This window comes from Thunnus maccoyii, chromosome 1 (assembly GCF_910596095.1).
Source record: "Thunnus maccoyii chromosome 1, fThuMac1.1, whole genome shotgun sequence".
Taxonomy (NCBI): Eukaryota; Metazoa; Chordata; class Actinopteri; order Scombriformes; family Scombridae; genus Thunnus; species Thunnus maccoyii.
In genome coordinates this window covers 35,707,460-35,779,548 of record NC_056533.1, presented here as the reverse complement: position 1 = coordinate 35,779,548, position 72,089 = coordinate 35,707,460, and the positions used below count along the sequence as shown (strand labels likewise).

The 72,089-nt window shown below is 39.6% G+C and overlaps 2 protein-coding genes and 2 long non-coding RNA genes across 5 annotated transcripts in view; 3 read left to right on the top strand and 1 right to left on the bottom strand.

Annotated features, from left to right (window-relative positions):
- Window positions 1-10,891, top strand: part of LOC121898832 — a 21,051-nt gene extending 10,160 nt beyond the window's left edge. Inside the window, exon 4 of the long non-coding RNA XR_006096560.1 lies at window positions 10,056-10,891. This is a non-coding gene — a long non-coding RNA (uncharacterized LOC121898832). The remainder of the gene's footprint in view (window positions 1-10,055) is intronic.
- Window positions 10,892-12,810: 1,919 nt separating this feature from the next.
- Window positions 12,811-15,652, top strand: cartl (cocaine- and amphetamine-regulated transcript-like). The gene is made up of 4 exons (XM_042416708.1): window positions 12,811-12,922; window positions 13,044-13,376; window positions 14,570-14,647; window positions 15,305-15,652. Exons 2-4 carry the CDS (start codon window positions 13,239-13,241, stop codon window positions 15,410-15,412), a joined length of 324 nt encoding a protein of 107 aa, XP_042272642.1. The 5' UTR covers window positions 12,811-12,922; window positions 13,044-13,238; the 3' UTR covers window positions 15,413-15,652.
- Window positions 15,653-20,104: 4,452 nt separating this feature from the next.
- LOC121895597 lies at window positions 20,105-22,064 on the bottom strand. 2 transcript variants are annotated; one of them, XR_006095813.1, is made up of 2 exons: window positions 21,986-22,064; window positions 20,105-20,455 (listed from the first exon to the last, which is right to left on the bottom strand). It is a non-coding gene; the product is annotated as an uncharacterized LOC121895597 (long non-coding RNA). The 2 variants fall into 2 exon arrangements; XR_006095812.1 differs by lacking the exon at window positions 21,986-22,064 and adding an exon at window positions 21,314-21,546 and having other exon boundaries at window positions 20,377-20,455.
- Window positions 20,971-70,406, top strand: iqgap1 (IQ motif containing GTPase activating protein 1). Its single transcript, XM_042408908.1, has 37 exons — window positions 20,971-21,287; window positions 23,519-23,621; window positions 42,172-42,328; window positions 44,132-44,209; window positions 45,444-45,520; window positions 47,538-47,605; window positions 48,137-48,250; window positions 49,062-49,240; window positions 49,817-49,904; window positions 50,014-50,171; window positions 50,257-50,341; window positions 51,083-51,246; window positions 52,205-52,365; window positions 52,495-52,619; window positions 53,492-53,655; window positions 59,561-59,651; window positions 59,783-59,950; window positions 60,205-60,347; window positions 60,431-60,601; window positions 60,741-60,824; window positions 60,916-60,987; window positions 61,279-61,348; window positions 61,438-61,802; window positions 61,917-62,080; window positions 62,162-62,386; window positions 63,469-63,609; window positions 63,718-63,802; window positions 64,833-65,065; window positions 65,180-65,312; window positions 65,443-65,545; window positions 66,524-66,659; window positions 66,741-66,828; window positions 67,385-67,594; window positions 67,687-67,853; window positions 69,147-69,269; window positions 69,641-69,749; window positions 69,903-70,406. Exons 1-37 carry the CDS (start codon window positions 21,242-21,244, stop codon window positions 70,014-70,016), a joined length of 4,962 nt encoding a protein of 1,653 aa, XP_042264842.1. The 5' UTR covers window positions 20,971-21,241; the 3' UTR covers window positions 70,017-70,406.
- The last annotated feature ends 1,683 nt before the right edge of the window (window positions 70,407-72,089 follow it).

Genomic DNA, 72,089 nt, shown 5'->3' with positions numbered 1-72,089 from the left:
TTTTTTTTAACGGTAGTGACTACACTTTACGTCACAACTTGTAATTTGAATTTCAGATTCTGGGTTCATTTCACAGTTTTTTAATAATCTGTTTGATTTTTATGAGACCAGCCAAACATCCAGTTCAGCATCAGAGCTCCTGTGGAGTTGGACTCTCTGTGGAGAATTTTAAATAGTCCATAATACCGTGATACAGGTGTGGAGGCAATAGGGTCTTAAATTCAAACCAAGGTTTTTGTGTATAAGTGAAAAGCAGCAACCTTAGTGAACAAAACCTCCTCTGTGACATGATGCTTTAAAGGTAAACCTAAATTATTCCTCTGATACAGACAAAGAAAGGCTGGAACTCACCTGGTCTTGTCTTTGGTTTGAATCATTTTCAGGACCTTTCTTAACCTCAATCTTTCCTGCCTTGATCCACATTTAATTAATGTCATATAAAAACAGCAGACACACAAAATTAGGGACTAGTTGGTGAAGAAAGTGGAGCATTTAGCATCTAAAAAGGCTAAACATTTCCCAGGAGACTGAAACAATTAGCTAAAAGAAGAGGGAGTATTGCACTTTAATCAAATGACCTGAAACTCAACTTCATATGAATGCTAAAGTTGCTCTGTGTCAAAATTTACTAACATGTTCACTATATCAGCTTAAAAAGGTGATAATATGTCAGTGTTGTTGTTTCTGCTGCCAAGTGTGGCCAGAAAATCAGTAATTGCAAGTTTAAAGATGATCATATATATAAAAGAGTACAGTGGAGGTACAGTTTGTATAAGAGGTTCTCAGAGTATATTAATTATCTTAAGTTTAAAGAAATGCTCCATGTCATGCAGTATCCACAGCACCAAGTATTCAAATCAACAGCTTAGGTAAAGACACAAGTATTAGCAGCAAAATGTACTAATTATTAAAAGTAAAAGTACTCGTTATACAGAATGGCCCCTGTCAGTGTTTATTATTGGACTATGACCATTTATGTATTAATATGTAAGCGGTATTTTAATGTTGGAGTTGTGTGAGGTTTCGTATGTAAAATCTTAATCTGATAAGTAACTGTAGCTGTCAAATAAATGTAGTGGAGTAAAAGTATAAAGTTATATGAAACAGAAATACTCAAGTAAAGTACAAATACCTCAAAATTGTACTTAAGTACAATGAGTAAATGTACTTTGTTACATCTAATACTGATGGCGTTTGATCAGGTTTATCCAGCATCTGACAGTTAAATAAATGATGTTTTTGTAATTATATTTAGTAAACTTTTGACTGGTACTGTAGTTGTGGAGGAACAAAGAAAAGCCACAGATTTATCTAATAATTAGTGTACTTTTGGTCTGGGGCTGTTGTTGATGCTTTTGGCTGAGACCTGTGAAAGGAAATCTTAGTGCTACAGTATAATAGAGTGTTTCCAGCTCTGTTTTCAGCTGTCTTGGGAAGTCCCTGTCCTGTTTGTACTGAAAACAACTTGACTTTGTCGTAAATTTCTCAAAGAACTTAAGTACCAAGTCAAAGCGAGAGGAAGTGATATGTAGCACAACACGCTAGCAAAGCACTATAATCAGAGCTGCGTGCTCAGTGGCGTCTGCCTTACAAAGAACTACTCTCCGGAGACTGAAAATGTGATCGCCGTTATTAGTCTTTGGAGCCGTCTCCAAACAAACTAACGTGACCGTAATCTTCATGGCTTTGGATACACAGTAGATCAGTTCATTGTTTGTTTGGCTCTGCATGAGAGATTTGTTGACAGTAAGAAAAATATAGAAAATCCTTCAACAAAGATTCTTTTTTTTTTTTTCAACAATCCAGCAAAAAACAAAAAAAGCTTCTGTCCAACAAGCATCCAAAAGTAATTAGACTTCCTAAATAATTAATCCTGAAGAGCAGCTGTTATTAGAGTTGTTGTAATGACTCACATTAGTCACTGAGGTTTTCTCTCTTTGCTGGTGGCCCAATGTAATGTCTTTCTGTTTGAAAATCAAACTAGAGTAATGTCTCCGTTAGGGAAATTACTTAAGATCCAAAAGGTCAGCAGTGACCAGCTTTAATCTTCTGTCGTTCACTGATGAAACATCATTCATGTCGGAGTGATTTTCCCGGAGCAGCGTGAGTGTCATGAGAGAGCTGGAAGGTACAGCATAGCGTCCATACAACACTTATAGAAATACACAGCTGCATAAATAAACGGTTAACATTTAAATTCAGCGACTTTCCACTTTCTTAATAGCGGAAAGAACATTTTATTATTCAGACTGCAGGAAGTGAAACATCGCTCTTCACCTGAGAAATGCTTTTAGTAAATGTCAAAGTGGTGGATGTTGTGTTTTAAAAAGGCTAAAAGTGCTGCAAGTTATTTACTTTTAGAAACATTTTTGGCACTTTGCTTTTTATAAAATGGGTTTAGTCATGATTGTCAGTCAGAGGCTTCATTCAGGCATTTATTTGAACATCTAAATTGTACATTGTGAAAAAACAACTCTTTCCTCATCAGTTTTACACTTTGTACAACTTATATAATCTTTTTCACATCATTAAATTGTTGAGGTGCAGCATTCAATCTAAATCTTGGAAACAGAAGTTACAGTACAAGGTCCATTTAGTAGCTGTTCATGAGCTTTCTATCACATATGCCTCATTGTCATGGAATTATAAAGGCTCAAAAGATTAATTTTCTTCTAAGCACATTAAAGCGGCTATAATCAATATTTTTATAATAACATGTAATGTCACAGAGGCGTGGCTTGCAGCGATTAACCTATATAGATTATCAGTGACTCTGCAGCTTCACGGAGCTTTATAACGAGTTTCAGCTCATTGTTTATCTGTCCAGCTGCAACTTTACTGTTTTGGTTCACTCTCAGCGCTCTCATAGCATCATTTTCAGCAGCAGCAATCAGCTGTTTTCAGAGACAAAGCTCTAAAAAGCCACTGTACACTACCTGCTCACCACCAAACAGCAAACAGACACAGTTAGCTGTAGACTAGCTGGTGAACATAGTGGAACATTTAGCAGCTGAAGAGCCAGATATTTCCCTCAGGAGTTGGTAGAGAGCAAAAACAGAGCTACAGGAGAGTGAATATTGGACTTACATTCACCAGGTGGACAGAAACACGACTCCAGATGAATGATAATGTTGCTCCACAACTGCTGGATGTGGAGATAAGCAACTGTTTGCTAACAAGTTCAACATATCAACTTATAAATGTGATATGTCAGTGTTGTGTTCACTACTTGTTTCTGCTGCCCCCTGATGGCCAAAATAAATAAATAAATAAATCAGTTAATGCAGGTTTTTTAGGACTTTCTCATCCATGCTGAAAAAATACAATAAAGGATCATGTGATATGATTAAAAGCACTGGAACAGCCACTGAATGGACTCTGTGGTGAGACTGTGCTCTTAATTTTAAATATTACCAAGCACAATATGATAAAGTAGTGAAGGCTGCAATGATAACTACCACAAATGTGAAGATTTTCTTTCACATTGTTGTTTCATCTGTTACCAGATTTGTCAGATACAAACACTGTGGCTAAGATAATATATCTAAGACGTCACTCTAAACTAAACGAGTTGTGGCAGTCGGCCTACAAGAGGTAGATTTCTTCAATCACAGATTAGGATTTAAACTAGTTACATGTGATTCAAATCCCTGAGTAAAATACAGGAGCAAACACTGACTGCTGAGACCCTTCACTGACACACAGAGAGACAGAGAGGAACTAATTGGTGAAATCACCTGCTGAAGTGTTTGAGTGGAGTGAAGAACCTCCTGATACGTGACAGTTTCAGACGTTTGTTTCAGCAGAACCCTGCTGGGTTTCTGTCCAGCTTTCCTTTCACCTGCTGGACCAGGTGACAGCCAACCACTGATTACATGATTAGATGGAGAACCAACAGGATGCCACACTGAAGGATGTAACACGTCTCAGTGGATATTTATGAAGAAACAGCGCCATCTTCTGATAGCAACCACAGAGGTTTGGTGGTTTTTTGTTCTACATTAGTGAGTGTGTTTACATGTGCAGAAGTATCCTGGTTATGATTAGGTTTTTGGAGTTTGTGTTGCACATGTGGTTTCAGAAAACTGGTTTAAGCCTTATCCCACTTTCAAGAAACCTGGAGGACTCCACAAGAAACCAGGGTACTGTGGCGTGTAAACACTTTATTCAGGTTTCTGAACATTCTCTGTTGGTAGAGAAATGAGACACAACTGGATGCAGATGATCAGAAGCCTGGATACTGTTAAAATCATATACAGGGATATGATTAACCAGGTTTTTCATGTTCTCCTGAATAAGATCAAAACCAAGATAAGACTCAAAACCGGGATAAAGTGCGTGACAACACACTCATGACATTTTATTGACATTTCCATCGGTTTAAACTTCACCTGGCTGAATGAAGGAGGCTCTTTAAGAGGAGCATCTGAGCTCATCTGGTGCTTGTTCCATCAAATAAATAAACTTCATTACCGTAATGTAATTAGTGTGACTGTAGATAAGCCGGTTGACCAATAGTCTGCAGCTCTGGTGCAGGAAGATGCTTTGCCTTGAAAGCAATAAAGCAAGAAATGTGTCTGATGTTGATCACAGTCAAATCTAGCAATCTAGAAAACTCACTACCACAATGTCATGATAGCTCATTATGGACATTTTCAGTATTTAGAAATAAAGAAACATGCTGGAAAACAGTAAAATTACTGCATGTGGCACTCATCCTCACATTTCCTCAGCTCCTCAGATTCAAATAAAGACTTTATGTCGTATGGAATTGGGACACAACGTTTGTCATATTGGAATTTGGTTGCAATTACTCTTTAAAGATTAACTTTTGACTTCCCGATCCCTCTGAAGTGAGTTTAGACCGACAGCCTTTGCTCTTCTGTTTCATTATTCTGTAATCTAGTCCAGAGGAATCTCATTAACATCCAGCCCATACAGTGCCCCCCCCCCCCCGACCCCCGAGGGTCATTGAAATCCCAATAAAACTATTTGCGATCTGAGTGGTGCACTTGGGAACTTTGAGTAATTGCATCTTCATTCATGTTTACGGCTCTTAATGCGACGAGTGTCCATCCATAAACACACGCAACCAAAATGTATCCAGTAAGATCTAAAGATGAAAATTAAGGTTAGATGCCTTGAGTTACATTTGAATTACATCTCAATCTAATGGATTTTCATTTATGCCACTGTGTTAGCTCGATACTCAAACCATTCATATTGAAAATACAGAACCCAATTACATATTTTGCCCAGAGATATTTGCATGATGGATCCTTTTCATAAACTTTACAGCTCCCAGTGTCTGAATGGAATCGCTGTTAGATTTTCAGAATATCTGCAGTGTTCATAAGATTTATAGACACATAGAGTCAGAATTTTACATTTTTAAGGTTCAGTGGTTAATGGACCCTTTACAGTGTTATTATCTGAGCGGAAACACCTCTGAATCAGTATTTAGAGCTCTTTGCAGAACATCATCAGCTGTAAACTTCAGGTTTCACAAACTGACAACCAAAAAGGTGGCTGAATAAAATAATTACATCCATATCACTTCATCAGTAGTGGGCAACAATAACAAGCATAACAGGCCTATATCTGAGTTTGACTGAAAGGCCAAAATCCTGTCCATCTGAAGTTAAACTGCTTTTTTTGTTTGACTGAGCGAACCTGAAGAAGCTAGGGCGAAACGCATTGTTTGCTCTTAATAAATAAAGTCACAGTAAAGTCAATACAGTGTGTGGTGGTAAATTTTGATTTTCACCTTATATGTTCCTGCGACTGACCAGCACCTGACTGAAAATACTGGCTGTGCATGGGGAGTTCTGTCCTTTGCTTTTTTTGTTTGTTTGTTTGTTTGTTTTGTTGGGTTTTTTTGGTCTACTACAGCAACATTTGTGCTCTGCAAATCACTTGTCCTGTGTTTTCCTTTGGAAAAAAAAAAATCAGTAACTGGAAGGGAGAAATTAATATTTTCAATTCTTTGATTTCATGATGGTGCCCCCCTTGTTTTACATTATGATGATGAAATACTGTTCTGCTATCCTCTTATAGCTGGAGTCCTTATTTTGATACAGCAAATCAAATCTTTTCATAAAGCAATAACATGTTGTTCTATCATAGGCAGGTCACACTGAGCCTGATTGCATCCTGCTACACAACACAAGAACCACAGACTCTGAACAACAACCAACATTAACTTTCCTGCTAAAGTCTCCTTCTTATGTAACTTACAAACATGAACACACGTCTTGTCCTGCAGCTTAGCTCGTTGAACGAGCCACCAAACAAACAGTCATCAGGGAAAAGTGCACCGCTAATGTGAGTTAGCAAGCTAGGTAGCTAACTGGCTGCTCAGCTGCAGCACATTAAACAGCATGTAAACATACCAGAAAATGTCACTTCAGACCCTTTAGATGCTGGTTTGGTCGTTGCTCTTCAAAATCCCCGTTAGCAACATGCTGACTTGTAGCTACAGCAGTTTGTTTACTTTGCCGACTCTTAGTCTGCCAGCTGCTCTCGACCAAACACAAACATATGTTGTTTTAGTCATTTATGCTTCACTATCTAGTGTTACAATAGAAGCCATAAAAGAGGATAATATCACTAGTGTTGCCTACGCATTACATGTAAACATTTATTATCTTCCTGTATGAGTCATGCATCAACTCCACCATTTATCAGCCAACAACAAGGTATTTTTTGTATTGAAAGACTCTTTTCACTGAGGATTATAATAATAATAATAATAAATAAACTTTATTTATACAGCACTTTTCAAAATGAAGTTACAAAGTGCCTTACATGATTGAACCAGGATTAAAACATTTTGGCAAAAATAAGACCAAACAATTAAAAAAAAATAATAAAGTAAAATAAAAGTGACTAAAATACCCAGCAATAATGTCAAAACAATTACAATAATAAAGCAGATAAAGAATCTCGGAGAAAAAAGCAGAATGTATTATTTCCTTAATAAAAAAGCCTTTTATAAAGGCTTTAAAAAGAGGGAAATTTGATTTAAAAGACCTGCAGCATTGTGATAAAATGTGTTGAGTAAAATAATTAGTTTGCTGTACGGTGGCACTGGTGCAATGGTGCATCACTAATCGCATTACAACATTAACAAAAGGAGAACCCTATCACATAGGATGTTAATTGGTACATCAGTGTAATTAAATTATTCCATGCAATGCACATGATCCTACAAAGAATGTCACCGCTGTAAAAGACGTTAATCATGTTTTGAAGTTCAGCTTCAGTCGCCGTCACGTTACAGTACACTGGGCTGATATTGAGTTATTTAGCTGGTTAGTTATTTTGTTTGTTTCATTTTAATTAATTTTCCTTAAAGGCTGCAACTAACTATTATTTTCATTATCGATTGATCTATCAATTATTTTCACAATGAATCCATGAAAAATGACAATCACAATATCACACAGCATAAGGTAACATCATCCAGTGGCTTGATGCCTCTGACAAAGTCTGAAACCCTCAAAATATTCAATTTACAATAACATAAGACCAGAGAAAAGCAACACATTATTGCATTTAAGAACCTGGAACCATCGGCTATTTTGGCATTTTTGCTTGAAAAATGACTTTAATGATTAAACAATCATGTCATGTAAAACATTTGTCCCATCCTACATGGAATTACAAAACAATTTGTATGTCAAACATTAATAATATAGTAAGACATCTAAGATAAACCAAAGAAAACATAAATCATAACAGTATATATACATAATTTCAGGTGACATGTCTTTATGTACAAAATGTAAATCTAATTGTGCACTGAATAGCAGAAGAAAGCATCTTCCAGGCTTTCTCTAATTGACTGGCTAACTCGCAAATTGCAAAAGCAATTTGCTGTGGTTTGACCTTGGTTTAAGAACTCTGATCAATAATCAAGTGTAGAGATGCTCTGTTCTTTTTCACCAATATTTACTCAACACTGGCTTATTGTTTATCCTCCATAATCAGGTAAGAGTGTTGAGTCATTATGCTGTTAAAGCAGAAACCGCAGTTCATTTTGGGATTTACCAAATCTCTAATCGACCATAAGTGTGAATGAATATAGTCAGACTGGAGGGCAATAGCGAGAAACATCAGTCATACAGCTCCATTTCATCACAGGGTTAAAGGTTAACAGCTGACCCTCCAAACATTACCTCTGGGCAGTCACTAAATGACTCTTTCTGTCTGTCTGTCCGTCTGTCTCTGTTGGGCTTCACATTAGAGAGGTTGTAAACGAAGCACTGTAAGGTCTGGACCAGTAATTGCTCCATTCATCTCTGTATCTCCTGGGCAACATAAAAACATGCTGTCTGTCTGGAGTAGTGACAAAGGATTCCTCCATTAATCAATATCAACCTGAAAACCTCTCTGATTCACTAAAATTCAAATATTCAGCTGTATGTGAATGGGCCGACACTATTGAAATGTCACTATTATCCAACTACTCTGTTTTGAAAGTTTAATTTTTTAGTTTCCTTTCTGTTATTTGCATTGAGCTGCCTAACTAAGCTTCTAACACAACTGACAAACACCAGGTGCCTTTTGGAGCTATTTTCCATATTTTACTTTTTCCATATATGCAAATACAACGTTACGTTTCAGAAACATTTTAGCTGTGCTCTGGATGGCAATATTGTTCTTTTCGTCGGTCCACCACTTAAGTCCAGACTGAAATATCTCAACAACTATTGGATGGATTGCTGTAAATTCTTGTGCAGACATTCATGGTTCACAGAGGATGAATCCTGATACTCCCTGTCAGCCAATCATAGTATGAGGTTGCTAAAAGTAGCTAATGTTTCATTATCATCTACAGGTAGCTTCTGTTAAGAGCTAACGTGGGGATGTTAATTGTTTTAACTGAACCACCTGGTCTGCACAAGTGTGTTAAAAATGGTTTAATACAAGGGGGAACCCCAAAATTTCCAGAAGCCATTGATAGCACGGGAGAAGGGTGTAGTTATTGGATTTGCCACCATGGAAGAAATGCAGGAGACTCTGGACACTGTGACAAAAGATGACAACAGGAAATGTTTCTAGGAACGGGAGAAACACAAGTGTAACACATCTCAAGGAGAGTAATATGAAGGGGATTAGAAACGTACTACTGAAAGATATATAATGGAACATAACTGCACAAGATAAATGAGTAAGTAGTGTTGGTTATTCAGTATACACATTCACATTCTGTTTCACTTTTAATCACATCTGGCACCCATAATTTGAAGATAGAGTCTCAAGTTTGGTGGATTATCACCGCAGCTTGATTAGATCACGTTACCTGGGTGCAGGCGGGAAACAGTCTCTCCGCTCTATGTGACAGCTGTTTGCATGAACACAGGAGCTCATTGTGGCTTTCAGCACGCTGGCACCAATACAGAGAGCTCAGGTGAGCTGCAGTGTCTGCATGTCAATAGAGAAAAGAGTCTGTTTGGTTTATCAGATTCAGACTTTGGAAGACTTTGGTCCACATGTAAATATATATATAAACATTGTATGTTAGTATCAAAGTTAGGAGCAATTTAATTCTATTGATAGGTTTTTTTTTTTATAGATACAGTATATTTTATATTAATATGTACTCAGACATTACATTTAGATGTTATATACACTGTATATATTGGGCCTATTCACATATTAAGTTTTAAAATCTGTTTCGTATACTACCAACTAAATTGTAGGTATTCTATATAATGAATATCTGAAAATAGAGTAAAACTACATATTTATTTTGACATATAAATATGTTTCCTCTAATATAGACATATTTGAATGTACTTTATGCATACACATTAATATAATCTGGGTATTAACAGGAATGATAAGAGTGTCATATTCATAGAATGTGCTTAACAGTGCATGAAATGTAATCACTTATTGAATATGATACCACGCTGCCTTTTTTTCTGCACCTAAAGACATAAACTGACGCAACAAGCAAATAACAAAAAAAAAAAAAAAAGCTTGAGCCAAGCACAATTCAACAATGAAGACACTTTTCATTCACTATTGACTTGTTTTTATTACAGGCTAAATTGCTTCCGGCATTGAGCGAGGGAAATATTACACTGCTGTTTGCCTCCTATCTTCTCCCCAAAGCCAAAAGAGGCTAAAGGACCTTCAAATGAGCTCTTCAGTCTTTTATGGCTCCGCGGATTAAGACTCCCGGGACAAATGAAGAGTACATATCTGTTGGCTGCAGGCCACATGTGTCGACCAGCCGGATCTGTTCTGCTTTTCAGCGGTTTTTTTTTTCTGTTGAGAATAAGGACGGCTTTTGTCACAGCTGGGTGCTTTGCTTTCATTTGTCATACTTTGTGATGAAATACAATGAAAAACACTGTGAATAAACTGTATTTATTACAAGCTATGGTTAAATATGTGCAGCAGTGGGAAGTAAAAATTCAAGAAAGGCTAATTTATAAAATAGTTTTTAGGGTCTTGCAACATTTCAGCTTTGAATCCACCTCCAGAAATGTTTAGTTTAGTTTCTTTGTTTTGCTTTTTTAAATTCATACTGTGGTTACATGAAGCTTTTAAGCATGTTGCACTTGGCTCCACCTCAAGCAGTGATGACCCAGCATGTGTTTTCCATCAGAAATCCAAAGCAGATATATACCTGCTGATATAATACCTGCTCTGACATTGGTTTAGTGCAACAGCACTTTTCTGGCTTTATGAATGATTTCAAAGTGTTGAATGTAAAAAGACTTCAAATAAAAGTCACTGCAGGTGTTGAGATGAGATTTATGCTGTTTTTACCTTTTCAAGGGAGAAAAATAACCTTCTTTAATTTCTTAGCTTTCACTGTAATAAATATGTAATCAAATCCAAAAACTGCGCGTGTTTAAAATTAAGATTGAACCTGGACATCAAACAGTTTTGAAATATCAAAGTTCCCTCCTGTTAATACTTTCTATATTAATAATGAATGAAATGACTCAGAATTATCACCAACTCTGCAGCTTTTTAGCTTCTTGTAGCTTGTTGTTTTGGTTTTTATGACAGATGTGCTGCTGTTTTCACTGAAAAGGCTTTAATAAACACACTATAAGGTAACCGCCCACTTCCAACTGGAAGAAACATTAGAAACTAGCTGGGAAAGAAAACTGGAACATGTAGCAGCTAAAGAGCTAAATATTTTCATCAGGGGAAGGGGAATATTGGACTTTGGACATTCATCAGGTGCTGGATGTTTAAATAGGCAACTGTTTGCTAACATGTTAACTATAACAACTTTAAGAGATATATATGTCAGTGCTGTGTGTCTGTCAGCTTGTTGTGGAGTTCTTCTGCCCCCTAGTGGCCAAAAATGAATGAATGCAGCATTAATTCAGTAATTTCCCTTTATATTATAGCGATTTAGTCAAAAACAAAACAAAGCTCTCAATCTGTAGTAATTATGTATTATGTCACTTGTTTTATAAGAAAAATACAAACATTTCTATAGACCAGTCATTCTTCTGTACAAGTTTTCTCTTTCTGCTTCAAAGAATTCTGGATAAAGTTGCAGAGCTTTACCCTGAAAATGAGACTGAATTGTCATATCGATTTCATTTGATTTAACTTTACTATTTGAATCTCTAATCTCTCAGGGGTGTGGAACCAGGGACCCAGTTTCATGAAAGCTATTTGCGAGCGCTGCTTACACACATGTTGCCAGTGCCTCGTTTCACAGATAAATGTCACTTGCAAACTGCAGAAAATTAAATTATTTCCTCTTGTGTTGAAATGAACACAAGAGGAAATTATTAATGCTGCAAGTCACACCTTGCATGTTGCACATTTAGTGAAACAGACACCAATCTAGCACCACAGGCTGCTGAGAGGAAAGGTTCTGGTAGGAATAGAAACTTTAATTATTTCTCCTTTATGACTTTAAAATAGAGAAGAACTTACTTTAGCAGAAGTTTTGTCTGTTCTGCCTAGCTGCATAGAATATCTCTTTGACACGGTTGTATAGATCCAGACTTATCTATATATGAGTCTATGGGTTGGGATACAGGCATATGTTTACATATTGTGTATATCAGTTTGTTGTTGTATGGATATCTGTATGTTTCTGTGTAGCATATGTACCAGCTGTGCAAACAAATCCTCCTCCAGACAATAAAGACTGTATCTGTCTATCTGCTGTACATGTATAGTAATGGTTTTCTGAAAGATTTTGATTAGAGGGAGATTAATGATTAGATGGATGAATTATCAGGGTTTGTGTTTCCAGGCCGATAGCTGCTTATTGATGCAGTTTGCAGCTCTCACACATGTGGTCAGGTAGTCTGAAGGTCAAATATGTCTCCTGTTGGGATTTTGAGAGGATATATTCATACATATTTAACTATGAAACTGAATCCTTTAATTTTCCAATTTAAAACACAATTATTTTACACATTAAAAATGATGTAATTAAGATATTTTTAATGGAATAATCAGAATATCAAGGGATTAATTCATGGGTTGGTGTTTTAATGGGGGGTTCTGTACTGTTTAAGGAGTTTTAAAGGGTAAAAACCTCTTAAAGTACTAAATAGCATTAAGACATTGTTTAATTAACCTGCCATGAAATCATATGGTCAGGTAATCAGCTTATATTACATTAATACTGATGTAATTAAGGTATTTCAGCGAGATAATCAGATAATTAATGGATTAATTCAGGATTAATTCATGGATTGTAACAAACTATGGTCTTTTAATTGTTTTTTTGAGTTTTAAGGGACAAAAACATCTTCAAATCGACTGAATAACATTGAAACATTCCTTTAATTACCTGCCAGGAAATCATGTGACCAGGTAATCAGCTCACCTGCGTGCACTACAAATATTTCCTGTGATTTTACGTCTGCATAAGTGCTGAGTTCCTGGCGGTTTGAATACACCACAAAACAAATACGTGGTGTGTTTAATCTTGATTTATTCCTGTTTTCTAACTACAAATACAATTTTAAAGAAAAGTTGATGTTTATCCTCCAACCATCCATCCATCCCTGCCTGCCCCCTGTACATTAATCCTGCAGTGGCCTTTCGGGCGGAGCTACGACTCTGTATAAGAGGGAGGAGAAGGTCCGGTGGGTGGAGGGAGAGTCTTCTGTGGACCTGCTGTGAACCTCTGCTCCTTCAGTCCTGCTCTCTTGCCTCTCTCCTCCCTGGACCTCCGCCCTCCACCCTCCTCCTCCTCCTCTTCCTCCTCCTCCTCCACCGGAACCAGCACCATGGACAGCTCCGGGCTGCTCCGCGGGCTGCTGTTTGTCGGCCTGCTGTCCGTCCTGTGTGACGGCCAGACGTCCCAGGAAGTCTCCGCCGAGGACTTTGGAGTGGAGAAACCTGAACCAGCAGCAGACAGAGACCTGGTCAGTATCTGCAGACTTCTACTGTTAGACTGACAGAAATGTCTTTGGGGAAGATCCTTAATGATACAGGATCACTTTTCACAAATTTGGGAAACATTGGGAACCTTTCATTTGCAGAATAAATGATGCATTAGAAAAAGTCTGTAGATCTGAATTATGTTCAGATTATTTACTACTGTTGGTCCACAACTGTAGGTGCAGAGAAGAAAGAAAAAACTTTGAACAAACACTTCAAAACATGTCAACACATTTCAAATGTCTTTAATTCAGTTTAGTAGAAAACATTGAACAGAATTTAGAGAAAACATTTAAAATAATCCAAGAGATGTTCTACAAACTTCAGCATACAAACTAGTCAGACTGATTTTGGTTTTATTGGTCTTTAAAACAATAATAAATCTGTGCTTTTTCTTAAAATATTCTTTATTTTTCTTTTATAAGTGTGTCATAATTGTCAAAGGGAAATCAGAGTTTATTCACCTTTTTTCCAACACTGATGAACTTTTTAAACTCATCATTAATTTAACTTCTAGAGGTTACTAAAGTTTTAGTAACACTTAATTTTATACTAATTTCCTGCAGTAATTTGCAACAATACATTTTTAGGACATTTTCCAGACAAAAAGTGTTAAGTACCCCTCATTATATCTGGGTTTGTACCTAGTTGTTAGTTTGCAGAACATCTTAAATTAAAACAACTTAGATTCTTAACTCTTCTTCCAGTGACAGAAGAAACTTACTTTCCAGTGTGTAGTTTTGTGTGTCAAACTAGATATTATCATATGAGATACTTTCTTAAAAACAATGAAATGACTCCACCAAATTTGAAAAACTTAAAGAAATGTCTTAAGAATAACCAGCAGCTACTATCAGGAAACTGTTTGGAACATTTCCTGGAAATTAGTAGGATAATAATACTTAATAATACTTAATGTCAGGTTGAATTTTGGGGGAAAGTGTATAAAAATGTTGCACAAGATATTTAGAATATTCACTTTTATTGCAAATGTGGATATGAGGCAAGAATATATATGTGATTCTCTCGTACTGTGTGGGAAATGGTTTTATAAATTTAAAGAACTTTAATTGAAAATTCAAGGAGATATTTAAGAGTTTAAAAGGTTAACGGTTGGGCAGCTTTTGATCTTCTACAGGATTAATATGTTTTGTTTTTGTGATTCATTGTTGAGCAGATCGAAGCGCTGGAGGCTCTGCTGGGCAGGATGCACAGTCGCATTTCCTCCACTGAGAAAAGAGGGAGCATCCCACTGGTAACTCCTCTTTATTTATTACTGTATATTGATGTGATGCAACTCTAAATACACCTTTACATTATTCCCTGTAATGACAAGCAGAGTGTGATTTGTTTGACAACGCTCAGTCATTGTATTTCGTGCATCGCTCCACTGCTGTTTAATTAAAGCAGTTAGAAAGAGATACCTGCCACTAATTAAAAGATAACAAGAAAATGCCAACAACAGTCTTTCACTCAGAGCAATTACAGACTAATCAAGATTGCTGCCCAAATTCCAATTAGCTGAAAGAGAGAAGCTTAAAAGCAACAAAAACCTCTCAGTCTTCATGTCTCCTCGGAGAAAATAAATCACTAAGAAACAAAACACAATCAGTCTGTTACCTACAGGCCTAATTTGAGCTAATGAACAGAGTTTAATTATTTCACCAATAAATGCCGGGATGATTAGCATCCCTCTCTCATTTTCTTTCTCACCCTCTCTGTTAAATAAATCAGATAGAATTAGCAGAAACAGCATTAATCAAAACAAATTAATTAAAGTAAAGGCCTGTGTCTGTATTCACTCCAGGTGCCAAACGTCATTGACATTTTTGCAATTTTAAGGATCTGCATATATGTGAGTGACCTCTCTTTCTCTCTCTGTGCCCCCCCCCTCCTCCTCCTCCTCCTTCAGTGTGGGATGGGCGACCGCTGTGCCATGAAGTTCGGGCCTCGCATCGGGAAGCTCTGCGACTGCGGCAGAGGAGCAAACTGTAACTCCTACCTGCTCAAGTGCATCTAAATCCACTGAAGGGTTTTTTTTATTTTCTTTCTCACAAACACAGCATCACTTCCGCAGACCCACACGAACCCTGAATCTCATCTAACCGTCTTTGATATCATCATTCATATCCGTTATGTATTGTTGTCGTTCTGGCAGTTGTCGCCTGAGGAAAAGCATGGATTTTGTATTACTGACATTATCGGTTATATACTGTAGCATGTAAATGTTTCATGTTCAATAAACAGATTTATCAACATATCTGTTTGCTATTTTATTTAGTTACTCATAGTTGTGTGGGATTTCTTGGTTCATGTCAAATTTTGCAGCTATATAGTCACATGCTAACACATAACACATGCTCTCAGCTGTTAACTGGAATCGTACTGAACTTATTTTGTCCATACTGGAGCTTTAGGCTGCTGGTGTTGCAGTGGGGGATCCTCACTAAATGATAATGGGATCACATAATGGTTTGACTTGGCAGGAAACAGAGATACTGGCATTAACATCCCTTAAAACAACAACAACAACAACAACAAAAACAGTTTGATACTTTGCAAATATGATTTTAGGATATGAGCAGTTTGTGTCAAGTTGTACGTCATGACATCATTTCTCCCCACACACACCTGCCAACAAGTGTTTAACATGTTAAAACGTAATTTCACATGCAAACAGACAACTCACGAGTGAAAACAGAATTTTCACATTGGAAATGAGTCACGTCACCATGCACGCTGACTTCATGCACTTTCACATGTGACCTTTTATGCAAAGGTTGTTTGCATAATTTTTGTTTGTGTAGCAGGTACGACGGTATACAGGAAGTGTGCTCAGCTGGGAAACAGTTCTGTGCAAATGAGAGCTTTTCAGTGACGATGTTCCTGCACACACGTCCGTAATACATCAACACTGGTTTTTGTTCTCCACACGAGGTCATTCAGTGTGGTTTCACATGACTATTAGACCACTGAGGACCATTAACATGAAAACTGTTCTAGTTTGTGACACTGTGGATCTTCTCTTCTGATTGAAAGTCAGAGTTTCTAAACTGGCCAATAGGATCACAACCCTGAAAGTATATAAACTTACACTTTGTACTTTTATCTGTATAGTGCAGCTGTCCAGCCCTGACATACAGTACATAACCTGCACCAGCACACAGAGCATTTGTCTTGGTGTAAGAATGAAAACATAAAACGTTTTTGTAATATAAAACCACAATTTAAACATCACCATAATGTGGATTTTCTTTAGATTATTTAAGATACAGATGACCACCTGTAAGACTGACACACGTAATGTAATGTAATGTCATGTAATGTAAATCCAGGCGATAGACGGAGGTCACTCTGACGAGGCTTTAGATTAAAACTCATACAGATGATATTGCTGTGTAATCTCACGCTGTGTCGAATACGTCTGTATGAGAGTAAACAAACAAACACACACACTCTCTAAAAGTGGAATTGATTTTGTTGCCTTGTGTTCTTTGCCTTTTGACAGTTTTAAATAACTCACTGGAGGCTGCAGACTCGACTCTCCACCGACCACCAATCATATCAGCCCGCGTGGTAACAGCTGACATCAGTTACAGTTTACAATAAATGCTCCTCAGTCAGCAGCACAACAGTAAAACACTGACTGTGATACTATAAGCATCAACAGATATGAAATACATTTAAATAAAACTTCAGTAGAATTTTGAATCACATACTTCAGTCTCTCTGTTTCAGGGAGAAATGTATAATTTTTACTACATTTATCTAACGGCTGTGGTTGGTTACTGTGTGAATTATGAAGTAAAACATGAGGTAAAATTATAAAACAACACAAGTTAGCTTCTTTTTCATCTTTTTCATCTTATGACACAATTAATTTTTATCTAGAAATCAGTGATCAGTTGATTCAGAGATAATTAATTGCCAACTATATACAGTATATATACTAAACTCTGGTTCCAGCTGCTGAAATGTGAATAATTTCTGGTTTCTTTAGTCCTCTATGATAATAAATGGAATATCTTTGGGTTGTGGACTGTTGCTCAGGGCTAACGAGACATTGCAGGTTGCACTTTGGACTTTGGGACTCATCTATTAATCAAGAAAATAATCAATGATGAAGATAAATGTTAGTTGCAGCCCTGTTTGAAACAAAAAGACATTTTAGAGATGTTCTCAGTCTGTAGTGGAGTCTGAAAATACCCAGAACTGGAGGCTCACTTGTTATTCTATAAAGGTTATATTAACAATCTCTAATGAACATTTCAGTGCTTTTCTTTTAGCATCATGACATTAAGTCTTTTTTTTTACTTAATTACAGCTCTGAGTGCAGAGTACTTGGTGTCAAATATGGTATCAGTAACATCTGAAGTCTTCTGTTGACAAGGACAATAAAAGTCTCATAAACTCATTATTAAATAAAAGATGTATTATAAGACATTAAGGGAGATTACTGGGATATTATCCATACAAAACCTAAACTACAATGACAAAAAGAAAGTGTAGTTACAGATGAAGCTGATTATCTAACCAGCACAACTTTGTCTTTCTACATTCATTATTTTCTAAGTTCTTCTTTTGTCCTCGCAGCTCATCCTGATGAAGCTGTAACAGCTGTGACTATTAACACCGTCAATAAAGATGTGTCCCCGTGGAGAAAAAGACAACACTCATCTGTTTCACACCTTCACATATCGATTTACAGTGCAGCTTGAAAACACATGATACACTGCTCAGAGCGGTGTGTGTGTGTGTGTGTGTGTGTGTGTGAGGGAGGAGGCCTTGTTGCCTCGTGTTTCAATTCGGGAGAGGAACAGTTTCTAAAGATGATTATATGCCCATTTTTTTTTATTCATTTGTTTATTTTTGGGGTTAGTTCTGGTCCAAACAGCATAACAAACCTTTTAAGGGCAGGCATTTTGACATCATGACACACCATGTTTATGCTTATTAATACCACAGATGTGGTTAATACCATCAATAATGGCTGCATTCCATCCAATGTTCCAGTTTCAGGCCCTGGTATCATGCATGCTGCCTCACAAGCATTACTTATTTGGGGCACTTATCAAATGTGCTTTGACAAGTTCTATTATGTCACCTGAACCAACACAGAACCAGCAGCCGCTGAGAGACATAAAGGACGGACAGGAGGAAAAAAAACATGTTATTTTTTCATAATTTTATATAAAAGCATCCCATGACGAGGCTGTACTCGAACTAAATGCTCACATACGCATGCTAAATTGCTCGAAATGATAAGCTAACATGATGTTTAACGTTTGTAATGTTGGTTTAGCGTGTTAGCATGCAAACGTTTGCCAGTTAGCACTAAAGTACAGCTGATGGGGATGTTGTGAGCGTTGCAGGTATTTGATCATAAAACAAAAGTCAGGAGATCAAAGTTATTGCGACTCATCCTCTGAGGATCATGAATGTATGAACCAACTTTAACTACAATCCATCTAATGGTTGTGAAGATGTGTTGATAAAGAATCAGAGTCAGTAGGATTCATCGTCTGGGAACCTTGAATATCTGAACAAAGGTTTGTGATGATCCAAGAAGTGGTTGTTGAAACATCGCAGCACAGTGTCAGTGAAAACTTTGACCTCCTGGTGGCGCTGGAGGAAAGGTCAGCAGATCACTAACGTCATTAGAACATCTTCAGGAGAGTTGAGTATTTTTTTTTGTGTATTTCAAGACTATCCATCCAAGAGTTGTTGAGATATTTTACTCTGGACTAAAGTTCAGCATCAATGACTCAAAACATTCAATAAAGTTGAACTCTGACTATTTATACACATAAAGGTCAATTTACTCGTCATGGTTATTATTACTCAGCATGTGAAAACAGTTTCAGGGCTTTGTCACGTCTGAGGAAATAAACCTCTGATGATTGACAATTTTTTTAAGAGAAAGCTTGTTTTGAAGCTTCTACAAGGGCTGCAGAGTTTGAAAGACATGTTGGCTGTTTTATGGAATTAAAAGGATTTAGTGTTTTTAGTGTTTTTGGAGTTTGACTCATACTAGACATGAAACGTCTGTGTTGAGTTTTCTTTTTCTTTTTTTGTGTGTCTCTTAACTTTATGTAAGTGCAATAATAATACGTTACAAAGTTCTCAAACATATATGTTTTCATTACAATCATTTTACATCCATTTTTGTTTTTTTTAAATGATCTAATTATATATTTTGGTCTAAAAATAGTAACATTTGAATATATTGAAAAATAAAAAAGAAGTTAAAATACAGTTGTAGCAATAATCTTGGTGAGAGTAAATGATTGTGATTAACATTCATGATAATTATTTTATTAAAATGATTCAGTAAAGTAAAATAGAAGAACTGTCGTCAGCCAATCAGGTTCCAGGAAGTCGTGACTCTGCATTTGACCCACAGACACTGATGTGAAAACTACAGTTTCTTTATTATGAAGGAACTGTAGTTTCTTTACTAGCAGGGTTTGAACATTTCATGGTCTTCATCAGCAGACGGAGTTCATCATCATGTGATTTAATTACACATAACTGAGCCAGATCCATCTGCTAATGAAGACTGTGAGATATGAGTGAAAGCCCCGGAAAAAGCTAGTGGAACATGAGTTCAGCTTATTGACGTTCATGCTCAACGTTTAACAACATTAGTATGAAAAAAATCTGAATGAAAAATGCTTTGAATATTACATTAAAGAGGTCATATAATACCCAGTTTAATATCTTCATTTGCATGGTTTATTAACAAACATTTGCATGTTTTTATGGTTTAAACACAGCTGGTTACAGATGTACATACAGTCCTTCTGTCTCACTCAGCCTGAAACCTTTCTGTCTGCTCAGCGTTCCTCTCTTCTGATTGGCTGACTGTTTTCTGAGTGACGCACGTCCAGACCAACCACAGGTGACGGATTGTAGCCTACGGTAGGTAAAACCAGAGCTCTGGGTAAAAGTCACCGGTAAACCACAGCTGAGGATAATGTTTTCCAACCTTTGGGGAAGGCTGTGCAATGATATATTTGCCTCCTGACATCCAGCAACTGCACAGCATTTCCTCTGAGACTGTCTGTAAAGAAAAACAAATCATTAATAATGTTCAACCCAGGCCTCTGCAGAGAAAATAAATCTTAATAAGAAACTTTTTGACTTAAAGTCGCCCTCTCAGATAAATATACACTTTATCTCCTCTTCATTCTTGCAGAAGAAGTGTCATCAAGTCACTTTTAAGAAGCTCCATCAGGTTGTTTTTTATTGTTCTGTGTGTTTGACTCGAAAATAAAATAAATAAAAAACTCCAACAGCATCTCACAATAACTTCTTAAACTACACAAACATTTTCATTTGATCATGAACAACATTATTCTTGCACTGAACTGTGTGTTTGCAGATCTATAAAACCTAAATACTTCCGCAGCTTTTCCCCTATTTTTGTTGTAAACCCTCAGGATCCCCCTCCCCCCTCCCCCGTCCCCCCAAAGGGCCCCTGAAGGGCCCCAGACCCCTAGTTTGGGAACCCTCCGCGGTCTCCTGTCTGCAGCGTACAGCAGGAGGCGCTGCGCCTGCAGTCTGACCGCTGGAGGCTGCTGAGCTCTGTTTCCTGAAACGCATACTTCAGGATTAGGAAGAACACACCCAGTGACATCAGTGAGGTTTGAAGAAGAAAAAAGTTTCTACTCAAACTGTGCAGAGGACGAAGAAGAGGGCCGAAAGGTCCTGCCCGGGTTTTCTTTAGGTTTTAAGTTGTTTTTTTTTCGCTCCGGAGAGTTGAACCGAGCTGTCCGGACTGTGCGTAAAAGTTTTTCTCTGAAGCGAACCGCGGAGCGCAGAGACTCGCGTTTCTCAAGAGAGGAGGATGTCAACTTCAGACGAAGCAGACGGGCTCCGGCCGAGATATGGCTGTAAGTTGAGACTTTTTACTGCTCACCTTGAGATGCCAGACGGGCACAGTGCAGCTCCGGACCACAGCTGTGCTCCTGTTCATGCAAAACGCCTCCAAACTTAAGGAAAAAAGTGTCATTTATTTATACAAACCGCCCTCAGACAGATCGAGGGTTTATTTCTGACAGCATGGTTACAACCTAATTATGACTTCCGCGTTTTTATAATAATGCATGGCAGAGAGGAGATGAGGGGAGGCCCGCTTTTACACTTTTGCACAACTTTTTTTTTTACACTTTGCACACACGATCGTTTTTACAGCGCGTCCGTATTTTAAGCTCTTACACACATTTATTTCTGGCAAACAGTCAAAACAGCAGTGAATCGGTAACATTTAGCCATTTGAGGGTTTATTTCTTCATTTAACGTACACATCATATCACCAAACACGGATGTTTTAACTCATTTCTTAATTATTTTGAGTTAAAATGAGAGAAAAGTGTATAAATAATCTCCTCCATCTTTCCTCTGGATTGCACAACAGCACTTTATACTCCTTTATCCATCAAATATGGAAAGCAAGAAGCGGTTCGCTTAGCTGACAGATCGCAATATTTCCTTTTTTGAATGCATATCAGCTGTAAAACAAACCCAGAAACTGGTGCTAAAGAGGACACACACACACACAGTCTCAGTTTTTGTTCAAATCAGGATTTACCTGCTGCCTCTGATCCCATTCAGGCTCCCACCTTTAGAAGTGACAGGAGGTTGAAAAGGGGCCTCTTTGTATTGCGCGCCCTCCTGTCCCCATCCCCCCCCCCCTCCCCTCCCTCCCTCCTCTCTCTATAATTTGGGGGAACGTTTCTCTGCAGGCGGAATCACGGCTCCAACTCTGTGTAATCTCACAGGAATCGCCCCCCCCCCCCCCCCCCCCCCCCTCTATTCTCCTCCACTGCATTGTGTTTTGTTTTGCAGTGTATGAATAAACTCTCATTTACAGACAAAGGCATGCCCACATCATACTGTCCCGACAGCCATGAGCCAGATTGTGCTCATGTGTTGACTGGTTACACAGATGACTAATGAATGAGGCTGGTTTCCTGTGTAAAAAAAAAAAAAAAAAAAAAGCAAAAGCACCTCAGTATGTGGAACCTTGGAGAGGCCAGAGAGCTGCATGGAAACTGGGCAGAGTTATGCAACTAGGGAAAAGCTTCAAATATGTACAAGTATTTGTGCATAAATACTCCAAAATGTGAAATAAAACAGGGCTGCAACTAATAATTATTTTCATTCTCAATTAATCGATTAGTCGTTCGGTCTTTAAAATGTCAGAGAGCTCAAAGCCTGTGATGACGTCTTCAAATGTTTTGTCCACAACTGTCAGATATTCAGTTTACTGTCATACAAGACTAAAGAAACCAGAAAATATTCACATTTGAGAAGCTGAAATCAGAGAATTTGTAAATTTTCCTCCTAAAAAAATGACTCAAAACAATCGATTATCCAAATATTTGGCAACTAAACGATTAATCGACTAATCGTTAAAGCTCTAAAATATATAAGACTCATCTAGCGATGCGACGGTCAGTCGATTAATCGATTAGTTGATCAACAGGAAATGAATCAGCAACTATTTTGATAATCAAATAATCGTTTTCAGTCATTTTTTACACAGAAACACAACAATTTGCTGGTTGCAGCTTCTTGATTTGAGGATTTTAAGCAGTTTTAAAGGATTTAAAATGTGTCAAACGTGATATTTAACTGATTATCTTTAGATTTTGGACTGCTGATCAAACAAAACAAAGACAAAACGTTTAATCCAGAAAATAATTGGCAGATTAATGGACAACAAAAAATAAGTTGCAGCCCTACGTTCATTTAGAGCTGCTGCGATTAGTTGATTAATCGTTTAGTCAGTTGACAGAAAATGATTCACCAACTGTTTTGATCATCGATGAATCATTTTGAGTCAAACTTTTCAGGTTCCAGCTCCTTAAATGTGAATATTTTCCTCTATCGTATATGTTCGTGTTCTGGACAAAATGAGACATTTTCTGACATTTTATAGATCAAACAACTAATCAGTTAATCAATAATGAAAGTAATTGTCAGTTGCAGGCCTGCATTCATCATCATTATTCGGCAACAAACAGCAACATTTTTCTTTGATTTGTCTCGTCCCTGTTTTTCCGCTGCTGTTTGGACGTGTCGTTAACCGTCGCTGTGTGCGTGTTATTTTGTCCCGCAGCCGTGCTGGATGGCGTGGAGCGACTCACGGCGGAGGAGATGGACGAGCGGCGGCAGCAGAACATGGCCTACGAGTACCTCTGTCACCTGGAGGAGGCTAAAAGGTAAGAGCAGGAAATCAATTCAATCCGCCTGCGAGCGAACTTGCGGCTGAACTTGCGGCGGCGGCGGCGAGTCGAGGAGTCGAAGCAGCAGCCTGTGATTCATCAGTTAGATTTACTGCTTCTTCTCTTCTCTTTGTGTGGAGCTACTGTGAACCAGTTTGTGAACAATGGCAACTGAAATCTCTCACAACTGAGATGCGGGACTACAAAGTCCAGTGTAGTGGACATTAGTTTGATTAGTTAATCCCTGCTCAAGCTTGGTGGTGATCAGGTTTTAGTTCCCGCTGACATCTTGGATGAGGCTGGGTATCGTAATAGTTCCTGATTTAAATCATAATTTTGCCAGTTTAAGCTTTGGATGCAAACATCTTGTACACTAGAGTGGATCTGACATCTCCGCATTAGAGTTTCTTTGTCGAATGTCAAGAAAATAATTCAACGTTTCCTCCATCGGTTACATTAATTCAGTCTCAACAGGTGGCCGACTCAGTCTGTAGTATCACAGCAGCTCCTGGCTTCATGTCAGAGCAGCGATGTCTACAAAGGTTATATTCAGTGGAAGGAAAGCAGCAGCGATGTCTTATTGAGTGTATTGAGTTCAGTATCGGGATAGAAAAAGTTGTTCCTTTTGCTCCTGAAGGGGTTTTTTTTGAGATTGTTGAAGAATGTGAAGTGTTTTTTCCTGGATAAAGAGAGAACAATATCAGCGTGAAACGTATCAGCAACCTAACAGGAAGAAGGTTTTATAGATTACATTTAGAGTTTGTTGTGTAAAGTCGCAGATTTCAGCTCAAAATGCTGTTTGTTAAAGAGCAGATGAAGAGAAAGTGATTGGAGAACATAACCTGGAAATTATAAAGAAGTAGGTCTTACTTACACACAGGTTTACAGTGTGTGTGTGTGTGTGTGTGTGTGTGTGTCTGTGTGTGTGTGTGTGTGTGTCTGTGTGTGTGTCAGAGGTTGCCTGCGCTCGTTAACAGCCGTGCATGTTTGCATTCAGTGCATTCTGTGGACTCGACCCCAACGCGGGCTCACACATTTAAAAGAGGAAGGATTGTGCGAGACAGGAAGTGACTCAGTCCCTGTTGATTTTGGTATCTCCCACTGTTGCCACAGAAACCCACAGTTGTCATAGCAACGGGTTCCGGTGTGAGTGCTGGCGTCCATGCTGCTACTGCTAGAGAGAGAGAGAGAGAGAGAGAGAGAGAGAGAGAGAGCACGCTCTTGATAAAAAAGAAAGAAAGAAAGAAGTGGTTGTATGGCTGCGGTGTGTGTGCGTGTGTGTGTGTGTGTGTGTGTTTGCTGCCCCACATAACCCCCACCTGCTCTGTTATTATCATCCATCTGTGATGTTCAGGGAATTCCTGGAGTGATTTATGTTTGTTTCTGCGCCCGTTTTCCCTCCACCGGACACTTCTTACCTCGTTTAGTGCTTTGCTTCATCACCCAGAATGCTTTTCAGACACCTGGAGAGAACTTTTTGTCCATATTATGTGCATAAATCAGGAGTTAAGGCCAAAATAAGAGCAAAAAAACCCAATTTTTTTTCCAGTCAAGAAAAAGCAAGACCTCTTCACCTCTCATTTAAAACATGTCATGTGACCGCATTGCATTATGGTCCATTTTTCGCTACTGCTGGTGTAGAAACATCTCATCATTTATGCTTCACAGGAATATGAATAACACACAAATACAGAGAAGTCACATTTTCAGCTTCCCGGGTTCCTCATGTTCATGACTCGACTCTTCCTTTTTTTTTTTAACCCCAACACATCATCACCATCACCATCATCATCATCATCATCATCATCATCACACAGTGTTTGTTTCGGCTTTTTCCCCAGGAAGCATGTCGGGGTGGAAATGCCGAGGAGGGTGGGGGGGAGGGGGGGAAGGGAGGGTTGGGTTCGAGTGTAGCTTTGTTGACCAAACATGGTCTTTCACTCGGCACAGTAAGAATAGAAGTTTCACACCTCACGACCTGTGTTGGTTTTGCTTTGCGGAATGTAAATGATCAAGTATTGAAGTTATTTTCGGACCATTAAGGAGGGTTTTGTAGAGGCGTTGCTGCTCTTCAGTCAAGCGCCACATAAAAGAAACCACATTTAACTTTAAGTTGCATTTTTTTGTAGCAAAATGTTTGAATTTTGAGATTGAAAGTTCGTTCTTGACCTTGGAAACGATGGTTGACATGACAACACACACACACACACACACAATGACCTGTTGTCATGTTTCTTCATCACACATCTTCCTCAGATGATGGAGCAATTTAATTAGATTCAACTCAGTTCATCAATAAGTGTTACATCATCACATATCAATGGTTGAAAACAGCTGCATGTTCAGCAGCTGAATGGAGTTCAGAGTGTAGATACAGTAACATCTAGTGTGAAACCAGACAAAAGAAAAGGCGCGAATCGAAAGATCGATCTGAGGATTTTAACGATTGATGACGAATCATCTGACGAAACGATTAATTGAGAAAACTTTTTTCTTTCCCATAATGCAGTTCTCCATGTCAGCTCTGCTCTTCCGCAGCTCTCTTATATCCAACATGAAAGAGAAAAGCTGACAGATGTTAAGCCACCTGCTAGCGGCTGCTAAGCTAGCTCCTTTTGGTTAACGCGTAGTTACTGGTAGTATATATGTATATATAGATATATGTATATATATATGTATGATATGATGTATGCCACCTCATCTTCCTTTTTTAAAATATGCTTCTGCTTTATTATGTTCTTAACCCTCAGTGTGCTGAGTTTAACCGTGTCAGATCTTTTTCTCTTTCTCAAATGAATTTTCGTAACTCCTGTAACTGATCCAGGATGTGTTTCCATGGGAACTCTGGGATCTGTTATGAAAACACACCTGAGTAGTCACCAAAGGTGTTGCCAAATCCACTAAAAGGCAAAATACTCTGTTTGAACAATGAAGCATTGTGGGAACCTTTGAGATAAAAGATAAATGTCAGTGTCAGTGACTCTTCTTCTTCTCCCTTAAACTGCTGCACCTCCACTCTGTGAGCCTCCTGATTGGCTGCTGAGGTCGCAGGCAAAGTTTGAGGGAGACGGCCGCCGAGCTCCATATGTGGAACACCTGAGCCTGCAGGGGAAAGCCGGGGGCAGGAATGCTGGGAGTGTGTGTGTGTGTGTGTGTGTGTTGATGCGGAGTGGTATGAGGGGAATGCCTCTCACAGGTGCACAGCAGGGTGTGTGAGCGTACGTACGTGCACGCCCGCCGGCGACGGACGGCTGCAGGAATGTATCGCGGCTCTGTCACTATTCTAAACACTACTACTGTCAGGTGTGAGTGTAGAGGACCTTTATGGACTTGGCACAGTCTGAGTTTGAGATGCAAACTATGTGTTATCTCTCTTATTTTCATGTTCCCATCGAACACGGAGAGGCAGTTTGAGACTCATGAGAGCTGCTGTGCACGTTATCACGCCATATTTGAATGCTTAGCGCTCCTGTTCACCTATTTGGGCTTTTCAAGTAGTAGATGCTAAGTGCTAGCTGTTAGTTGCTAAGCTCGTAATTATCTTGATTTTATTTCCTTATCTATTCATCTATTGACTGGTTTTACAATAAATAAGTTATTTAAAAGTCCAAAAATAGTAAAATCAAGAACTCTTAGACTCAAAAAATGGTGAGAAATGTTTCCTGAAGCCCAACATGCAACCTCACATGTCTTATTTAGTCTCAACCAACAGTCCACAACCTGAAGATATTCAGTTTTTCATAATAAAAGACTAAAGAAACCAGATAATATTCACATTTAAGAAGCTGGAACCAGATGATTGTAGCATTATTTCTTTAAAGAATGACCAAAAATAGTTAATCTATTATTAAAATAGTTTTTTAAATTTGTAATTAATTTGCAAAGCTTAAATTTGATGTCTTCAAATGTCATTTTCTCCCTTCACTAGTCGTCAAAATCAACATATAATCAGTTAACAATGATGTCAAACTTCCCGCTTACTTAATAACTTAAATAAATAGTTGATTATTGTGTCAACACTTCTGATTCCTTCATCATTCAACAGATTCGACGTCTCTCTTCATCTGCATCTTCAGCTTTGTTTTCTTTCTTGCTTTCACTCTTTCGTTCTCTATGTCAGTCTCTCTGGGGGAATGCAGTCCGACATGTTTTCAGTACGATACCTGTGTTTATTTGATCCGTGCATGACTGCTGCTGCCGCCGTCGCCGCTGCTGCCAGCTGCTGTTAGCTGCACACTCCCTCTCCCCTCCTCATCATCACGTCAGTAAAACTGCAAACCATTACAAGCGGTTTCACCTCGCCGTGGATCCACATATGATGAATGACACATAATCAGGTTTGAAGTCAGGATGTCGTGAGTCGTTCTGTCACCTCTGACACGCGTCGCTCCTCGTTTCCTGTGGAAAGCTGGTTGTAAATCACTCACTCAGCAGATGTTTTTCAGCAAGTGGCGTGGTTGTTTTGGGGCGTAGATGAAAGGATTTGATTCACCAGGTGAACCGGATTCCTCGCGGATCTGACGGCACGGTGACAGAACAGTGAAAGTGTTTTAGTTTGACTGATGTTAAGATGTGTTTACTCTCTGACTGGATGCAGAAAACCTGCAACCTGCATTTTCTTTGGTCATTCAGTTGTACCTTGTTGTTTTTTTGAGGTTTGATGATCAGACAGCAGCATTAGCGCCGCAACGATCACTCAGTTAATCAACTACTCGACAATCGACAATTATTTTAATAATCGTTTTTGTCATTTTTTAAAGCAGAAGTATCAAATATATTGGTTATACTGGTTTCAGCTTCTCAAATGTGAAGATTTGCTGCTGTCATGTGGTTTATATAACTGAACACTGCGGTGCAGTTTAGTAACAATCTTGACATTCAATTTAATTAAAAATATTTCATCATCATCATCATCATTCATCCCTCAAGATAAATTCAAATCAATTCAACAAAATTTGCCTCAAACAAAAGATCCTGTTAGTTTAATTCACTTGCTGTATTAAAATAATTTCATTTTTGCTTAATCTGCTGATTATTTGTGTCTGTAAAATGACAAAATGATAGCAATATTTCTAATTTTTTTTATTTAAAAGTTGCTTAAATAATTAGTTGAATATCAAAATTGTTGCTGATAAATTTTCTGATTGACTAAATGTTGCAGCTCCAGTAAAAAAAAAAGGTAAAAAAAAACAAACAATTAAACAAAAATTGTCCTTAAAAAAGGTAATTTGAGTGGAGCGTTGTGTGTGTGTGTGTGTGTGTGTGTGTGTGTGTGTGTGTGTGTGTGTGTGTGTGTGTGTGTGTGTGTGTGTGTGTGTGTGTGTGTGTGTTAGTGTTCTGGCCGCAGCAGTAACGCTGTTTAAACATGATGATGCACTTTAACGAGGCTTTAGATGAAGAGCTGAACGATAAACCAGCAGGAACATCAACATCAGCCTCCCGCGATGCACGACGAGTAGAGTCTAAAGTCTCAGAGAGATCTTCATCTCTGCTGTCTTCACTCTCACTAATGCTCCCCTGGCTGCCATCTGTGGTATTCATCCTCATCCTCATCCTCATCTGTGGTATTCATCCTCCCTCCCTCCGTCAGCCTGATGAGAAAAAGTACAGAGCGGGCGGTGCACATTCAAGTCTATTTACAGCTCTTACACACACACACACACACACACACACACACACACACACACACACACGTTTAGGAGTCATTATGGTGTCTAATTAGTGTTTAGTGTTGAATATTCAGATGACATCGTTCCTTCCAACCTTCAAATTAAGTTGAAGGATTTGAGAGAAATGATGCACTTTTGAAAATGAAAGGTTTTAAATGACTTAAAAGCCAAACGACTTTAAATAAATCTCCATAATTTGCCTCAACTCTCTCTTTCACTGCTTCAAGATTTCACTTTGAGAGGAAAACTGGCAACTTTTCTTTTGTTTTAAGCACCGATTTTCAGTTTTAAAAGAAATGATTTTACCAGGATATCAAGGTTTGAAGAGATCGGGCGTTTTAACTTGTGGTCTGATTATGATTAATGTCACGTTTTATGTACTTTGAGTCACCAAACAACCCTGAAAGTCATTGAGTTTGATGACAAGCTGGATCTTGTAACTCTTGAGGAGAATTAAAGCTCATTTTCAGTCACAACGAGGCCTCATTTAAACCCCAAAATGTGGAATAATTCACCATTTTACATAACTGCCTAAACTCTATAAAAAAAAAAATGAGACGGCAGATCATTTTCTCCAGTTAACTACTTCTTATTTCTGCCTCAGCTAGTTTTGTCTCAAAGGTAATGGAAGCTCTCAGCTCTTCTTCTTCTGTAAAAGTAAAATAGTTGGATATTTTGGGAGCTTATTGGCTCTCTTTCTGAGAATTAGATGAAAAGATTGATACGACTCAGACATGACTCTCAGCAAGAAAAGGAAAAAGCACTTCTTTCCTAAAATATCGCTTTTGTAAGACGTTACATAAGTAAACCGACTACTGCAGATTATTTCTCATGACGTAGACGTCGCCTTTATTTGAATTCAAACTTTAACAGTAACTATATGTACAGTGTTTACATTGATTTCTGACTTTTTCCCCTTATTTAAAGTTCACAGCACAGACTCAGATCAATAACTGATGACTCCTCGTCAGTTTTCTTCCGGTTTTCAACCTCAGACCTGCTCAGTCTGTCGCGTCTCGTGTCCTCGTTGCTTCCTGTGTGCCAGAGATGCTTTACTTTGACTAAATAGTTTTACAGCTGCACACGAAGATAAAACAAACACTCCAGTTTCTGTTTGTGTCGATAAGATTGTGTTTAGAAAAAAAACAACACTTTGATTGACTCGATTAATGGTTTATTTCAGAAAAGGGGATTATGATCATAATCAAAAAGGTTTTTAGTGCAGCGACAACTTTATGTTTATTGGGTGAAGTTAAACAAAACACGCTGCATAGATTTCCTTCACTTCCCCGTCCCGCTCCTCCCAGTATGACGCCGTTTCACTCTGACGTCATTCATTCTCTCGACCGACCAGTTTGCCACCTTCACATGTCATTTATAAACCTGTATAAATGTCTGAAATACTCTTCAGTGATGTGACAAAACTGAGAAAACGCTGCATCTTAATTTAACTTGGCTGAATGTAACCACAACAGTGCTTTAAATGGCAGATTTTAATTATAATACACTACAGTCCGTGAGTGTTGCCATGGTGACGACAGCAGAGTTTACCTGTGGTTGGCAGGGTTTCCTCCTCACCGTCACCGGCTGATTGACAGCACGTCGGTGTTTTTTTTGTTGAGTCTGTTCTTGTAGATGATGAGTTGTTGTTTTCTTTCTTGCTTGCTCTGCTGTAACAGACGATCCCATCTGATGAGGTCACAGTAACGTGTTTGTCTGTGCGTCAGGCAGCAGTCAGGTCGGCCCGAGGCGAAACACAAACTCTTGAGTGAAATACATTTTGTTTTTAAGTGAACGTGATGATAAACGGCTGTTTTTAATAGAAAACCCACTTTTTTTTAAAGAGGTTTTTCACGCTGTAGGTTGAAATAAGTGACACTGAGGAATTAACAGAATTCACCCTGAGCAGAGATTGTTGCTGTTGGGACGAATAGTGCACATAGCAGAGTGGTGCGGTTATCGGGTTGCATCACTGACAGTTGATGGTTGAGGTTGCTCCAGCTTTGTCTGTGATCTGAGGGTGGGAATCTTTTTGAATTTTTTAAATTGGATTCACTTCTTCGGGTTGTGTTTTTTAAATCCAAAATGCAGTGAAAGATGTTAAAGATGCACATTCTTATGTTTATATATTTATTCTGGGGCTCTACTGGAATATTTTTGCATGATTAACAGTTATGAAACCAGGCTGTAACGGCTGTAATACACTCCATGTCCTGCTATATTGTGTGATATTTGCACTGGTGTAGTGCTTAATCATTTTTTAGCTCCCGTTGTAGCATCACACTGATTCTGACTGACTTGTTCAGATAATGCTGTTTCATCTTATCTATAAGTGAAGAGTTTCAGCTTCAAGGTTCACTTAAATCCATCCTGAGGCGAAAACAAGTCCGCTCTTCATAAGTTTAATTTATCTCATCTTCAGAAGATCATTCTGTGGAGTCAAAAAAACTGAAGAGCAAAGACTTTCTTATCTCCGTTTTATTAAATTGTGACATGATAACTAAAGTTTCTACACACTACTTATGTCACAACTTTCCACAAGTATGGAAGACGAAAGCTGGATTGTGCAACATCTCCATCTTTTTTTTTTAATCTTCCCTCAAAAGACACTGTTTGTATGAAAAGACAGAGATAATCCGTCACAATAAACAGAAAGATAAGCTCTGATTTATCTTTAATCCATCCCGAGGCAGAGTGGAGTGTCGTCATATCAGCGCCGCGTTACATTACCCTCTTCCTTCCTCGCTTTCCTGCTCGTAATCAGACACCCACAAAAATAAACAGACGTCTCGAGAAGTTTGTAGAGCACTTGGAGAAACGTCGTTAACTACATTCAGACGGTTCTTCTAACGAAAATTGGATTACAGCAGGTTTTTTTTTTTTTTTTGTATGGTGAGAAACAACCCACATCAACCCCAACATGTTGCCACATCAGTTGAAGGTTGTTTTTTTTTTTTTTTTTTACAGAAGCTCCATCTTCTCACTCTTTGTCTTCACAGCAAAGACCGGCCCAGTTCCTCCTAAAGATTTGGCTATTTGCCTGTAATTTCCTGTTTTCAAACAGTTTCCAAAGACTCTTGTGAATAGCTGCTGCTGCAATGCACGTTACATAATGTCAGGGGCCTGACATTGTGTTGTTTTGGAGTAGAACAATGGAACAAGAGTCTTTTAAAGCTTCTCATAGTGATACGATCTGTCCTCAGGTGACTGATCTTTAACGCTGCTTTGACCTACTGGCTCCTTGTAAACAAGGTTTAAGAGGTTTTTTATACTTTATTTTGATATAGGAAGAGATAATTTTGATGATCATCACTTATTTTTAAGCAAAAATGACAAAAAATCACTGGTTCCTGTTTCCATCCTGTTTCTAAATGTGTTTAAAATGGTATTTTGTAAATGAGCAGAAGAAAAGTGGGACAGTCGGAGCCTGCGGTAACGTCTAACATGACTTAACAGAAAAAGAAAAAGAAGAGCACCGCCTACAGAAACTCAGACTGTCTCTACGGAAATAACATGAACTTTATTATATCCTGGAAATGTTGTAAATGCCACGGCAATCACAGAAATACGGGCGACAGATACAAAGAGTACATAAAGGAAGTATGCGGTGTAAAGAAATTCGAAAAATAACAAGTTAATCTGCAACTGATTTGCATATAATCAAATAAGCTTCATCGTTTTTGTTCAATCGTTTAATCGTTTTAAGCTTCAAATGTGAGGATTTTAATTTTTTATTTGTCCTACATGATAGTAAACAGAATATATTTGGATTTTTGACTGTTACGGGCCTTTTTTCTCCATTTTCTGACATTTTATAGACAAAACTTAAGCAAGTCAGGCTCAGTTGTATAGTGTTTTTTTGTTTTTTAGTTTAGCTGTGCTTTGACCTTAGTGCTAATGTTAGCATATCCACATGCTAGCTTTTAGCTTGCTAGCATGTTAGCATTAAGCGCTGCTCAGTAAGATAGTTTTAAAAGTATCTGGTGGCAGATTAATGGATATTTTGAGCAGTTTGGTGGCGCTAGATGATTAATCAGGGGATCATTCATGTCTGTACCAAATTTAATGGGAAACTATTCAATATTTTTAAAGAAATTTCACTCTGGATCAAAGTGTTGAATAAGTAGACCAGTATCATGTTCCTCAGAGCCGACCACGCTGATCAAACAACTTAGTCATAAATGCTTAAGCGTCATAAGAATAGAAGAAGTAGAATCTTGCAGACTGTCTGTTAATCAGCAGTATTTTTCTGTGAACGTGTCTTTTGAAAATCATCTTAGCTCCGTATTTCGTGTTTTTTTTTTTTGTACACGTTGTTCTGCTTGTTTTGACACTGAGGCCTCCCAGAAAGCAGGCAAGAGTCACACAGCCTTCACAGAAGAGAACGAAGGCATGAAAAGGGGATCAGTGCTCCGTAAAGGTCCTGCCCCTCCTCCGCAGCCTCTCACCTGCGAAACCTGAGACTGCAACTTACTGTTCCGGTTTGGATATCTGTCACAGCTCAGGAAAAGTCTTTGAATCCTCCACGGTGATGAAACCTGTCAGTGTTAGGGAAGTGAGCTGAGACAGCAGTTTCGTCTGACTGACTGTGACCCCCCCTCCCCCTCCCCAGCCCCCCTTCCCCCTCCAGCTGATCAGCAGGCCTACCTGACTCGGACTCTCTCAGGCCTGCTTGGTTTCTGTTATTACAGCTTTGTACATCAGCTCTCAGCTGGTATTTGCACTCTGATGACCTCAACTGGGGACAGAAATCACTGAAACGCCGGAGGTCAGATGTGACCTGCTGGGTCCTCAGAAGGAGGCTTCCAGCATCACAGCGGGTCAAAGGTCACAACCATTTATAGCGCTGCACTTCTATTAAAGCAAAAGCTTTTTATAACTGAACCTGATGAGAGCTAGAGCAGTCAAAACTAAAAAAAAGTGATGTATTACACTTTTACATACATATTTTTTTAGATAAATGAGCTTGTCAGGTGACTATTTTTTTAATTATGTATATTCTGTATGTTTCTCATACTGGGGTCTGTGAATGTTTGGATTTTTTACTTGATAAATGGCTTAAAGCAGTGGTCTCCAACCTTTATTTGCTTGTGATCCCTTTAAACAAAGCATGTTCCATGACGTCACAGTTTGCATATGTGAATGAGTGAGTTTTTTTCCCCTTGTGTTATCTGAATAGTTTTATAGTACAGGTCTGAAATAAGTAATAATATAATTTATGTGAGCATCTTACATTCATGAAATGCAGCTGAAAGTGCAAAAATTGTCAAGTAATTCATAAGAAAAAGGCAACAATCAGAGGAAAATTCTTCCTGCTAATCAGCTCAGCGCCTCTCAGATTTATCTGTCGACCCCCTGATGGGTCCTGACCCTCAGGTTGGGAATCACTGAATAAAGGGCTGTCTGAGACGAACGTTGACAGTCGTGAGAGAAACATGGTGAAATCTTTGATTGTGAATCCAAAACAACGTCATAGATCTCACTGAGATTCATCCACCGACGACAGATTTGGAGTTTTGGAGCCCAAAGACGGTCTGAAGCAAAAAAAATAAAGACCGACTTATCACAACGTGGCCGTTGCTATGACGACCCACGTCAACAATACGACACGAATGACACATAATACGCTGGCCGGCCGGCGTGACATTTCATAAGTGCAGCCTCTCGTTCTCCTTATTACACACTCACACAGAAACCAAAAGGATGGAGTTGACGCTTCTCTGCTTTCATTTACTTTTTCTATTTCCATCGTAGCGCTACGATAAACCGATCTCAAAGCCTCAAACTGATATCGTACCGTCCGTTCATTGTTGTCACACAGTCTAAAGGCGCCTTTAAACACTCTTAAGTAATTCTTAAGTAAAAAACAATAAGATATCAGAATGTTTTCATGATCAAAGACTGACAGATGTAATATTAAATGATGTGTGTAGTTTTTCTCACGAGCTTTCATACATGAAGACCATGAACTCAGGGTCATGACCTACATATGAAATTAGTTGCAGTATGCAGCTCAGGTCCTGTGAAACATGGCTGATTATTCCCCTCTACACACACACACCTACACACACACACACACACACACACACACACGATACAGTGTCAGTCCAGCTGCTCTCAGAGCGGCGAGAGGACGAGGTCAGTTGGTGCACAGATTCCAGTGTTGCAGCAAAGCATGTAATGGACAACTTGGCTCTCACTCATCTTTTTTTTTTTGTATGTGTGTGTGTGTGTGTCTGTGTGTGTGTGTGTGTGTGTGTGTGTGTGTGTGTGTGTGTGTGTTCCCTCCTGTCATCTTTCTCCTCGTTTCCTCCATCCCTCCCCTTTTGTGATTTGTCCTTCACGAATCGCTGCTTTAGACTGAGATGGTGAATTCCCGCTTGGATTGTTGTTGATTCCCATTATTTCAGAGCCGTTCTTCCCGGTTGAACACAGACACACGAACTTTTCTTTAAACTCAGTCTTTTAATCAGACTCCTGTTCAGCATCACAGTGGAAGAGGTGGGCGGTTTGCAACACACAGAAAGCAGCAGCTGTGTGTGTGTGTGTGTGTGTGTGTGTGTGTGTGTGTGTGTGTGTGTGTGTGTGTAGTATCTACCTTGACATTGTGTGTATCCAGATAAGACTCACCACACATGATTTGCCTTTGCAGCTATTCTGTAAACATACAGCACTTCCTTCTCTTTTTCTTCTCAGAAACACACGGATGCAGAAAAGCATTTATAAAACAAGGGACAAACCAGATCAGAGTGTAGCTGACACGTACCGGCCTCTTGTTCATATCCGTGTCCATCACTCTTCACTGCCTCTGTTTTCCAAATTTAGCCAAAAAGTTTGGCCTTGTAATGTCTGTTTTCCTGTTATTTCTTGCATTAACGACTGTGTTTACATGTGCACCGGGGGTTTCCCCCCCAGCTAAGGCTAAAACAGTGGGTGGGGTTCATGCTTTGCCTGCCTTCGACTAAGACATGAAGCTATAAATGTACATTTAGACCAATTTGTAACCTATAAATAACAATAGGTACTCCCAATAAGTTTAAGGCAACCTTTCCTGTAGCTCGTCTCCGTTGTGCTAGCAGGAAGTTCGTATAAAGCAACGTCTATCTACTCTGCTTTGTACCTTGCATCTTTGCATCTGCTTTATTCCATGTTGTCTCTGTCATGCAGGTAAACTCACCTCAAACTGTGTGTGTTGAAGCCAAAATAAATTGCGTGACTGAGCAAAAAATCTAAGGCGTGAAATTCCGGTTATGCTGCACTTGATCATCTAACTATCATGTTGACTTGAAATCTCCATATTCAGAGCATCTCATCTGCTTCTCAGTAAACAAATATTTAGTCATTAGCAGATCAAAAGACGTCCAGGCTCCTTAATGTGGTTGTAAAGTGAGAGCGTTTTTTTTTATTCCAGGTTATATATTGTCATTTCAGAGACCATATAATACTCGTAGTATGCTTCATTAGCTAGGACCTGCTTCTTAGTGTCATTTAGTCATTTAAATGCTGCTGAAACAGCTAAATGAAGTCACATTTTTGATGCCTGAAGATCTTTTCATGTGAAATCACCAAATCCTTTTTTATTCAGCTCAGACTGATCATTAGAGCTTCAACAATTAGTCGATTTTATTGATTTAATTTCAATTTTCAAGCAAAAACGCCAAATATTCTCTGGTTCAAGCTTCTCAAATGTGAAGATTTGATGCTTTTCTTTGTCATATATGACAGTAAACTGAATATCTTTGGGTTTTGTTCTGTTGGTCAGAAATAACAAGACGTTTTAATACATCTCCTTTAGCTGTGGGAAATTTTAAACTATATATATGATATAATTAGTATGACATTTTTCACTATTTTCCGACAATTCACATCGACTACAAATGATTAATCGAGAAAATAATTGGCAGATTGATAGATAATGAATAATAATATTAGTCGTCAGCTCTACTGATTATATTAAAATGGTCTTTTTCCATTAGTCGTTGGATGATATGATGTAAGACACACCAGATAGCGGCACATTACACACACTGTATTCCACCGTCACTGTTTAGAGTCCTGATCCGACTGTTCTAAACAATGAGGCAATGAAACCTATCGGGCGGCTCCCTGAAAGGGCCACGAGAACAATACCTCCTCAGTATTACAATAACAAAGTCTGTGGTCTGTCAGTATACGCTCTATATTATCTGTTATTAAACATTAACTGCGGTAGTGAATATGGCTCAGAGTGAAACCGCGGGAAGGGAAAGTAAAGTCGGTGAAGTCAAAGGTTTTATGGACTAAACATTAATAAGTGACTCCCTGCGACGACGTGCTGCAGGAGGATGTACTCGGATAGCTGCCGGAGACGGGACGGCTGGCCAGGTGTCTGTCTGTGTGTGTGTGTGTGTCTTCCTGGAGAGACAGCGGTCATTAGCGGGTTTCTTCCTATGAGACTGACCTCTGAACTCGCCACTGACTTCAGCTTCCTGCCGGCACGCTTAATCTGGGGGGGAAGGATGAGATAATGATTCCTCGTCTTTCCGAGTTTTCCTGAACTGTAGCGCTGTTTGATATCTGTTATTTAGCCACTGGTTTGACCTCAGAACCAAGAAGCTTCTGTATCCCAGATCACAAACAGATATTATACAATAAATCTGACTAAAATCCTGCTGAAGTCTGACATTTCTGAATAACAGCCCACAGTGTCAGATACAAACAGTGTTTAGCTGCTTTTTAGTTGGCGTTATCCATTGTATTCTTGTAAACATTGGATTTTATTTGGAGGTTTGCAGATATTTTGCTACTGGTTTATCAGTGGTTATCAAAACTGGCACAAACTCCCGATATCTCCACCTTGCAATCACAACTGGGAGGCTTTTTTTTACCCCACTTACCTGCTAATATCTGTACAGTATGACATGAACGCAGCATTAGCCTTCAACTTGTCCCAAAGGATTAGGGTTATGGTTAGGGTTATGGTTAGGGTTTGCACTCTCATATCTGTCATCTGACTTGTTATTTATCTAGATTAACTCTGGAGAATTCAAGACAATGCATATTTGTGGCTATTTTTTATTTTAATTGTGACATGCCCTTCAATGTCATCACAGCTTGATATTTCTTTTGGCTGCTTCCCGCTGTTTCTGGAATCCAGCTGTCGACATTATTAAATCTCATTCATAGCTGCTGCACTTACTTGGTTAAGTGGAGGGTGTGTTTGTGTTTGTGCGAGGCTGGAAAGGGTGTGTAGCCCTGATAAAAGAGCCATTAGTTAGCCGTCTTTATGGAGCCTTTCACTGCTCTAGCGCGGAGTGAAAGGAGGGGCTTGTTCCTGGCTGGCAAGCCCAGGCCCTGCGCCGCAGGTCGGCCACCTCGGCCTCAATAGCGAGCCTGTCTGGAGACCCCATGTCACGACGTCCTGAGAGGGGAGTTGTTTCAGCTGGTGGTGCGCTGGCCTGTGAACAGCAGAGTGTGGGTGTTTGTGTGTGAGATTTTCACATCTTCTTATCAGGGCCAAACGTTCTCACAAGCAATGGGGGAAAAAAGGAAAAACCCTTAAAGTGGTAAACTTCAGGACTATGACTTTAAATTTGATTGAATATAGTGAGCGAACATACACACAGCTCCAGCAATGTGTGTGTGTGTGTGTGTGTGTGTGTGTGTGTAGAGGAGGGGTCTGTCTGTAGGAGGAAAGGAATCTTTTAATCTCACTCAGGATATAGTTAACCTTGTTACTTGACAAAGACTTCAGTTACAGAAGAGTGGGAGTGTTTGCTTAGCAGATGAAAAGAAAAGAGAGAGAGAGAGACTGTTTGCCTTTTTCACCGGCCATGTTGACGTCACTCTGCCTGCCAAATTCCTCACAGCCGATGATAAAGTCAAGGTTTTCGTAATCAGAGTTGATATTTTAAGGCCTTTTTAATAAAGCAGAGCAGACATTAGTGGGAAGATGTTTGTTAATCGGTGTTGCTTCGACCTGGGGAAGCGTTTCTGATCTTTCCTCAGAACTAAAATCTCACATTCACGTTCGCAATTTTTCAAGTGTGTCTTAAAACAAACAGCCAGGTGTCCATATGAGCAGTGAAAGAGGTTTTTCTCGCTGTAATCGTCCCTCCTGTTCGTACTGGCTGTTAAAAGGTTGCCTTCAGATGTGGTTTCAGTGTAAGTGATGGGGGTCATTTTGTCCAAAAACGCATTTAAAAGTTGATGTGAAGCTTATATGAGGTCATATCAAGTGGATATCTGCAACATTTACAGTCTTTTTAGCATCAATTTCCATCGGACAGTGTTTGTGAAGCTTCATATTAGTTTCAGATAAACTTTTAAACACATTTTTGCACAGACGGACGACTGTGGATTTTCAGGAAAACTCTTTTTTTTGCAGTGACCCCTGACCTAAGTGTCCAAATCTGTGTTGTTCAGTGAATGTAACTGGAAATAACCTTGATATCATCTGAAAATTCTGACTTTGCAGTGCAGCTAAAGTGGAGTCTGAAAGCAAACAAGTTTCCACGATATGAAACTTCAAGTTTTTAAGTCCCTCAGGGAGAAATTCACCATAGAAGGTGGTAATTTGTACACAGACAGTAGCAGAAAATAGACCTAAATGCAACGCAGCTACAAGTCAGAGTTGGTTATGAGTTGGGGGAGCAACTGCAATTATAGACAAATGACAGGTTTGGGAACTAATTGTCTAACTACGTAGCAGTTTTTATGCCACCAGGGTTGTTTCTTTTAAAACCCTTCTAGGAAACGGTAATTGTAGTGAAAGTAGGTGAGAAAGGTACAATTAAAGTAGTTTAACTTAAAAGAAATAACTTAATTTTAGTGATATAAGTGGACTGGCTTTGTCCGTAGTTACTGGGTGGTGATGACATGCGATGGTGGAATCCAGTCCCACCAGGTCCGTCCCAGTATAAGAGCACAGCATGTCTCCTTCGTGGCCCAGGGCTGACACGGGCACACAGCAGGAATGTGACTCCACAATATGACCTAAAAGAAATGAAATGTCACGCATGAGGAATGCCGGGAACTCGAGAGGTTACCGCGGGCAAGGTTAGGTGTTTTGTTGTCTTGGAGCTGAAAAGTTTTCAGCCTCAACAAGTTTTAAAATAGAAAAGATGAAGGTGATACTAACATCTGAGATCTAGTTCTGTGTTTACTTTATTTCCACATATTGTACACTAGTTACATCCTTTTCACTGTGACGGTGAACGCAGTGACATAACACCGGTTTAATCTCAAATCTTGTTAAGCGTTATAATCCCTGAAGGTCCTTAGTTACTACGATTGCAGATCAATCAGTCAGTTGATCAACTGGAATGTGAGCAATCTTAATATTGATGTTAAACTGGGTTACTTTCCTTCATCTATCTTTGCACCATTTTGAATTCCTATGGTATTTTGACTTTAGAACATCATCTCTTTGGTGTCAACTAAAGATTATTTTTCATTATGGATTTATCTAATAATTGTTTCCTCAATGTATTGTTAATAATTGGTGAAAAAATGACATTTAAAATTGCCAAGAGCCCATAGAGATGCCTTCAATTAGCTTGTTTAGTCCAACCAACAATTCAAAACATAAAGATATTCAGTTTGCCGTCATATATGACAAAGAAAAACCACAAATCCTCAGGTATGAGGTGCTGGAACAAGAGAATGTTAAAATGAACAATTAATCGATTAATAAACTAGTTTCCAATGACTTTTCTGTTGATCGACTAATCAACTTAGATCAACTCAGTTAATCATTGCTTGTGAAGGATGTTACCACTGACAGTCCAATAAGTCTATAACCACCCTAACTTTCCCTGTCTGTGGTTGTAATGCTCTTTACTGAGAAATCAGAAAAGAAAATTGTTGCTATGGAATGAAAATGGAGAGACAACGTTGTTGTTCTCAGATCCTCGTCACTAGTGGAGCAAAAAATCAATAAATACATTTGGTTGGATGGTTGCACCAGAAGCTCCATGCCAAATCACTGGTCAATGTTTACATCTAAATGGTGACCAGTCTCAGCTCTGCTTTGTCAGACCTGGTTTTAGACTTTCTTCAGTCTAAATCTCATTTTGTGAGTCTGATGTGTTGTTTGTCAGCCTCAGCAGATTATATAACAGTGTTAATATGTGCATTTTCATGTTTAGCATTGTATCATTCATCTGAAGGTACAGCTGAGACTGACAGGAATTCATTCATTAGTTTTTAAAGGTGTCCTGTCATGAACTGGTGTTGGACAAGTGGACATTTTGAGCTGTTGGTGATGCGAGATGAAAAGTCTGCGTATAACAAGAGGAATCAGGATTCAAATGACCATAAGAATTGCTTTGGAGATACTACAGACTCGTTTTTGTCCTCTTCTCTGAGTCAAATCCCATCTAGTTACTGTTTGGTCAAAGGGAGACTTGCAACAATCAATAATCAGTTGACTTGATCAAGTGAAATGCTTCTTACAGGGTACTGTAGAGCTGAGCACAACTCAGCATCTTTACCCTTCGCGCCACATGCAACTGAAATTGTAACAGAATCAAAACAGTACTTTCAGTTTCAGTTTCACACAGCTTTAACTTATCCAGAACACTTCATGACACACGACGCTCGTGTGCTTGAGTGTTCGCCAGTTTAAAAATGAGCATTTATCTTTCATCAGTTAGTATCAGACACTTCATTGAACACTGCTTTCTATTTCTGAGTGCTAGGAAAACCCTTTTCAAATAAATCCTTTTGAGGTACTAACTTGATTGACTTGTGGCTTTGTAAAAAATTAAATGTTAGAAGTTTCATGAACAGTAATTATCCCTGTAGGGAAACTAAGCTCTATATTTAACTATGAATGTGTGTTTCCTCTTTGTGTTTTCTGTGACATGTAATGAGTGTCTGCTGTGCTCTCCTTGCAGATGGATGGAGGCCTGTCTGGACGAGGAGTTACCTCCCACCACAGAGCTGGAGGAGGGGCTGAGGAACGGCGTCTATCTGGCCAAACTGGGCAACTTCTTCGCCCCGCACACCGTCTCCCTCAAGAAGATCTACGACCGTGAGCAGACGCGTTATAAGGTGAAAACATGTATATGTCGAGTCAGTTTTATTTATGTAGCGCTAAATCAGAAGTTATCTCAGGGCACTTTTCACATAGAGCGGGTCTAGACTGTACTCTTTAATTTACAAACACCCAACATTCCCCCCATGAGCAGCACTTGGCGACAGCGGCAAGGAAAAACTCCCCTTTAACCCTGTTGTCCTCCCGGGTCAAATTTGACCCGAGGATAACAGATGTCATTATGTGCTGTCATCAACAACAGTATCCTGACTAATAAATTATGAATTATTTTAACTATAGTTGAGATCAGAGGAAAATATGTTGATGGATTATGGCAGACTGGTTTATGTAAAAATTTAGTTTTAAAACCATTTTTTTGATGACAGCACATAATGACGCCTGTTGTCCCCCCCGGGGGGTTAATGTGAGGATAACTCGAGCAGAACCAGGCTGTAGATGGGCAGCCATCTGCCTTGACCAGTCGGGTTGAGAGAGAAAGAAGGAGAGAGAGAGACACACAGAGAAGCACAGCAACAACAATAATAACAACATTAAAGATAATAGAAATATGACTAATAATAATAGTAGTAGCAGTGGGCGTCATGCTGGACCGTGTGTATGTGTTTCATGTGTTAATGTAGCATAGAAAAATACATAATTTTTCATCATAATTTGGTCCTCAATCATTCCAGTCAGTCACTGAGAGGTTTAATCCTGTGTTTTGGTGATCGGACCCCTTCACACCTGCATGAATTTCCACTTGAAGTAATGTGCTTTGAAAAAAATCCTTTAAGGAGATTAAACAGGAAAAGTGTCAAATCATGTTCTAAACACCACCAATGTAGGAAAGTAAATGAAGTAACTAATCCAATCTAATCTTCCAGGGAATATTCACAACAAATTAAATATATATTTAGCAACCCAGCCTTTCGTTTTGAGTCATGTACCAAAGTGTAGCTGATCACCTGATCGTTGTTCTTGGCATCAAAATCAGTCTGGGAATCATAAATAGCCAAAACAAGATTTGCCAAGATAGCGGAGCCAAAACTGTCACAGCAGGTTTTCTGAAATGCAAGATACAATCACAATAGAAACTCGATGACATAATAAATACAACAAGAATCGCTGATTTTAAAGGCGCATCATGTATAAAAAGGCACAAAATGGTTAAGATGAAGATCTTTTAAACTGATTTTTCACCCTAAAATGAAACAGCGTGCCCACCTGCAGCATTATTTCAGCCTTTCTGCCTGTCTGGGGATGATAATAGAGCTTTTGCAGAAACAGGAAGTGTCAATCAAATGCTCTAAAGCAGTGATAAATCTGATGATTAAATGGATATAAAAAGAAAATATGTTTTAAAAGGCTGTGAACCACTGCGCTAAAGAGTTGATGCTGTACTATCAAAGTGTTTTGAAGCCAAAAGGTCATTTTGTAGACCTTTTGTAGTCATTTTGGAGAATTGCCTCCATAATACTTCACAACAAGTATTCTGCCAGAGAACTGGAGGTTGCAGGCAGGATTTAACATGTTAATATTGGAACTTGAGAACCAGATCGCTATCATTCGTCCACAATACACTTCTCTGCCTTTATCTGTTTATCTGGCTGCTCTACAAACCTCCTCTGATTCTTTTGTGTCACAGTTGGTGTATATTTTCCTGCCTTGTGATGTAACCTGGCTAACGCAGTTGGCGTAACGGGGCCTCGGGTTTACAGCTCTTGTTGTCTGTGTGACTGAGACTGGATTAATGTCTTTGAGTCTGGAGTGAACAACATGTTTATTGTGTCCTGACGTTTTTTGGGTTTTTCCTCTTACAGGCAACGGGTCTCCATTTCAGACACACAGACAATGTCATCCAGTGGCTTAACGCCATGGCAGAGAAGGGACTGCCAAAGGTGAGCGTTGCCATCTGACACACACAGACACCAAACCTCTCCATACTACTGTTTAAAATAGTGTGATAATAGTGTTTATTTAGGGTCCAAAGATTCCTCCTAGACCTGCAATGAAATTCTGTTTCTTTAAAAGTATGTCCTTAAATTTAATGTATTAATTAATTTGTTCAACGTTTGTTTGTACATGAATTCTAGTGACTAAATGGATTTGGTACAGGTCTCCCTACCATAAAGGGCCGTATCACATATGCATGACTTATGTCATAAACTGGAAATTATACACAGTTAATGTAACATTTAACGCTGAAGCATCACTTTGAGATTGATTTCCTACTTTCAAGGCATTCATTCCTTCCAGTTCATGTATGAAAATCAACGTGCAGAGACTTTAAACTTGCTTAAGTTGATTAAGTTACAGTAAATTATTGCCACATGTTAATATAGTTGTGATCAAGGATTGTTTTAAAGACTCAGCTGATTAAATTTTTGCTGTATTTTACGAGCTTTTCTTTTAAAATATCAAACCTGGAAGACACACAAATACCAAGCATGGAGCCTTTAGAAAGAACATCATGTATTTGGTCATTTGTTTTATTAAAAAGCTCTAAAATCTTTCATGTCAGACTTTTCTTGAAGCCAATGAGGGGAAAAGAGTTCTTAATTGCTTTCTATAAACGGCAGCCAGCATGTTAAAAGTGATGGATTACCTGCTAACGTCAAGTCGGCGCAAGTTGTTTTTCATACTGTGGTGAAATTAACTGAAGCCAGCGACTCGCTGGAGTTAAGAAATCAGTTTTATAAATACGATATGCCTTGAAGGGAGGATCAAAAGAAATGAAAATGTTTTGTAGACTGAAATAGTGCTTTAAAAGACAACTTACTCTAAAAATAGCGGTGGGCTTTTTTAGTATTTTTCCTTTTCAGAAAAGTTTCCACCCTGTTAATAATCAAACTCTGGGAAACTCTTAACTTGTCATGAGTTTGGCTTGAAAAAGAGGGTCAACCCAAAATATCACCAATTGGCAGCTTCAACAGAAAATATCAGTAGCTTCTCTCAGTTGCGCCACACAGAGAGACAACGCCAGGGCGGTTGAATGCACATTTACAGCATGTAATCCTCTAATACCCCTGAATCACTCCTGCACACATGCTGCAGCACGCTAACATGCTATCATCGATGGGGAGAAACCTGCTGCTGCTTCGGACTGACTCATTGTGTTTCAACTGTTTTCAGATCTTCTACCCTGAAACCACAGACATATATGACAGAAAGAACATGCCACGCTGCATCTACTGTATACATGCACTCAGGTACTGCTTCTGTTTGTTTGTTTGTCTCTTCTTATCCGTGTCTGAGGTCGTCAGGCCCTGCAGCATGAGGTTTTACTGGTGAAGGACTTGAGTTAAACAGTCTGACCACTAAGAGAGAGAGGTTAGACTTTCACTTAGCTTTGTTAGCGCCTACGCCTTTCAACTGCTCTATATCTATGAGCTGTCACTTGTTTTGACACACCCTTAAATACATTGGCGTCAAGCCCATTTATTAAAAGCTTTTTCATTTTTACAAAGCAATATGCCGTGGTATTTTCTGTTAATGAGTTATTGACCACAAAACCAGTCTGACCTCTTTCTGTTTTTGGTCTCATATGTCCTTGGATCTGTTTTTTTGATCCCTGCGTTCATAAAGTCGCACTCTTCAGCTAATCTGCTGGCATTTAAACTCTCAATAATCTGACCGCTGCTTATTCTTCTTCTGTTGATTTTGTACGACAGGCAGAAAACCATTAAGCGGAGACCTCGTTAGGGTTGACAAACAGATGTTGTCTTTTTAAAACGTCTGTTTTAGAAATCACATGAGTCCCTCATTCATTGGATTGAGAGCGCTCGGAAAGATTCAGGCTGTTTTCAGCTGTGGTCTGTACATGTTTCATGTCTGCGACATTTTTATGAGGTGAACAGTGCAGTTTTTCAGTAGAAAGGCATTCAGTGGTACGAGGTACGGAGCGGTTTGTTTTAATAGAGCATTCCACCTCAGGTAAAATGGATGCAGGGGCCTTCAGAGTCAGGAAGCCAATCGACACAGCAGAGCAGAGCGGAGGTGGTGTTAGTGTTTGTGTGCCTGTATGTGACCGTGCTTCACAAAAAACACGCAGAGCAGTTACACCCAGATACCACGATACTGCCACGGAAGTGGGTTCATTACTTGCTCCATTTAAGAGACCACAGTTGGTCCAACTGGTGGTGTTGTGATGTCAGAATGTGATAAAATAGAGTTTAATTTCTAAATATTTGATTCCACTGCAGAAGTTCAACAAACAGCTAAAACTAAATTCAAAGGACAGTTAACCAGTGATAATATGATTCTTCAGCCATCCATATTAGTCAAATCAAGTAGATATCTTTCATCATTACAGTCTTTTTAGTGCCAAAGTTCCTCTTTTTGTTACTATACTTCCACCGCAACTCAACAAGGAAACACAAAGGGGGAATTTGGTGCTAAAAAGATGTAAATGTAGCAGATATCCACTTGATATGACTAACTCAGACTGCTGAAGCTTCATATTATTAAACCTTTAAATACATTTTTGCAGAAAACGAGGACTGTGGATTTTGGCCTTCATCACTTACATTGAAAGCACATTTGAAGGATCTTATAACAGCCAGTATGAACAGGAGGAATGATTACAGCGAGGAAAACCTCTTCCACTGTTCATATGGACACCTGCCTGTTGTTTTAAGACACACCTGAAAAATTGTGAACTTGTCCTTTTTAATACGACAGCGTATCAAGCAAAACATATTTCACATAAATGATGGGATTCAGGTCAAGACATGATTCACTCTTTGACTGTTCTTTGAAATTCTGCTGAAATCTCACATCTCCTCCTCCTCCTCCTCCCTTCTTCTTCACATTGAGATGACACAAACAATTTCAACAATAAAAAACGCAACATGTTATTGACTCTTATTTTGAAAGTTAAAATGATTTGACACCCTTGAAAGCAGCACGGTTTGATTTGTTTGGGTTATCGTCCATCTACACAGCAGCTACACAAGATCACTGAAGCACTGAGTACTAAAACACCTGTTTCTTTAGCTAAAATTACATAGTTGGATTTTGGTATTTCCTCAGTATGAACCCTCTTTACTCCCTTGAATTTATTCATTGTGGTTATTTGGTTGTACTGAAAATATATTATAGTAATCATGACAAAAGTAGAGCGAAAAAAAACCCCTGCATGGAGTTGTTTTCCATGTGTTTGTCACTCCTGCAGCTGCGTATTCCGTCATGTTTCTTTATGCATTGTTTCTTTGTCCTCTATTACAGCCTGTACCTGTTCAAGCTGGGCCTGGCCCCTCAGATCCAGGACCTGTATGGAAAAGTAGATTTCACTGGTAAGTGAAAGTGCACCAGCCCGAACATGAGTCTCTCTCTGTTTTTTTTTTTTTCTCATACTGTCCTCGTTAACCCGATTATGTCATCTTAAATCCAGAGCGATACAAATGTCACCTCTTTGGCAGAGTTAACATGAAGTTTAAATGTGTAGCATTTGTCTGAGAGAAAAGAGCGCGGAGGGGCGGTGTTTCTTTTTTTTTTTTTTTTTTTTTTCTTTCAGCAAGCTGTGGTGTGGAGGAGCTGCTGGAAATGTGAAAGTCATTAGTAATTGTGAGAGCTTTTCCTGTCAGTGGAGTTCCCGCTGTCCCAGAGCCTGAGTCAGAAATCTGATTATCACACATGAGCCAGGAACAGTCTGTCTCCACTCCAGTGTCTCACTTCCCTAACCCACCCCCCCCCCCCCCCCCCCCCCCACCCTCCCCTCCTCTCTGCTCCCACTCCTCTCTCCACTTTTTTTTTTCACCTCAATCCACATGTCTGTTCCCTCTTCTTCTCTGTCTTCTCTCTCTCTCTCTCTCTCTCTCTCTCAGAGGAGGAGATCAACAACATGAAGAGTGAGCTGGAAAAGTATGGAATCCAGATGCCCGCCTTCAGCAAGATTGGCGGCATCCTGGCCAATGAGCTCTCGGTGGATGAAGCCGCATGTAAGAGAGGCTCAGATGTCACGGGGAGGAGGGCGGGATCTGAGAGCTGCAGATTGTATAATTTAGTTGATTCCCTCTCTGTCATTCATTATGAAACAGACACACACGCCCTTAACCCTCTGAATGTTAGTGTGGACACGATTTTATATCAATTTTAGCATCTAAACAGCTGTTCCCAGTGTAGTTAATACTTTTTTTTAAAGCTCAAACTCATCTACAAGCCCAGTTTATCATTTTCCTTTATGCATATGTCAAATTCTAATAGGTTAGTGGACCTTTATGTACATCAATTGAAAGTTCAGGGTTTTTTTTGTTGAGTTAGTAGTTAGTTTTTTTCCCATGTGACACAGAAATGTACACACAAACTTCATTTTCTATAAATTTCCAAGATAATGGCAAAATTTATGATATATTAAAGTTAAAGCATTGATTTTGGGATTAAAGTTCACATTTTCAACAGTTTTTTCCTCATTTTCTTCCTATATTTTACCAGGAATATGTTAAACATGACAATATATAACTAATTTCAGAGGCTTAAGTGTATCCAGTTTAATACTGTGTGTATTTACCTGCAAGAAAACTGTAGAAAATAATAATTAGTAATGTGGAAATGATGATAAAGCAGATGCTGTTCACTCAATTACAACGTTCGAATACGATCAGGAAAACTTCATGATACAATAATCAAATTCAGCAAGATATCTCATATCTCAAGATGGAATATTAAGTTACAAAATATATGATATGATAATTAAGATCAGATGAAAGAACACGAAGCCAGCTGCTCACCCGTCTTCTCCTCCATCCTCAGTGCACGCAGCCGTGATCGCCATCAACGAGGCCATCGACCAGGGCGTTCCAGAGGGCACGGTGGCGGCCATGCAGAACCCCAACGCCATGCTGGTCAACCTGGATAACAAATGCGCCAGCCAGTACCACGACACACTGTCCCAGGCCAAGGCAGAGAAGGTGGCCAACTCACGCAAACGGGTACGAGGTTTTGTTCAGTGCAGTGATCGCTGTGTGCAGGTTTCAGAGGGGCCAGACATGAGCGGCGGCCTCGGGCAGATTTTCCTTGAAAGACCATATGAAGCTCATATAATTAAAAACAGAGGGTTCATTGGAGTCAATGTCCAGCTTTTGATTAAAAAATAATTGACTATACAGCCTGAAGTAAAATGCTGAGGCCACATAAACCACTGAGGCAACAAAAATTAAAATAAACCCACACAGTAAAGACTGGTGGCTGGAAGATACAGAGTGTAATAACATCACTCCATCCTCTGTTGACAAGTCTGCCAGAAGAAAAAAAACATGTGGCATGTGTAATCTTTTATGAGTCATGCATGATAGTAAAAAAAAAAACATTTGTAATATTTTAATTTAGTTTTGCCAATAGGTGAAGCAAACAAATGATCAGAATTCTCCAAAAAAAAAAAAATCAGAGCAAGGAAACAAAACTCCCCTCTGGAAAGAAATATATTGTACTCTGGTGTCCTGTGGGAAGAATAAAATGATAAGTAGTTCTCATGTTTAATGCTGCTTTGCTTTGCTTTGCTCAAACAGCAAATGGAGAACGCCGAAGCAGAGAGAGATATCTACGATGAACTTCTCACCCAGGCTGAAATCCAGGGCAATGTCAACAAAGTCAACGGCAAGTTACACAAACATATACGCAGACATGTATTTACTATTTCTTTATCAGTACACATGAATGGTACGAATGGTATGAATGTTAACCCTTTTTTTTCTCCCCCCGACAGTGAGCAACGCTTTGAGCGCAGCTGAACAGGCTTTGCTGGGCGGCAATGAGGATAAACTATACGAGGCGCTGAAGGCCATGGGCGTCCAGAACCTGCAGCCTCAGAACAAAGCCTGGTACCTCAAACAGCTGCAGGCTGATAGAGAGACTAAAGAGCAGGTAGGATCAGGATGTTTTGTTGAGAACATGTGGAAATGTCTCTGTCTCATCATCGTAATCTCATCCTGATATCCTCCTTTATCAGACGTCTCCAGGAGAAGCCCTGACGAAGGACGAGTTGCAGAGCGGCGTGGACGTGTCCAATGATATAGCAGAAGGCTACCTGAAGAGTATGAACCATATATATATATATACACATATGAACCCTACATTCAACCAAAATCCATCTCACAGTTTCTTAAAACCATCGTCTTCGTCCCCCCTCTTCTGTCTGATCTCATGATAAAACTATTTTATTCACTATCGTTAAAGCAAAGGTTCACATTCTTTATGAGCAATGAATCAGGTTTTTGCTTGTAGTAATATTTCCTCCTGTTCGTTCTGGCCATCATAAGATGCATTCCTAACATGTTTCCATTGTAAGAGATGTGGAACAAAATCCACAGTCCTCTTCCTGTGTAAAACTACATTTTTAAAGTTCAGCTGAAGCTAATATGAGGCTTCAGCAGCACAGTTACAGAAGCAAGTGGGTTTCTTTCTAGGTTACAACCTTTTTAGTACAGAATATAACCAGATACAGGACTTTTGAGAGCTGGTATTTATTTTATTTTACAGAACTTATAAAATTAATCCACATTCTTTAGAAGATTCCTTTAATTTTTTTTTAACAATCTAAATGCAACCCAGAAATGTGGTGAGAAGGATGTTTTACTGCTTAAATATAAACTTGTCACTGCTCTCTGAAGGACAAACGATAGATTCTACAATGATTTAAAACAAATCTTTGGTATTTTCTGTACTTATACGCACAACGTACGACATATACGCACCAATGAATCTGCAATGAGCTGATATCGACTGCTATATTTATTGGTCATTCTGTAATTTTACGTGTGTGTGTGTGTTTGTAGTGTTGAAGGCAGTGGAACGCATCAACGCTGCCATCAGGGCGGCTGTTCCTGAGAAGACGGTCGAGGAGCTGATGAACCCGCACGCTCAGCTGCCTGAAGTCTACCCGAGCGCTGCAGACCTCTACCAGAGAGAGCTGTCCAGCCTGCAGCAGCAGAGCCAGGAGGTACAATACACACGAAGAAAACGCACACATAACCACACAAGTACATACGAGTAAAACCCACAGCATCGCTGCGTCATTATGTACATGAAAACACGTGACCATGTGGCTTTTGAGGCTAAATTATAGGATCAGCTGAGCTGAAAACAAGAATTTTCTCATCATCTACTTACCTTCATATCAGTCAGAGGCACACTGATGTTCATACAGTTCATACAGTGTTTTCTTTGCTATATGTGTGTTATGGCAGTCTAGCCCTCTCTATTAATAGAAGTATTTATTTTATATGTTGAACTGATAAGACTTGTACATGTTCACTGCACAAAATTCTTACTTTCACATATTTTGCATCACATTCACATGGATTTGGAATCATTATTCGATTAGTTTATTGACAGGAATCAATTAATTGTCATTTATTGAGCAAAAAAATTCAAAATATTTGCTGGTTCCAGCTTCTTAAATGTAAAATTCAGCAGCTTTTTCTCAGATTCATAACGCTGTGAATTGAATATCTTTGGAGTTTGGATTGTTGGTCAGACAAAACGAGTCATTTGAAGACATCATCTTGGGCTCTGGGGAATTGAGATGTTGTTTATTTACTATTTTATTATATATTTTAGAGACTAAACAGATTAATTGATAGTCGTACAAGGACATTACTTTACTTCTTGGAAAACAACACATTATAAGTTCGGTCTGTAATGCATACATAACATTTCCAACCATTTTCAACACTCTGCCTCTCCTTAACAACCTCACCAACTACACACCAGTGGCTTTAGATGCACTTCCCTTCCTTCTGAGGTTTGCCATGTTTGAACTGATTTGACCGTGGAACCGCAAAGCAAGACGCCATCAACTGTTACATACTGTTCCCTCCGGTGTTTACTGCTCTGCCTCTGGTAGTCTTCATTGGCAGTTTGACATACGAGGTAAATTTGAGTCCTGTGTCCCGCAGGGTTCGCTGTCCCACCCGGAGCTGCTTGTTGCCGTGGAGATGCTGTCATCGGTGGTGCTGATGAACGAGGCGTTGGAAGTGGGAGACCGAGGCGCCCTCTGGAAACAACTGTCCAGCTCTGTCACTGGGCTTAGCAACGTGGAGGGTGAATATGCACAGAGGTGAGTTCACACAACAGAAGACGTTGTCACGTTGTCACGTTGTCTTTGTGCTGTCTGAGGTGTTTTATGTGTTTACTGAATGGATTAAGGCAGGTTGTTGATGTGGCGCTGAACCCGTGTGTTCCTCAGGTACATGGATGAGCTGATGCGTCTTAAGGCAGCAGCCAGAGAGGAAGGCTCTGCCTATCTGACATGGAACGACATTCAAGCCTGTATCGACCAGGTCAACATGGCTGTGCAGGAAGAGCATGAACGTAAGAAACAGACACATTCACATCCATTTACTTGTCAAACCCCCCAAATAATCAATGAAATGATCAATAAAAAGTAACGCATACAGTACACACTGATGACTTTGATCCCAATGAGATCCTCATCAAATCCATATCAGATGTTTCTTTAACATTACCTGTCTACCCCCTGTCTTTGCATCCTGAGTCTCTTTCCTGATCATACGAAATTGTCAAAAGGTAAAAACGATCAGCGTTTGTATTCTACAGACAAAATATCGTATTGCACTTAAATGGAAAAAATCTGAATCACCAACTGTTACTCAATGGCTAAAAACCCTCCCACGCTGCCTGGCTGTGGAAAAGTAGACACGCGCTGCAAAAGGTCACTTACAAATATTCTAAATAATGTGGGGACGCTTTATGCGCTGTCTGGATACCAAGTAACTCTACTGACTGTACTTTCTGATGAAGTGATGAAGAAGTGTAGTTTATGTATGACAGTGTCCTGAACTAATGAACTATGTACTGTATATATAGTTTATTTTTTTCCTATGTGTGTGTTTGTTTTTCTTTATGTGTTTTGTCTTGTTTTACTTTTTATGCCCTTATTTTATGTGGAAAATCTGACAAACAATAAATATTCTCAAGCAAAACCAGCAAAGCTCATAATAAGATATTAGTTTATGTGCTGACAGGTAGGTTTTAATCATAAAACCAACCCAGGATATGTAAAAGTAACTTTTTCCTGCTTCATTTAAGTTGAATTAAATCTTAAATTGTGTAAATGATATTACAATAGTCTTTTTCTTTCCTGTCCTTTCATATTATAGTGTAATCATTAACCCACAGAGTGTTAATTAGGTCTATCTGTACGTCTGCTCGTGTGTTTGCAGGTATCGAAGCTATTGGACGGATCAATGAGGCCCTGGATGAAGGGGATCCCATGAAGACCCTCGCCATGCTGCAGAACCCGTCAGCCAAGCTCACCGATGTGGACCCGTCTGTGGCTCAGCATTACCACGATAAACTCCTGGAGGCCCGCAGAGAGAAGGCTCACGTAAGACAAAACACACAGACACAGACATACGGGAGGAGTGAGTCTCTCTGACAGCGGCTGTAGAAAGATAGTTTCAGAAAATAGATGTTCAGGTTATAACATGAGTACGAGGTTCGGATGAGAATTCAGTCCAACCAGGCTATTGTGTATACATCCTGTTCTCTCTTTGTCCGTTTGTGATTTGCTTTTCTATGTGTATCTAGTATTCAGGTGAGCATTATGTAAATATGAGTCAGTCACTTTATGCAAACAGGGCCTGGCTACAGTTACATCCTGACTGCTAGTGAAAGCTGTCAGGGCTAAATGTGACTGGACATATGATAAAGTTTTATATTTCTGTTAATAAAAGCTATATATTTATTATATGTCAGGTTTATCATGACACAAAACTCAACATAACAGTATGCACACCAGTAATTTTCCAGTTGAATCAAAATTTTGTGCACATTATTTAATCTAGGCACTCAAAATAATAAATTGTGCGCACAATTAATAGCTAATTTTGCCAATATTCCCCCCCTTGTGTCTGTAAATGAGGTGGACAAAATATTCAAAGAAAAAAACTGATTAAATGCATTACTGTACAGTAGATTGTACACGTGTACATAATAAAATGGCTAGCGAGTGTATTGTTCACATTTTAACTTGTGAACACATCATATCACATTTCTGTCACAGTAGGAACTGAAGTTGCAAGTTGTTGTGGTTACTCTGATACTCTGATAAAGAACGAGCATAGAGGGTGTTAGCTAGCACCTAGTATTGAAGTGTCAACAAATAATGACTTAATTCCTTTATATAAATATCATTAGGTTGTCAGATTCATCACTTTTGCCCTTGTCACCTCAACACTCTTTACAGTTAATACTATTCAGCATTACTCATCAGCTTTGGCTGCTATCTGTTAGGTGCACTTATACTGTGACACCTAAAGGTTTTAAATAAAATGCAGTACTTTATCTGTAACACCCCAATGCTGGATAGATATATTATTGTGAATATTTAGTCATAGCCAAAGGGATCCCAGACACATGTAGGGCTGCAGATGGCTCTGTGTGACTCAGGCCTTTGAGCTCCACATGACTTGACCAGACTGCTGATGTCATGGTGTGATCATCTTTCCTCCCCCCACTCACTTCCTGTCATACATCTGCATAGGACATGCATGTCTGAGCCTCCTCGCTCTCTCTGTCTCTTAAAGGGGACCTATTATGCTTTTACTTATTTTCAGTCATATATATATAATGTTACAATGTCGGATATTCATATTAAACGCGGCCAAAGTGTCACATAATGAGGTAAACGTATGTAGAATTAATCACTGGGAGAAAAACGCCCTGGCTTCAGACTGTTCTGAACGCTTTTTTCTACTTTCAGCCTGAATTGACGTCAACTCGTGACGGATTTCTTTATATGGTCATCTGCTCCATACACAGTGCGCTAGTTCACTGCTGTGCTCTGCTAACGTTATGGTGTTTTTCCAGTGTATTAGGGGTAGTCATGCCAAGCCATGACTACATTACACAGCAGGGCAATGTGGTCTGCAGCTCTTCATCACACATCGTCATCACTGTGGCTTTTTCTGCTTATACTATTCCTCCCTGCGTTATTTCTAACTGATCCGCTGAACAAAGAGCTCCAAATATCTCCATACGTTGTTGTGTCGACTGGTTTTAAGCGCTGCTAACGAAGCGCCGCTAATTTGGTAAAGAACACGTTTAATTTCCTGTAAATTATTCACAATAAAATTCTTCCGTTATTTTGTCATTTTAAAAGCTTTTAATATGAAACAGTAAAGCAGGAAATGTCGGGTTTGCATCAGCGGTAACTTAACACGATTGATACAGTTACCCCTCGGCAGGCTTCTGGAAAGCTAACCAATCAGAACACAGTGGGCTCATTTGGAGGGGGGCCTTGAAGAGACAGGAGCTAAAACTGCCTGTTAGAGACAGAGGCTGAACTGAAGGGCTGCATAAAGGAACAGTATAAGATAAATAAGGAGTTTTAAGTTTGAGTTTTGAAATGTGAATCTTGCAAAACTACTCTAGTGGAGTCCCAGAATAAAAATATAGATCTGTAAATGAGCATAATAGTTCCCCTTTGAGCTCTCAGAGGCTTGACCTATCTTTTTAACACTCCCTGATGTCACTGGTGGATCTCATGAATCCAGAGGAGTACGTGATCTAAACACACTAGTCTTTCTCGAAAGCAGCCTGCTCTCTCTGACTCATTTGCCTGTGTTATCATAACTTGAGTGAGGCAAGCTGATGAATGTGCTTCTTGTATTCGTATGTCTGTGCTGCAAATTTGCATATGATGTCACCAGCACGGCACCATATTTGGGTTGTTTTCCTGTCGAGGGAGAAACGAAGGGCGACTGAGCCGCAGGTGAGGTCAGACAGCAGGAACACAGTGCAAAAAGCTGTATGGGAACTCCACACCTGCTGGTGAAACTGGAAGTCAGATTTTTTTTTTAAGAACAAGGGATGTGAAGAGAATAATTCTCAGTGTATCCATTTTTGTACTGCGTTTGTTTTTAGCTTATGTAAATACAGATAAAGAAAGTGCCTTATCAAGGTTAGACTTCTAAATACTCGGTCACTGCCCACACTGTTTGAAATGTCAACAGCCATCTGTTACATCTAAATCCTTGAATATATCATGTGGGAAGTCGTCGTGTTTTCAGAACAGGACCCAGAAAAAAATATTTAAAAAAAAGAGAGGAAAAAAAGCAAACTATTTTCCTGCCTATTTCACAGGCATAGGAAATAACAAGCCAGGCCTCAGTCGTTTGCTTCCATAAAAGGGCAGAAAGCTGACCACTACATTAGATGGGCCCAGGGGCATGGGCACGGGCACGCACACACCATCCTGTGGTTGTTGATTTGGTGAATGTGGCTATTTGAGGTGATGAGCTCAAGAAAGAGGAAGTGCTTATAGCACTGGAAGCTTCCTGTTGGATTTCAAAGGCTTGATGAGGTATTCCCCCAACAGATCAGAGGTGACTGACTCGAAGAGAGCGTGAAGATGTAGTGAAGCTCCAAGAGGGGTGATTCCAGGTGATTTAAGTCCAGGGGAGTGAGGAGAAGAAGCTTGTTATTTCGCCTCCGGTTCAATTTTGACGGGCTTCTTGGTGTCGCCTCATTAGCTCTGCAGTATTAGAACAGTTAGTCAAAAAGACAGTCAGGCAGAAGTTGGCTTTGACTGTGCGCTGAGGGCTGTGCCTAGATAAACAGCAGGAAGTTCTGCCCAGACTCTGCTGACTAACAAGCTGAATATAGTCTACTATGCCTCATCAGATGGTTATCACTTGACTTTGTAGCTGCAACAATCACAACTAAAACTGTATTAGGCTCTATACATTTCAGTCAAGTCATGCTTTGTTCCGTATATGCAAGTTTCCCATGTGCCTAAAGATGTATGAATGAGCTCATGGTTTTGACGGAAATTTAAAAAAAAAGAAAAAGAAAACGAGGTATTGCACAAAAAGAAAAGTTCAGAAAGATGAATTATAAATTACCCAACCCCCTCAGCTTTCACTTCCTCTTTTTTTCCATGATGTATGTTTCTAAAGTGTGATGAGCTACAGCAAGCTACGCCCAAGTTGTCCTCCAGTCCCCTGCCCACTCTGGCACCACACCCTGTCTAGCACCTCCCGCCAGCTGCTGTGACTCATCACTCGCAAATACCAATTACAGCGCCAAGTGCAAACATACAAACACTAATCAACGCTCAGCCCAGGTACGGCTTTGTTTACTATAAAGATGGAGCTCGTTAGACTCCCGGCGCATGCTACTGCAGATGTTAGCTGCCAAACCCCCCACCCCCCACCCCCCTCCTCCTCCCCTTGCATAAGAAATCTTCAAGATCGGGTATCAGTCTTATTCGCCCACCCCTTTCACACACACACATGCGTATACACACACCTCCTCTCATCTGCCCTGCAGCACAACAAGAAGGGGCGGGACACATGGAGGAGGGGGGAGGCTGAAACCAAATGAATTGCCTGTTTTACTGGGCTCTAGAAAGCAGCAGCAGCAGCAGAAGCAAGTAGAAACCTGCTGCCACAAACTTTATATAGAGGCAGAGTGCGCCATCTGGTTGCGGTTAAGTATGTCTACAGCTCGTAATAACATAGTGATGAATTCATTACTGAGGTCTAGTTGTCGTCCGGTTGGTGAGCAAATGGAATCGGATGACATAAAGGAAAAATCCCCACTGAAACGCTATTAAAAAAACATCCATTTGTGACGCATGTTGCATTTTTTAGGTCTGTTTGTGCTACAGTTTGGTGTATTTTTGGATGACTGGCCAAATGTAATTGATGTGTGACAGCATGTTCATGTATTTCCACCAGCCACAGGGTGAGTTAAATGTTTAAAATGCAACGTGTCTGTCCTCCATAATCAAAGAACAAGAGGTAGACATTCATCACAGACACAGAGAACACCCGCAGTGGCAGAAAATTAGACCAGAATGCATTGCAGCTACAAAAGATGTTGTGATTTGAATACTGGGTGAGGGCATGATCATACAATGGACACATTTAACCCACAGCTGGAGTAGCACACTTTGAGGCTCATGCTTATTCCCAGGAAGTGTTATAGAGGTCGTTCTGAGTAATTTAGTAGGAAATCACTAACTGTAGTGAAAGTAAATAAGTCAGGCAGCAATTCATCAACAAACAGTCCACAAATGTATATTAAAGGTTAATAATGTGTAGGTGAATGTGATTCCTCTCATTTCTGTCCGCTTCCATGTGCAATAATTTGATACGTTGATTCCATGTGTAATATTTATTTTTGATAAGATAAACTTTATTGTCCCCTTAGGGAACTTTTTCTTAGGCTCAGTGTCGTTGCATCACAAAATATGTATCTCCTAAATATACAATACTTACATACATACCTTTGGAATCACTGATGCATTAAAAAGCAACCCCCCGCCCCCCAAAAAACACACAATAAGACCAATGAAATCAATAAAATCACTACAGCTACAGCACTATTGCACTTGGTACCAGAATATTTACATTAATGTGCCTAAATATATATATTTATTCAGGTATCAGGTGTTCCTCGCAGCACAGCTCTGACCAGCTCAGCCAATAAGTCTAGGACTTTATCGTTCTATCTCTTACAAAGTCTGACGTTTTATTTTTATAATATATTAACATGTTGTTAGCCAAACCAAAAGAAGCCTGTACTGTAGATATTATGTGTTATAGGAGTTTGGTTTAAATACTGTTAGAATTGGCAAGGAGAATTAAAATCAGTCAAAGCCTCTCCAAAAAAACCCGTGCCAGAAGGATGGACGTATTTGTTCTGTAACTGATCATATTTACAAGTACAGAAATGCTGCTAATGAAGCAAACATCTCAGCCTGCTGTGTGCTGCTCATGCTGATTATCTGGCGAAGAGTTTCAACAGAAACCGAACATAACAACGTTAACGAAGGTTGAATGTATTTCAGAGCTGAATAATACTGACAACAACAACACCCGCAGGCTCAAGAACCAAGATTACAATATCACCATATAACCTTTCACACAGAAAGGGATATGGCATTAAAAATAATCTAATTTTATAATTCTTCTTAATATGTAAGAATGACAGTTGTATTCTAGTTGTATTCTTACTCGCTCCTGGCTACACATTATTGTATCTTTTACTTACCATTTAGTAATATTTTGAGTGAAATATTTGTAATTTAAAAAAAAAAAAAAAAAAAAAGTGCAAATTTGGCCTGAATCACCAGCATTTGGAAGAGAAAGCATACAGACGTGCAGAGTCACACGTTTTTCCATTTGAGATACAACCATGATTAGAGTGTGTACGTGTGAGTTTGTGCATGTGCTCGCTGTGCCGCTGTTAGTTTCTGAACATATTTTCTTGTGTCCTTCCAGGAGACCCAGGACCCCTCTGCTGTGCTGTGGTTGGATGAGATCCAGGATGCTATTCTGAAGGCTAACCAGGACACACAGGAAGCCTTACAGTGTATGAAAACTCATTTTACATACATTTGTAAAAATCACAAAACATTTGCTACACCCCCTCTGCTGGTGTTCCTTATATGTTAGGACGGTGCAAAGAGGGCTGAAGGCTGATGTTTGTGTTTGTATCTGCAGTCTCGCAGTCCATCCAGGCCATCAATGAGGCGGTGGATACTGGTGACGCAGCTCAGACTCTGGCTGCTCTGCGTAACGCCGGGGCAGGACTGTACGGAGTCACCTCTGAATGTGGTCAGACCTACCAGAACGACCTGGCCAAGATCAAAGAAGACAAAAAGAAAGAAGGTGAGAAGAAAATTTAGGGATGAATAAAGGACAGGACGATTAACTTCGTAGTTAATGCCATCAGAGAGGTGACGGTGTCTGTGTCTGTACAATTTTGATGAAACTGGATGCATCTTTTCTGTGGCTTCCAGTGTTTTAAGGTTACACTGATACCTTTAGCTGCTATGGTCCATTACATTACAGAAACTAGCTGAAAATAAAGGGATGATGGCTCTTGTTACTCAATCAAGTTGCACCTTCTTCTCTCTGTCCAGGTGATAATGGCAGCGACTGGGTGCAGCACTGGGTGAAGGGCGGACACAACTACTACTACAACCTGAAGACCAAGGAGGGCACCTGGGTGCAGCCGGAGAGCTTTGTAACAAACAACACCCAACTCAACAAGGAGGACATCCAGGTATGTTATTGTCTCTGCGCAACACTGCAGGGTCGTAGCTTTTTAACACAGCATTAAACCGGTCGTTTTATTTTCCCTGTCAGTCGGTGGTTTCTGGGGTAACCACAGCCTACAATCGAGAGCAGCTGTGGCGGGCCAATGAGACTCTAATTACCAAGCTGCAAGCTCGTTGCCGTGGCTACCTGGTGAGGAATGGCCTGAAGGAGCGGATGAACTTCCTGAAATCCCAAGAACCAGCTGTAACTCGCATACAGGTGAGTTAGACCTTTATACAAACATCATCCTGAGTTTATACATATAAGTCCTGCACCTTTTCTAAAGGTTAAAGTCTATCAGGATTTATTATTACACTGTTTGAGGCTCATTAAATGTTAATCTGTTTTTTTTTTTCAGGCTCACTGGAAGGGCCACAAACAGAGGAGGAAGTTCAAAGACCGTAACCAGTACCTGAAAGACCACAGTGGAGATGCTGTCAAGGTGAAATGATCATGTCATGTCAGTAATCTGAATATTATCAGTAGTGTTTACTGTACATACAGTTTAGACTAAAGGATTTATTGTTTCTCAGATCCAAGCAATGGTTCGGATGCACCAAGCTCGTAAGAAGTATAAGGATCGTCTGAAGTACTTCAATGATCATGTGAGTAAACCCTCCTTATGTGTAGCTACAAATTAATTTTTGGCCCATTTCAAAGCACTAAGAGAAGGCATTGTAATTTTTTTTTAATCACAAAACAAATATCCTGTTACCTAATGAACGCTTTAAATCATGTCACGTAATTTCCCCTGACACATCCGCTGACATTTACTCCGGGTCCTTTGGGGGTTTGAAGGAGGCAAATGACTCATTTAGCACTCTTGACATGTGTGAAGTCATTTCCACATAACATGGACTATTGATCCGCCTAATGATTACTGTTTTATATTGCAGATCAATGACGTGGTGAAGATTCAGGCTTTCATTAGAGCCAATAAGGCCAGGGACGACTACAAGACGCTGAGTAAGTAGAATCCCCACTTTGATCCAAGACACGCTCATGCATTATTTGGTTGCGTGACTTTCTCATGTCCCAAAAATGTCCTCACACAGTCAACGCCGCGGATCCTCCGATGGCGGTGGTGAGAAAGTTCGTCCACCTGCTGGACCACAGCGACCAGGACTTCCAGGAGGAGTTGGAGCTGATGAGGCTCCGCGAGGAGGTGGTGACCAACATCCGCTCCAATCAGCAGCTGGAGAACGACCTGAACCTGATGGACATCAAGATCGGCCTGCTGGTGAAGAACAAGATCACGCTGCAGGAGGTGGTTTCTCACAGCAAGAAGCTGACCAAGAAGAACAAGGGCCAGCTGTCCGACATGATGATGATGAACAAACAGAGAGGAGGCCTGAAGGCTCTCAGCAAGGAGAAGAGGGTCAAACTGGAAGCCTACCAGTACCTCTTCTACCTCTTACAGGTAACTTTACAGTACACCTGCCACTGTTCTTTGATTGCATTGTCTCCGGATTTTTAATTATCTCTCATTTAGGGTCATTGATACCTCTCTAACTACATTTCTGCTTGCTTTCAGACCAATCCAACGTATCTCGCCAAGCTGATTTTCCAGATGCCCCAGAATAAATCCACAAAGTTCATGGATTCTGTCATCTTCACCCTGTATAACTACGCCTCTAACCAGAGAGAGGAGTACCTGCTGCTCAAGCTCTTCAAAACTGCCCTGCAGGAGGAGATCAAGTAAGAGACAGATACTGAAACCACAGGTTTAAATCAGATAAGGTTTGGTTCATAAATACACATTAAAAATGTCGCTTTTAGGTCGAAAGTTGACCAGATGAAGGAGGTCGTCACAGGAAACCCCACCGTCATCAAGATGGTTGTGAGTTTCCACCGAGGTGCCCGGGGTCAGAACGCGCTGAGGCAGATCCTGGCGCCGGTAGTCAAGGAGATCATGGATGACAAAACGCTAAACATCAAGACCGACCCCGTGGACATCTATAAGAGCTGGGTCAACCAGATGGAGACGCAGACCGGAGAGGCCAGGTGAGCTGGAGATGAGGTTGTGTTTGTGCATTTTCTTCCTCAGTAGGTGGATACTGGATACATACATGAATCAGATACTTTGTCTGATTTATTTACTATGAATTTACATAATGATCCATGTATAAGAACATTCTGCAACATCACATCAGCACTGTTAATTCAAGTCCTAATATCTTCTCTTAGGATGATTAAGTCATTTTATATTCTTACAAAAATAAATAATCTAAAGAGAAAACTAGATGGCACTTCAATCTTAAAACTATGAAAGACAAAAACAACACTGCAAATATATTTTTATATATTTTATTATTGGTTAATGATGCAGTCTTCACTACTAAAACTGTATATCTACATGGGACAATCTTTAGATTTATAATCAGATTAAAAAGACATAATATAGGCACATTTTTGTCTTGAATTTCTAAATCTTCACTGCTTATATTCTACTAGTTTTGTAGTCAGGTTTTGTTTTGTTGTGGTCTGATTTATATGCTAGTTTGAAGAAATCTTATCTAGTAGTTTTTGCATACCGTATCTGCAATTTTGTTTCGTTCGATGCCAGTAAATTCCTCTAGATTACAGAATATTTATCTTGGTTGTAGAAGGGGATTTTTTTGCAAGGCTAAAGCTCACAGTTGAGCCAAAACAAGCATCAGATGTTGTTATAAGGGCACTTCACTGATTTTACACATGAAGTTTAATGTAAGCGTCATGACGAGTACTTCTCAGCCTGTGAAAACAGTTGCATAATGTCTCCTGTGGGGCTCTGGAGGGAGCTTATCCAAAGTTGGAAATAAATAGCCGTGATGATGTCACAGAGGTTATCACAGTGACTTCAATTTTTAAACACAAAGCCTCCATTTAAAAAACAAAGGTGTAGGGTTACAAAGGAGTGGGCAGCCATAATGAAAGGTGAGGAGATGTCGGATATAGTGTTTTTGAAACTTGATGGACTACAGTCAGGATATCTCGGCCTCTGCTGCTTCAACCATCCTAATCTAAGAGTCCCCAAACTTTACTACATCGCTAGAGTGCCCCTTTCTGATCAACACTGATTCCTCTGGTTTTCCTGCCACCAACAGTAAGCTGCCTTATGATGTGACTCCGGAGCAGGCTATGGCCCACGAGGAGGTGAGGACGAGACTGGAAGCCTCCATCAAGAACATGAAGACGATCACTGACAAATTCTTGTCTGCTATCATCGTCTCGGTGGATAAAATACCGTAAGTTTCTCTCTGAAGCGTCACCGCCTACATTGGTCACATTTTTACAGACTTAAGTTAGTTTGTTTCCGTCTCACGCTGTGATGTCTGTGACGGTTTGTCCGACAGATACGGGATGCGGTTCATCTCCAAGGTGCTCAAGGACACCCTCCACGAGAAGTTCCCGGATTCTACAGAGGATGAGCTCCTCAAGGTTCGCATTTTTAACTTGTAGGCTTAATGTTAGTCACACTGCGCTTCACGGTCTTTAAACAGTCAATCCACGAAACTCATTTTCCCAATTCTCACTTTAGTGTATCTAGTTGTATCTACACATGCAGATGATTTCAATTTGAAGGGTTTTTGATCTCTGACATTCAGACTTGTGCTGCAGCTACAAAATAGCGGATGGTATTTGGTTTGTGGTGCTCAAAACATCAAAAACTTACATTCAGATTCAGATCACTTAAATGACAACTTTGACAGCCACATCCTTCTTCATAGAGACAGTTTGCAGTAATACTATGATTAAAAAAATACTGTTAAAAACTGGTTGAACTAACCCTTTAATCCTGGCGAGTTGGACAAGCATTGCTCCTCTTCTCTTGCCCTTCCTCACTGAACAACTTCTTTTCCTTCTCATCTTCAGTTTGGCTCTCCCTGCCTTGTCTCTTATTCATTTCTTTTCTTTGTTTTTCTTCCTTTTCTCCTGTTTCTCTGCTTTTTTTCCGCCTCGCCAACCAGCTCCAGCCTCTCTGTCGGGGTGGTGGTGTGCTCCTTCTCTCTATCTGCTGACCTATAAGGTGAGCCTCGCCACTCTTCCGGCTCTCCTCTTCATCCTACACAAGCTGTGTCCTAATGTTCAAAAGCTCTTTCTCATTTTTGCAGCAGCACCGACTAAAACAGATCTCAACTCATTTCAGTCCTGATTAATCGGTGTGATCCCAAAATAAAACTATGACAAGAAGATTTAATTTACACCTTTTTATTGTGTTACAAAAAAATGCACGTTAAGTAAAAATAAATATATTGTTTGTTTGTTGGTCTAATTCAGTTTAACTTATGTTGATGGCTGCATCATTCAGGACCTTTGAATGTAATTTTATTCCTGTCTGAACAGTTTGATAAATTACTTATAATTATAGATGTTAATACTATTATTGGTAATATATTTCACCCCAAAATGGGCCGTAAATTATGAAAAATATGCCATGATCATTAGTAACTGAGTCATTTGATTTCAGATTGTTGGGAACCTCTTATATTACCGTTACATGAACCCTGCCATCGTGGCACCTGATGCCTTTGACATCATTGAGATGTCGGCGGGTGGTCAGCTGACCACCGAGCAGCGACGAAACCTGGGATCCGTCGCCAAGATGCTGCAGCACGCCGCCTCCAATAAGATGTTCTTGGGAGACAACGCCCACCTCAATCCCATCAACGAATATCTCAGCACGTCCTATCAGAAGTTCAGGTGTGATGTTTTATATATATAAATATGAAACAGATGTTCTTTCCTTATCCGTCTTCTTATTATATTTGGTCTTTCTTGACTTGTTTGACTTTATGCTTCCATCTTCCATCGCAGGCGTTTCTTCCTGGCAGCGTGTGACGTTCACTCACTGGAAGATAAGTTCAACGTGGATCAATACTCTGATTTAGTCACCGTCACCAAACCTGTCATCTACATCTCCATCGGAGAGATCATCAACACTCACACAGTGAGTTTGAACTCTCAGATCGCTCCCACTGCCTGCTCACTGGCACAAACACAAATATTCTTGTCAGTCGCTACTTAAACTGTTGATGTTTTGTCATCCGTGACTAACTGCTTGACTGGTTTACTGTTAGCTGCTGCTGGACCATCAGGACGCCATCGCTCCAGAGCACAATGACCCCATCCATGAGCTGCTGGAGGACCTGGGCGAGGTTCCCACTGTGGAGTCCCTCATCGGTGAGTGGAGCGGAGTGCAGGGAAGGTTTTCTTGGCTGTATGAGATGAAAGTTGACAATCGTGAAAGATATGTGGTCAAATCTTCAATCTAAAACAGTGCTGCTAGATCTGGAGCCGAATTCTCACATAAATGTGACTGCTGCTATGACTCACATCTACAAACCAACCAATCAGAATACGACATGTAGAATACCAATACACTGAGCAGTGCAACATTTCCTAAATGAGGTTTTTTATATAAAGATAAAAAATACAAACACGCACACAAACTACAACAAAAAAAGAAGTTTGTGAGGCTCGATGGAGGAAAACCCTCTTTGCTTAGTTGCATTTTCAAAACATAAAACAACACAGACGGATGACGTGAGCACAAGGTCTGCCTCTGCTCTCATTTCCTTTTTAAATATTTACAACTCACCGCAGATTCATTGCGCAATCTGAGGGGCTCAAATCGATGTCAGACAGTCTGACACAGATTTTATTGGACACATCTGACTGTTGTTGCACAGACTAAACGTGCCTTTTAGTCAGCGTGGTTCCTGTCAAACCAACAGAAACGAAAATGTATGACATGAGCGGTAGACTAGTAATGTTCACTTTCAAAGTCAAAGTCATACTCTCACTTAACCTGAGATTATTACTTTTTTTTTGTTTTGTTCAGAGCTTATTTTAGCCTCCTTGATTTGACTTTTATCACATGGTGCTTTTTGAGTGTATAATTAGAAAAAAAAGATGAACTTATACCCTTAGGTGACATCACACATCATCCTATTTCACACAGGAGTTCCCTTCTACTTCACGCTGTGCACTAAATTGAATCAAGGATCCAAAAATCGCTCCAGTTATCTGTCCTGGCAGGAACCTTGTGATTCAAAACGGGTCGTAGATTAGATGAGAGCATTTATGAACAGAAACCAACCCAGTATGTTATGATCTGATACTTTGAGCTGACTGTTATTACAACTATGTCGCACTCAGGTGAAAATCCTCTCCCTCCTGACGATCCCAACAAGGAGCTGATGGGGAAGACCGAGGTTTCGCTCACACTCACTAACAAATTCGACGTCCCCGGTGAGGCCAATGTCGAGATGAACGCCAAGACCCTCCTGCTCAAGTAAGTTGTAGATTCAAAGCTTAAGAAATTCAAGTGATTGTTTCAGAAATGTCAACAGATTTCTTTTTTATCTCCTTTCAGCACCAAGAGGCTCATTGTGGATGTGATCCGGTTCCAGCCAGGAGAGACTCTGACTGAGATCCTGGACTCAACAGCCGGCACAGAACAGGTCAGAAATGAGAGAAGATTTTATGTTGTTTTTTTTTGCGCTGAACATCAATGATTTGCAGCAGCTGGTATCGATGTCTACTCAGCATATTTCATCTGGGTGGAAATCTACTGGATTGCTTTATGACTGAAAACAGGAAGAAGTTGCTCTACTTCCTTTTCAAGCGGGCAGCGAAGTGCTAACTGAATTTTTTTTAAATTACAACTTGTACTATGACGACATCGTCTTTCCCAACAGAAGCAGCTACGTCTATGGGAATAGAGGAATTTTAAATAACATTTTTACTAATAATACAATTAAAACAGAAGACAGGTATATTACTGCTAACATTTGTCTTCATCATGGTCTTTATTTACCATGAATACAACAAATCAGCATAATAGATCATATATTTTTGTATTGCTGAAACAAAACATGGTGAAAAAATATAACATACTCTCAAATTTTATGTGCAGTAAATAAACGCTCTTGCTAACAGAGGTTTTTAAAGAAATTATATGGTTTTGAGCTCTTTTTATATAATAACTATAATCCATCTTGTTTCCCTGGGTGACAGGAAGCCGAGTACCAGCGCGCCATGCAGAGGAGAGCCATCCGAGACGCCAAGACTCCAGAGAAGATGAAGCAGGTCAAACCGGTGGTGGACGACAGCCTGACGCTGCAGGGGAAGAAAGACAAGATCAAGAGTAACCTGCAGAGGCTGGCGGAGCTGGGAAAGGTTCACCCCGAGAACCGCTATCAGGACCTCATCAACGACATAGCCAAGGTAAAAAAAACCACATTATCTCTGGATGTGGATGATCAAAACTAAATAACTGCTGTGTTTTACTTAAATGTGTTTGTTTATGTGTCTTACAGGACATCAGGAATCAGAGACGGTATCGTCAGCGTAGGAAAGCTGAGCTGGTGAAACTCCAGCAGACCAACTCTGCCCTGAATTCAAAGACGGCTTTTTACAACGTGCAGATTGATTCATACAATCAGTATATCAAGACGTGCATGGACAACCTGGCCAGCAAGGGCAAGTAAGTGTCCTCTAATCTCATATAACATCTCACATTTCTCATTCGTAGTTCACTCCAGAGTCTAACCAAAACAAAAAAATCACAGAGACATGCGCTACAGTGATGTTTATGCTGCTGCTCCTCTGATTTTTGATCAGATTTTGTTTATTTTTAGCTGCCTGTTTACATCCATTTTTGACTGTGTGAACCATATGAGATTCCCTGTTTACACACCAGATGTACACCTGCATGTGTACATGATTAAACAAAAAGTCAGACCTGTGAGCAAAGTTAAATTGCAATTTGTACGATGCACAAACGAGACAGAAATCATATTTTAAACTGGATGGTTAGTTTGGGTTTGGATGTGTGTTTAAAGTCCAGGTGTGAGAGGCCAAGTAGTTTAGGATTAGGATTAGGATTAGGGTTAGCGTTAGCGTTAGGGTTGGGGTTAAGGTTACGGTCAGTGTTAGGATTAGGGTTATGGTTAGGGTTATTGCAACTTTTCCCCTTTTATTTCAGTTCACAGAGAGACATTTTTCTTTTTATAATAATCTGATCTATAGATTTACTGTAGATGTCTGACTCCTATCAGATGTTTCCCAAAATACAGAATGAAAAATATCACCGTGTGTGTCCTCTCCCTGCTGAATCGTGCCACACGTGTGTAAAAACTTCTAAACTGGGTCACTTGTAGCAGTGGCTCACAATGTTTATCCTCTGACTCCTGCTGGTTTTGATTTTGGACATCTAATCAGAGGCTGTTTTACTCCTGGAATGCAGAATGCAATTAAGTACAGCTGCTGCCTTGTTAGATTGAAAACCAGTAGTGTGGGTAGCAGGGAAAGCAGAGTCTAAACCACTGGATTAGAGAGATAAAGATAAATACCAGATGACGTCCAGAATGAGGTGTCTGTTCATTTCCTCAGTGACAAGTAAAAAAACCCAGTTTTAAAAATCTACCTTCTGCTTTCTGATGAACATTTTCGGAACATTTTACTTCATGAATAAGAATGAATCTTCTCTTTCTACATGGTAGCGTGATCCTACACCCAGCAACACTTTGCATTAAGGTCTTTTTTTATATGTCACAGTAGGAAAAACACAGGTTTATTTAATTAAATTAATGATTGATAAATTCAGGGTCCTGCTATTGTGCATGTTGGCTCACTGTCACACTGTTATGGCTTACTGGGACACTCATTAATATTATTAGTAACACCTGTGCTGTTGCTACTATGACAAGTCTGAATGTCTGCTGGGAAAGAGGCCTGTTACGTTGTATTGTACACTTGTCTCTCTCTCTTTCCTCAGGTTGTCAAAGAAACCAGGCGACAACAAGGCCAAGAAGAGTAAACAGGTTTCACAGAAATACACCGCCGCTCGCCTGCATGAGAAGGGCGTGCTGATCGCCATCGAGGATCTGCAGCCCAACCAGTGAGTTCTGTCAAACACAGAGCCGAGGTTCAAAGTTGACACTTTCCAGCAGCCAAATGCTAGGAAATAAATGTGTATTTTACAGTACAGCATGTTTTTAAGGCAATAATTCAGAGTTACAGCGTCTTTAATCTGTGTAACTTTATTTAAACTGGCTGCTGTAATGAGATGATAGAGTGTAAATCTATGATGTCACTTGAGGATTCGTTTCTACATGTGATGAATCTATTTTGATCTTTATCTTAAACTTCTGTCAAATACGGTTTGTTGTTTAATTAATAGCAGTTGGCTTCCATTGATCAGTTTTCATTGTTACTCCTTCCTCTGTATTTATGAGCTGTGTCTTCTGTTTACTCTTCCTCTCCTCGCAGGTTCAAGAATGCTATTTTTGAGATTTCTCCATCAGAGACCGTTGGCGTGTTTGATGTGAAGGCCAAGTTCATGGGCGTGCACTTGGAGACGTTACAGTTAGAATATCAGGTATTTTTTTTTACTTGTTTATATAAGAGCTTATCTCTGCTTTTATCTACAGCGAAGGAAACGGGTAGTGAATTTATAGTAGATATTACAGAAGTGGTTAGCGGTGTGGCTGATGTTTTCTTTCTGTGTGTTTGTTCCTCATTTCACTCTCAGGATCTCCTCCAGCTGCAGTATGAAGGCGTGGCGGTGATGAAGCTGTTCGACAGGGCCACCATCAACGTCAACCTGCTCATTTTCCTGCTCAACAAGAAATTTTATGGGAAATAGAAAAAAAAAAAAAAAGGATAAAAGGGCTACAGACGGACATTGATTTAAACCACAACACCCGCTTTAAGGGTGGCTGAAAGCCCTGACCCGAACCATCCTGGTTGCTTCTTCCCCACTGCACTTCTCTTATGTGCCTATGCAAATTTATGTGCATTATTTTTTATTACATGGATCACCGTATGTGCTTTATTCTTCTTGGAACAGTCCATTGTGCGACTCAAGCCGGCACACATCAGATGCTAGTTTAGAGTCTTTTTCTAACTGTCTTTACATCTGTAACTGCAGCTAGGTCAGAGGTTAAAGAGTTGTATTTTTTTGCTTTAATTATTATGAATATCTTGTGCATGGGCTTTGATTAATTATAAAAAATGTATGTTTTATGTAAAGAGATCATGTTTTATGTCTTTCTTAGCTGTTAGTTGATTTGCTCACCTGACTGATAAATATCTCCTCCACCAATGAGACAATGTAGAGCTACAACGATTAATCGAGTAGTTGGCAACTATTAGATTGATCATCAACTGTTCTGATAAATGATTAATAGTCTTGAGTCATTTTTCAAGAAGAACTTTTCACGGATTCTCTGATTCCAGCTTCTCATATGTGAATATTTTCTGATTTGTTTACCTGCTTTTGCAGTAAACTGAATATCTTTGGGTTGTGGACTGTTGGTCAGGACAAACCAAGACATTTTATGGACCAAACAACTAATCAATGAATCGAGAAAACAATCAATAATCAAATAATCATTAGTTGCAGTCCTACCGCAGCGCCAGCGTACTTTTCAGCAGGGCTGTAGTACACGAGTCAGACCCAGTTTTTGACTCGACTCTGTCTCATCTGGGACATTTTTTTGTGTTTAATTTTGTGTCGCTGCTTGAGACAAATTGGAAAAGAAACCATCGTAGAAATCGATGCGCTCCTTCTTCTTCTCCATATTTTATTTTTTAAAACACTGTAGTTGAATTATATTTCACATATTTTATTTTGATCTCTCTTGATTTGGATTTGACCCACCTCTCCCCCCTGCTAAATACACACAAACACTCCTTTTATAGAAAGAGAAAGTGGCATCAGACATGATGTTTGCAACAACAACAACAACAAAAAAGCCATGCTCACATTGAGCTGTTGAACTCAAAACATGATGTTTTTAATATAAGTAACTTTACAATTCAATTTGTTGTAAGACTAATTCACATGACACCACGCAAATCCAATCTTTGCTGGCGCTGATCCGTCTCCGTAGTCTTTCCTCTCTTCTTTCTTTGACAAGTCAGGATGTTGGTTTGTTGTTGGACCGGCTGACTGCAGCCCTGATGCCCAGAACTGACCTGCAGTGAATTTCTGCTTCTGTCCGACGTTCATCAGCAGAAGAAACGTGACACTCCGGCACATCCTGCATGAAAAGTGTTGCAGATGTGCTCATTTATCGGCTTTCTCAGATAAACTGGAGATTACATCTTTCAAAAAAAATCCAACATGGGTTGTTTGTCATGTATAACTGAAACATGTGACTGTCACATTACATTAGTAGTTTGTTAAACGTAACGACATCACGCACGCTGATCTGTAAAACAAAGGACGGGATCTAGAGGTGAAAGCTGGACATTAAATACATAGATTTTTTATAATGTCATGTTGAAAATAATTTGACAAACCTGCCCTTATTTATATATTTTTTTTTATGTTGTCAGTCCACATTATACTGTAGTTAATGTTTGCAAACCTGAGACAGATCATGTAAGTGAGTTTGAGGATGTGCAGTATTACAGTAAGTTGACTTGTGGCTCCAGTAGATGTCACTCTACACCTTCCTTTCTCTAGTTCATTGTGCTTAATTCAGAAAAGCCTTAAATTGGGATTCTTTGCAGACCTTTTTCGAACTAGATGTTGATTTTCTGTCTCATGTAAAGTTGCCCTGATCAGAGGTGGACATTCTTTCTTTGAAACGGAGGAAACTGTGTCCTCAGTACATTATTTGCTCTCATGCACAATGTATTTTACCTGTTTTAGAATAAAGCTCTACAGATGCCATGTGTTTTCCCTGATCTGACAGTTGTTGAAGTAAAA

Bases quoted from the DNA above. Each gene is read 5' to 3' on its own strand.
- cartl (XM_042416708.1), top strand. From the start codon at position 13,239: ATGGACAGCTCCGGGCTGCTCCGCGGGCTGCTGTTTGTCGGCCTGCTG. The intron at 13,377-14,569 runs GTCAGTATCTGC...ATTGTTGAGCAG, and splicing joins CAGCAGCAGACAGAGACCTG to ATCGAAGCGCTGGAGGCTCT. The intron at 14,648-15,304 runs GTAACTCCTCTT...CTCCTCCTTCAG, and splicing joins AAAGAGGGAGCATCCCACTG to TGTGGGATGGGCGACCGCTG.
- iqgap1 (XM_042408908.1), top strand. From the start codon at position 21,242: ATGTCAACTTCAGACGAAGCAGACGGGCTCCGGCCGAGATATGGCT. The intron at 21,288-23,518 runs GTAAGTTGAGAC...TTTGTCCCGCAG, and splicing joins GCTCCGGCCGAGATATGGCT to CCGTGCTGGATGGCGTGGAG. The intron at 49,905-50,013 runs GCAAGTTACACA...TCCCCCCGACAG, and splicing joins CAATGTCAACAAAGTCAACG to TGAGCAACGCTTTGAGCGCA.